This window comes from Ambystoma mexicanum, chromosome 8 (assembly GCF_040938575.1).
Source record: "Ambystoma mexicanum isolate Mex_15411 chromosome 8, UKY_AmexF1_1, whole genome shotgun sequence".
In the NCBI taxonomy this organism is placed as follows: Eukaryota; Metazoa; Chordata; class Amphibia; order Caudata; family Ambystomatidae; genus Ambystoma; species Ambystoma mexicanum.
Genome location: NC_090929.1, coordinates 1,496,308,012 through 1,496,380,100, shown reverse-complemented (window position 1 = coordinate 1,496,380,100; position 72,089 = coordinate 1,496,308,012).

Sequence of the window (72,089 nt, the reverse complement as noted above, 5' to 3'; positions counted from 1 at the left end):
CGGAGAAGCAACTGGCGGTTGAAAAAGCCATCCGCCGGTGTCTGGTACTCGTGACACATACAATAATGAAGGATGTACCTGTTTTAAAAACATAAAAAATGAAATTAGTCTCACCATCAGATCTTTATTAAAATTATTCATTTTATATATTAGGTCGGGAAATTATTTCATAGCTAGGACAGTGCAACTGGGTATTATACGTCAGGGGGGGGCTGTAGGATACTGAGACAGTCCCCCAGTGCAGGGGTTGACAGGGAGGCAGTGCAGGTGGAGAGTGGAAGGGCCCAGGACCGAGGTCGCAGACAGTGGACCAGTTGTAGCAGGGGAGAGGGAGAGAGAAAGCAGAAGCAAAGAGAAAGGTTTTGAGGTGCTTCCGTAAAAGGAGATGGTTCACCTCAAGATAGTGCGCGGTACAAAACAATATGCCACATAGAACGAACAAGTACAACTTAACCCGTCTTTAAAGCTACTGTATAGTAATTAAATTGCGGTATAAACTCATCTAAAGAGTTACTTACATTATATTTGCATTTTCCATTGTGTCTGTGCGTAGGGCAGCCCCGAAATACCACTCCTTCTATGCCGACGTTATTTCTTCTAATGAACGAACATTAAATGGCTTTCGTTTCTGAAATTATATTCATTATCGTTTCTTACGTTATTGCCCCACACCCCCAAAAAGAAGTCTTTCGGGATGGTCCCGGCCTGTCAAGGTCAAATAACAATAGAACCTTATACTGAGTCGTGGGCCATTCCGGCACCCGAGCAAAAAATCAAAGCAGCTGACCTTCACTTTGAACGAGCACACATTCCTAGTTAGCTACATTCAGTGTAAGGCCATCTCACAGGACTTGAAATTTACACTCCATCTTTGCATTTTGTCTGCGTGCATTTGCAACCCCAGCGAACCATAAATACGGAGACATTCTATATTTTTTGAAAAATGATTTATATTACTGTTTGGTTTAATTTAATGCGCAAATGAACAAGGGTGGAGAGACACATTGCATGTACACTGAGCAATCACTTTTATTTACACAATACATAGCTACACATATTCAATGGGCCTGCGACATGAGGAGACTCGAGAGAACAGACAATCAAATTACAATCATTTAAACCGTGATGTGTATTTCTCTATGAGCTCTGCTATAGGTGGACATGGAACAGAGGCAATGTTGGGTGGCAATGCAGTTGTCCCCTGCACAGGTTCGTTCACAACTCCATGTATGTGCCTATCTAGGACATCAACAATAAGTCTCTCAATAAACTCATATTGCATATCCTCAAACACTGGTTTGATCACCCATTGTTTACTTCTTTTAGTGAAGGCCTTATTGTAGCGAAGCGTCCCTAAAGTTCCGGTCGTCCTACTTTGTTGACGGCCAACATTATGGTTATGTGCCAAGACCGCTAGAAGAGTCCGATTTATCATGCCCTCCATGCCAAAATGCAATCGTTTTGGCCTGTACTTTAGGCACATATTGTGGAACACCTCCAAATCTCCTGTGTGGCAGAATTCCGTGAGTCCCCTCAAATCTCTTGTTATAGTTTTATCAAATACAATCTTTTCAGTGGCTTTGTGAGTGGGTGATGAAGGAATCAACCACTTCTTCTTCCGTGCCTCCTCTGTGGACAAATGGCCATGTTCACAATTGTGGAAATGTTGGTTTGTGGTCCAGCGGTGAACGTTGCTACAGTGTAGCATTACTGACCGCCATTTTTCCAGTAGAATTTCCAACGACCCTTCACATGTTTTTGAGCTCCACCAAAGATGGTTGCTGATTGACTTGGACCACTGTGAAATACCTTGCATATCTTTTTTTTACCTGCAGCCGACATTTTTTTATTGATTGTTTTTGCAAGATGCCATACGTCAAATTGGTGATTTATATTTTTGTACTCTTCTCTCATTGTCTTGGCAATCGAAATGTGTCTGTCCGTGGCTATCAGGTCGATCACCATTCCCCGCGATTGTAGTTCTTGCAATGATGCTACAAAGCCAACTTTCTCCATGGCCACTGAGGATGTACTTTGTGACACCTGCACGACCACCGAACTCACAATTTTCTTACTTTCCATGTCCTGAAAGTGGTAGGTACAGTACTTGGCTGAAAATCCTGGGCTGTCGCACTGTCCATCACCGGCTAGCCTGAACCGTTTGCCCGCGAATGTACTATCAATAGACATTTTTTCCATTCTCCAAGCTTCGCTAATGGCTGGAAATAGATAATCGGTTTGGTATTTGTAGAACTGAGTTTTCGCAATGAAATGGATTCCCACAAACTGAAAGAAAGACTCTAACTTTTTAAAACTTGAACCACTAAAAAGTGCAGCCGCTGCACAAAGTAGATTGCCTGCTGGCAGTTGCCCCAGCATGGGTTGTGCAGACCATGAGAAAGGATGATATTTTGTACAGGTGGCATGTATTTTAAGGTTAGTGCCTCGAATTGCACGAGTCACATTAATCAATGGCTCCCCACATACTTCCCCACCAACCGAATGCCCACATTTCATCCGAATAATAATATCAATCAAACAACTATCGAATAGAATGAATTTGGCCTCTTTCCTTATACTGTCACTCTGCATCCCAGCTGGTTCGGCCTGTAACGTTGAGGACATGTCACTCACATGAAAGGTAGAATCTCTGATATCGTCTTCCGCTATGTTCAGTGATATTGATGGTGTTTCATTGTCGTCCACTTCATTCTCTTCCATTGCAACATCTGTTCCTTCTCCGGCGATGGGTGAATAAAACAATTTCTTCAACTTTCTCGCGGTCTTACTTTTTGCGGGTGTGGATTCTGTAAATTGATCTCCGACTGCATCCGAACTACCAGGAGGACATTCACTATCAATGGCTGGTGGTGGTATAGCTCCGTTGTCAATCACTTCATATTCTTCCCATTGGCACGATGCATCTCCAGTCTCAAGTCCCTGCCAAAAGGTTTGACAAGCAACATCTCTCGTTCGCTTCACTGTCTGTGTAGATCTAGTTCGTACACCCACTCGCAAGTAGAGGACAGATTGGAAAAGGGATGTTCAGTTTAAACACAACTTACAGTATTGAACTATTAACAGTGAAAAACAACATAATATAGTGACCAGGACACTAACCTTCTTTTGCTTTCTTTTCTTTGAAACTTTCTTGCCTCGAACTTCAACATCAGGACGCTGTTGCTCCGACTCGTGTGTGCATGTCTCCACTTCCTCTTGCGCTGCAACGACTATATTTTCATGATAAGCACATCCATCACGCACTGACGCTCCATCGACTCCCTGAAACATAGAACTTTCATTAGTATGTATAATAATATTGAAAACACAAAATGTACTTGGGGACCAATACCCACGTACATCTCAATAGCAAAACACGAATGAACGCTTTGTGTAGAACATTCAAACGACAATTATTCACGCATAGCTGATCTAGTTAGATGGAACTGTCAAGATCCATACCTCGGGCTCCTCATAGACTTCCATTGATGATATTATTGAAGATGATGCTTCAGTAACTCCCTGAAATACAGTAATTGCATTAGTATGGTTTTCTATTTTGTTAAAAAGAACATAAACTTTGTGCAGGCGTCAACGGCTCATCTAAATAGACCTGCACAAAAGATCAGTTGTCTAAAATAAATAATGGATATGTAAATATGATTCGATTTGCTCGAGCGTTGGAAGTGTCACCACCCAGAGATCTGCATCAACTACTAGGGGTGATGTTCTTGTAGAAGAAGCTCCGTCATCTCCCTGAAACATAGTACTTGCGTTAATAAAGAAGGAAGTATAGCGGATGTAATCACGTCATATGATTTCGCTTGATCGAACTGTCAGTATCCATACCTCGAAATGCATAAGAACATCAAGGGACGATGTAACTGCGGTGCACACTTCTGCAAGCTGTTGCGCCGACCCGTAACTGCATGCTCCCCCTTCTTCTTGGACTAATGCTCCATCGACTCCCTGAAACATAGGACTTTCATTAGTAATGAACACAATATTGAAAAAAGAAGACACATAGGAGGGCGACGACAGAAGGACATATCAATGGCTAAAAACGAAAGAAACATTGTGTGTAACAATCACGCTACAAGAATGCAAGATCTGATGATCTCCATCGATGGAACTGTCCGGAAACGTACCTCGAGCATCTGAGTGACATCAACGGTTGTCGTCAATACGTTGGACTCCTCAGCATCTCCCTGAAAGACAGTACTTGCATTATTTTGGATAACAATAATTATAACTGAAAACAAAGACTAGAGGACGAGTACAAGGGTGTACCATTAGGTAAAATAATTACACGATAAATTAAAACTATTGATTTACATGCCTAAAACAAGTCAGTGGCAGAATAGCTAAGTAAGATTACCCGATAGGCGCTTGAAGTGGCTGATGACTGCAATAACGACACGGATGGAGAATCTTCCACCTTCATATTGAGTGGATACATAAATGGGGAAATTATTGTTAGCTAATGCTACACACTACCGCAAGGCCGAGAGATAAATACGTAAACTTGACTCACCAGTGGAGGGATGTGGACGAATAGAGTGGGAATAGCGGTTGAGAGCAATTTTCGCCTCGCTCGCGGTGTGTTCTTCTTTATTAGCAATGATGTGGAGTACATGTCTGAGCTAAAGTGCCTGCTGCAGATGCGGTATCGATCACCCCTCTTGTCCGCAAAGACTTCTAGGACTCTACTTTCAAGCTCAGACGGTGGATATCCGCAATATCGGACCCATTCTCTTATCTGATCTATTGTCTTGGGGAAAACATGCATTATAGTACCTTCAGATTTATTATGGGTCTTCGAAGGGCAACCGCCAATGGAACAGGCAGGCATTGTGGAAAGTTCTGAAAAGTAAAGATCAACAATTCTCTATGAATACCAATGTGTTAAAAAATTAAATGACACATAAAAGGTTCAATTCAAGGTTCGTTTTGGTTCTTGGAACTATACACGTTATTCACATGCGGATAAGTATTTGAATAACTTTAAAAAAATAGAAAAATAATTTGACTAAACTCAGAACATGTGACTAGTTCCTTGCATGTACTGTCTTGAACGAAAAGAAATTGGACGCAAAATGATTATGGTACATGGCCTTACCTTGACGAACAAACAGTTAGATGCAGGGATCAGAGTAGTTTCTTGTCGTAGAACAGGGAGCAGTTCACAGGTTGCAAACTGACGAGTTTCCTCGAAGTGGTCACGGAAGTTCACAGAGACGAAGAGCAGATAACCAGCACCTTCACGGGTTGACTAGCAAAGCGCAAAGAAGTTCTCATTAGAAATATGAAGTGGGTTATAAAGAATTCGAAACAGGGGTGTGTTTGTGAATGAATGACGTGTATATGTCGTGGCATTATGCGGTTTGCAGGGGGCCATCCAGCGTGAGGGGGGATGCTTGGCAGGAGACACGGGGTCTGGAGGTAGACATGGGAACAACAACCCATGCTCTATAGACCACTTTGAAGTGTACATGGTCTTTGGCACCTCTTGGCCTTTATCGCTCCCTGACAGCTCCACTTGCCAGCACAAGTACCCCGGTGCGAACTGCCTTTGATAGGGCGGGGGTTGGATTGGGCCGGTGGTCGTGCAGACAAGACACAGGAAGACTCGTGAATGGAGACACACTTATGTGGATTGCAGGGGGGCGTCCAGCGTGAGGGGGGATGCTTGGCAGGAGACACGGGGTCTGGAGGTAGACATGGGAACAACAACCCATGCTCTATAGACCACTTTGAAGTGTACATGGTCTTTGGCACCTCTTGGCCTTTATCGCTCCCTGACAGCTACACTTGCCAGCGCAAGTACCCCGGTGCGAACTGCCTTTGATAGGGCGGGGGGGTGGATTGGGGCGGTGGTCGTGCAGACAAGACTCGTTTGCCGCAGGGCCTCACCAAGGAGAGGCCATCTAACTGCATGTAAGAGGCAGGCTGCAGGATCTAGTACATGGAAGGCAGGGGGGTGAGTTTATAAATACCTCACCCTCCCAGGAGAATATATGGGTGCAGTTCACCCTGGAGACCCTGGATGCCTAGGCAGTTAGTCAGCAGCAGGCTGGCCTGTGGTGGCAAGGCGGCACGGGCCAGAGGGGGTCATCTCTGTACCCGGTGCCCAAAAGGATGATTTATTATGATCAACCATATTGATTATTTACCTATAACCATGTTTTGTATCAATAAAATCCAACGGCCTTTTATTGCCAACGCTTGAACAAAGTGGTGTGGTAAGTATTTTTGGGGGAGGAGGCAAGGCCGGGAGGCTTGATGCCAACCCGCAAAATAACATATGTATGTCTGCTGCATATGGGTTCAACGGTTATGTGGATTGAAGGTGGGCGGCCAGCGTGAGGGAGGATGCTGGCCGGAGACATGTGGTGTGACAAGACAAGGCACAGGAAGACTATTCAATGGAGACACACTAGATTCATTTAAAAAATCAAAACAACCATTGTTAAAATATATGTTGGGTTTTATTTTAGATCTTAATTTCAATTGAACATAAATAATAAACATTACACATTGTAAAGTTCCGGTTGCAGCACATCCAGGGAAAATCCGCGGTATTGTCCACTGTCGCTGGGGAAATGTTGTCTAATGGCAAGTACCGCACAGGCAGGTATTACTCTCCGAACGCGGTGTCCGAGCCTCCCGTGAAGCCACCAAGTGAAGCAACGATAGGCCACCAGCCTGTACCACCTGTGAAAATGAAAGATGCAAACTGTATTAAAATGACAAAACTTTCTTATCACTGTCGATTCAGGTAAAAAATGTCATTCTGCTTTGAAAAAAATTCTATCTAGAAAATGCACAATATGGAACCAATTTACATGCATTCGAATGATATGTAGATGTAATTTTATATGTGGGAGACGACCATGAAATAGTAGTGGCATCACTGACATCACAACCAGAGTATACTTACTCGTTACTCGGATTACGCGGACGAACAGTGCCGCGAAGTTCGTGCATAAGCACCATCATCATCCTCAACACGGTCCGTGAGAGGCAGGCTTCCCTGAACTCTGGCAGCTCGGTGATGCTTTGCGGACTTGGCTCGCCTTCCGAAATGTAGGCCAAGCACCCGGAATTTTCACGGCAGCAGCAGTTCTCCTCCTCAGTTGGCATTAGCTCGCACCGATTGCACTTGCACCAGGTGGAGACGCCGTCCATGCGACATGGTCCAGGCTCTTCATCCGTTGACTGGTCCTCCCAACTGCCGTCAGAATCCCCATCGTTTTCGCGTGCTTGCCTTTCCAGTAGTTCCTCCTCGGTGTACTCGGGCTCGTACATATACGGCATTATTGTAGCCATTGTGTGGTAAAGAAAGTAAAATAATTTACAGAGATGGTACAGGTGGTCACAAGGCCTAGAAGCGGCGAAGGTAGCTGACCAGAGCACAGAAACGAGTCACAGAATACTCAAAGTAACACAGAGAGAGTAATGGAATCGAAAATCTGCTGCTGTGTGTTGTGAAACGGTGTGTTTATACTTATTAAGGAAAGAGGCGTCCTGCCATTTCCATGGCGACACTTCATTAGCTGAGGCGCAGCGATTGTTGACACGAAACGTGCTTTGGCGTTGGGAAATGGGCGGTACGCGTCTGCTGATGTCAGGCTCAGGGGCGGGGGATTTGATTTAGTGCCGCAAAAGCAGGTGAGCCAGGTCGATGGGGGGAAATGATAGGATTATCAGAAAATGGCGGCTGATTTCGAGTGTGTTAATGGACGAAAAGTCGGGTAAGGTCCATAGGAAAGTTTTCTACGATCTACCGATTTATGCTTAAAAACACATGGCCGAACCGTAGGGACAATAAAAAAAAAGTCCCGGAACTATCCTTTAAGTCAGGCAAGCTGACAAATGTGCTGTGGCTGGCTGGCACTTCTGTCAGTCACTGTACATTCCTCTGGTGACCCCTTGCGCGTGCGGGGTCACCAGAGGAACTTACTGTCCCTTTATTTCGCCACTCCACCTCCTCCCCAGGTCCCTGAGCTGTCTTTAACCCTCCACGAACCTGGGGATTTCTCGACATATTTCGAGGTTTATAAAAGATGGCTTGAAAAGTACACAATTCAAGCCATCTTTTATAATGCTTTGCTGATGGATATAAATGTTATATATTTGTGTGCGTACCTTACTATGGTGTTTGTACTTTTCAAGCCATCTTTTATAAACATAGAAAATGTTACATATTTATATAATTTTTTTGTTATAATAGATGCCTTGCATACTACACCAACCATAGTAAGGTACGCAAACAAATATATAAATGCTTACATGCATTTATATATTTGTTTGCGTACCTTACTAAGGTTTGTGTACTTTTTTAGGCCATGCCCATCTCACAAACCATGCCCCCAAATGAGGGCCCCCCTCGATTTCTTACCCCACTTAAAGCCCTGCATGCGCTTGATGATAGCGGTGCAACCACAGCATGGCCGTGACCCTGTGCTGAACTGGACAGGCTGGATTGGCAGCATGAAAGGTGCCCAGACAGGACGAGGTACAGAGAGCAAATGAGGGACGGAGGAGAGTGGATGGCAGAAGACGGCAGTCAGAGCACAGGCTAAGCTGCCAGAGGAACCAGTGAGGTGGGCAGGTAGAGATGACGAGTCACAATATGCCAATGAAGGTGAGCGGAGAAAGAAACTTGGGGCACGCAGGCGTGCACCAGGAAAAGCAGCCTGCTTTCTCCATAAACTCATCAATTTGCAGGGCGATTTGGAAATGTTGCAGCCACCAATTCCCTTTGTACTTATGGTTGTAGTACTAGTGGGTTTGAGCCATGCTGCTTAAATTGTCCCCAGCGCCTTGTTTCTTAGCGTGTTGATTAAGAATGCAATTAACATGGTTGGGGTTAACTCTTGTGCATGCTCAATTTCAGTCCCTTAAAGTAAATCAATATAAAGGCTTATGAAGTCTTTTAGTATTTTTTCTTAGAGAAAGTTTGACTGATGTACTACATCCTTTTTAGTTTGTGCTATTGTTCAATTCTCTTCTACTATTTCTTATTCCTCAACACATGTTTCGTTCTTTTTAGCTTCCTCAGGAGGAATTTCCGAGCTGCTTATAGCACTACAACATAGGAACTTCTCACGCCTGAAGGCAGTGCAGAGTCTGGTATGCTGCGATGAGGAGCAATTTTAAATGAAGACAGATTGTAAATAACCAGTGCCCAGTAATACAACTATGCCACACAATAAAGGGCCTATTCCGGAAAACAATGTAAACCAATCGGAGGTTACCTGCAACACCTTCGCACACAATGGGCTAGTGCATAAACTGCGGGTAGGATTTGAAAATGGAAAGTGCAAGCAACTGGCTGGGGGAATCTCATATAATAACGATGTCACCCGATATCTTGTACAGGAGTCAGGGGCATTGCTAGGTCTGAAAAAGATCTGGGGCTCTGCTAATGTTGGGATTGTCAGGACTCGGCTAGCTAGCCTTTTGGTTTCAGCCCGTGAGCTTCGACCCGGGGCTTCAACCAAAAGGCCTGGGGCTATAGCCCCCCAGTACCACTCTAGCGAAGCTTCTGTTGCACGCCAATTCCCCAACTATGCTCTGCCTCTTTTCTCATGCACTGTCAACCACTAATGGAACTGTTAGGAGCCCAAAACAAAGAGTGGCTGAGCTATAGTCCTCGAAACTGAGCAACGCTCACTTGGAGGGTCTAACCAATACTGCACTCATTTTGTTTTTTCCTTTAGACTGTTTCTTTGTGGCTCATCCTTGCCTGGATTTGACTTGTTGGGGTGCCATTCTCATCAAGCATCTGTTCTTGCCCATTTACTACCTGGCAGTACCCACCTTGGTTGTTTGATGTGTTCAGCGCCAACTATTTCAGATATTTTATGATCCCAAATAATTCCCTTTGGCTGAACTTTAGCCTTTGTTTAACTGTACAATCATTTCATTTTCTTACTTTTTAAAGTTTCGCTCGTGTTTGTTTCTTTTATTTCTTTCTCTTGCTTTCTTTCTCTTATTTATACATACATAATTTCTACACCATTGTGCCGTCTTCTAAAGCATTAATAAAAACACCATATAAATAAATAAACGGTAACTGTCCTCTCTGTTGCACTTGAAAATATGTGTCCTGCCCAATACCGTTGATTGGAAAGGAGGTTGGACCAAACATGTTCTCCTTTTATGGTTCTAATTGCATATTTAAAAGACTGGACACAGGCCCATGAAGACAATGCACGGAACTAAATTGGCTAAAACAGCATACGCCAATGTTTTATTTATTTTGGACTACAAAACAATGACAAACATGTAAAAATAAAATGCGAAAATAGAATAAATCATTGAATGAATTTACTAGATGAATCTATTCAATGTACATCAAAGCGTGGAGGAATGGACTAGATTGTGAGAAAGAGACTGGGGGACAGGAGAGAAACAGCGATGGGTTGGAGGCGGAGAGTGGAAAGAGAGGGAGAAGGAGAGGAGATAGTGGGCGTGGAAGATAACAACAAATCTTACAGATGGATTGTTAGGTAAGCTGTTGAGAAGACCTGACACATTTTTGTTTAGACCACAAATACCTATGGATGATGATGAACGACAGATACACCCCGTAGAGTTGGAGGAAGGGATAGTGAGAGAGGAAAGGTTGATGGGACAGATGATGAAGGAAGAGCATGGAGAAGAGTAGTAGCCCTTGACGAAGGCCACAGATTAACAGACTTGACAGATGAGTTGTTTAGAGATGAGAATTCAGATGATGAATTAGTATTTTAGTATTTTTTATATCTCACTTATTGGATTAACATTGAGAATAGAGAAATACCACAGAGAATGGCATTGGTAAAAAAGAAACCACCATTTTCCAGGAATATTTAGAAAAGGTGCCAATCATCTTGTGGACCAGCAGTCCATATGACATGGGTGTATAGAGTGGAGCAGGAGCACTTAAAATTAACCTTAAGCCAGAAGCAGTTTGCCCTGAGTAAAGCAGTACCCCATGTCCAGATAAGCAGATGACGGTATATTTGAAACCATTTCCCCTTTAGTACAGCAGGGTATATTGGTGCCATCAGAATCCCTATGTAACACGGTTGTGTACCCAGTGCAGAAATCAACATGGTGGTCATGGGGTTCATAGACATAATTTCGAATACAAAATATTCGAAAGTCAAAAAGTCGAAAAAAAAACGTCGAAAAAAAAATGTCGAATTTTTTTTTAATGACGTTTTTTTTCAAAATGGGGGGGTTCCCCCCAACCCCTCTTTTTTTTTATTTTTACCTATTTTTTCACAGAAACTAGAGCCAAAAAAAAAATATCGAAAAAAAAACAATTCGACTTTTTTTTTCGACATTTTTGATTCAACTTTTTTTACTTTCGAAATTATGTTTTCGAAATTATGACTGGACACCTGGTCATGGAGTTTTATTCAGGATCTACGTCCCCTAAACAATATTGTTGAAGCAGTGTTTCCTCTGGTTCTAAAACCAGCTACGATATTATGCAACATTCCAGTTACAGCCAAGTATTTTACAGTAATAGATTTAAAGAATGCCTTCTTTTCAATTCCCCTTCATGAGGACTCACAAGATTTGACTTCATTTACGTATAGAAACCAGAGCTGGAAAAATACACCACTGCGTCAGGGGTACTGTGAGTCCCCCTTGATCCTTAAAAGAGTACTTCAGATGGGTCTAGGTAATGTAGAACTTGAGATCACAATAATTCAGTACATAGATGATATACTAGTGTGCAGTAAACAGAAGAAAATTGCAGAAAAGATTTGGTTCAACTAATAACCATACTAGCAGAGAAAGGATATAAGGTAGACAAAGATAAATATTTCAATATTGCCAGGAAGAGGTTCTGTATATAGGACAGCTAATCTCTCAAGAAGGGAGAAAAGTGACACCTGACAGAGCAGAAACAATCATGAAGACTCCAAAACCTGAGACAGTGAGGGAAATGCAAAAATATTTAGGCCTATGTAATTATTGCAGGGCCTGTTTTTTTTTATTACAGTACACATATTCGATCACTCTTAAAAGGACTCAAGAAAGCACATATAGGTAAAAGTGAGATAATATGGACAAATTAGATGAGTGAAGAATTTGGAGAATGTAAAAGGGCGATTTGTACAGCCCATGTGTTAGGGATCCCAGACTATAACAAGGAGTTTTATTTATTCTCACACTCAAATGGAGAAGTAATGACAGCAGTCCTCATGCAGAAGATGACATTAGGGAATGGACATAAACCAGTAGCCTACTATAGTGGGATTTTAGACCCAGTAATAAGAGGACATCATTGTGAATAAGTGTTAGCTGCTGCTGCTTTCTCAATTGAAAAAGCTGTGAATATTACAATGGGGTGCCCAATTATATTATTCGTCAAGCATTCCTTATTTGCCATTTTAGAAAAACCCAAAAGAACATTGACTACGCAAAGAGCATCAGGATATGAAGTTATTATTTCAAACTCAGCGATCAAAATTGGTACATGTAGAGTAGTGAATCCAGTGACATTTATAGCGGACCCAGTACTATGTAAATGACTGCACAAGTATACTGAGTTCTATGACGATATTCCCCCATGTTAGAGAAAATGCTCTCGGAGGGGGAGAAAATCTATTCATTGACTGTTCTTCAAAAATGTACCAAACGACGGGAGAAAGACAGATGGGATCGGCAGTAGTGAAGCCAAAAAGAATGGTGAATTTGAAGTAGTGACAAGTGCAAGATTGCCTTCACATTGTTCAGCCCAGGTTGCAGAATTAGTGGTGCTTATTGCTGCACTACAAAGATATGAAGATAAGGAAGTGACAGTGTACTCTGACGCCGCCTATGTGATGTCAACCGTACATGCAGAATTGTCACACTGGAAAGGGAGGGGCTTCTTCTGCGCAGATGGCACACAAGTGCAACATGCGTCTCTATTGGATAAACTCCTGAAGGCATTAAACCTCCCATTGGCTATCACTGTGGTGAGATGCACAGCCCATACTAAGAGGGCAGACATGATTTCTCGCTGTAACAAAGCTGCAGATGTTGGTGCGAAGACGGCAGCATATTTCGCAAATATTTCTGATTTTGAAGTAGTAAGTGTTAAGCAAATGTCAGGGTGTTGTCTGATGGTGATGGAAGGCTTTAATAAGTTGTCCATTGTACAGTTAATTGAGTTACAAAGTTGAGCACCACAAGAAGAGCAGAATTTATGGAAGAGATGGGGGTGTTCTTTATCTCCCACAGAGGCTATTTGGAGACAAGATAGTACTGGAAAGCCAGTTATGCCTCTAGCATTATTGAGGTTGGCGCTGGAGCAGCTTTACTAGCCCGCACACACAGCTAGAGAGAGTCTTGATGCCATAATCACAAAAGACTGGTTTTCACCAAATTTGTTAGAACACGTGGCACAGTTAATTGTGAACTGCATTGTATACCAGACGTTCATAGCAGAGCGCACTTTGCAAACAGTGAAGGGAGCAATCCCTAGACCCTGGTCCTTTTCAGCATCTACATATAGATTATGTAGATATGTTGCAAACACGCAATGGTTATAGATACATGTTAGTGGTAGTATGCCCCTTTTCCAGATGGATTGAGGCAGTTCCATGTACGCACCCTGATGCCACATGTGCTGTCAAGTTTCTCATACATGAGGTGTTTCCTAGATGGGGTATGTGCGAAGTCCTGAGGTCTAATAATTGGCCGCATTTTGTAAATGAACTGTTCTAACAGATCACTCTTTTATCAGGCATAAAGCACATGTTTTCATCTGCCTATCACCCACAGGTGAATGTTATTTGTGAGAGGTTAAATGGACCTCTTAAGGAAAGGATAGCGAAGATGAAAATGACTTTGAAGAAGGGATGGCTACATTGACTACAACTTGCATTATTTGAACTGAGGAATCAGACTAGCTCAGATCACCACCTGACTCCTCATGAGTTGGTGATTGGATGCTGCATGAGAGTATCCCTTGCTCCCCCCACTCGAGTAGAAACTGATGCCCACAGTGTAGCAAAAACATTAAGTGATGAGATGCATGATTATTTGACAAATATGACCGCTAGTCTTTCTTTTATTTCTCAACAGATCAAATATCGGAGGGAAGGATCAAAGAAGATTAAAGAAGACACCCAAACAGTTGCTCCCATAGACTTGCTGAAACAGTCTAGTTTGTACCCTGGCAACCAAAAGCTTGTTAGGAGCTTTGTCTGCACTTGGAATATGCCCCTTTTTGACGGACCGTACCTAGCAGAGGGGATGCCTTCCACCACAGTGAAGATCAAAGGAATAAGTAATTGGTTAAACTTGCACAATGTAAAACTCTACGAAGGAGAGACCCTGACTCCTCCTGCACCCATTGACAGTGAAGCAAGAGACGAAGTTCCGCAGATGATGACGAGATCGGCTACCAAGAGCCACAACAAAGACTCATCGAAATAAAGACAATTTGAACTTTCAAAAATTCCCAAGTCTAAAGGGGAAAACAAATAAATTTTGCAGCAGTTCCAGAACTATTCTAGATATCTTAAAGAGACAATGGTTTAAGCCAAAAAGAAGAGAAGAGCACACAACACTTTATGTTGCCTATAACAACAACGTTGTACATTTTCTCGTATGCTGTTTTTACTTACATCCTTCAATCATATCCAACCGTAGTGATACGACAAGTGGATATCATCACCTTTTTGGGAAATCCTGAGACAGACCCTTTTATTTTCAGATTAATCTTTGCGATTATTTTACAATTACTGTTATAAAAGAGAGTGGTTGTTATAAAGAGTAAAAAGAATTACATGTTGATAAAAATAATGGGAATTTTATCATTTGTAAGAGATACACTGCCAGCAAGAAGATTGATACGTTTAGTTGGAATACTTCTTGTAACCTCATTCTGTACAATGATTGTCTTTTCTTCCTTATTATCATGGAATTTCGTCAAATAATGCTCAATAATACAGATGACGTGTTTAGCAATGAGACATCTATTTTTATCCCTAACAAAAGCACAACTGATATTTTCCCTGATATTTTCAAGCAAATTATTCTATTTAAGAAATTCTGAAGATCATGAGGATATAAATACATATCCTGATAATTCAGCCCATTTAAAGAATAACATGTGGTATCGGCACATGCGAGGTGGGGAGGAGAACATCAGATGAGTGCTGCTATGTGTGTTCTCTCATCCTTTATGCCATGAGCACAGCCAGAATATTTATCGCAAGAGAAATACCTGCACATGATGCAACATGTCTCAGCCATATAGCAGCATGCACAACAAGAGGACAACTTGAAGGAAGATGGGCAACCCTGCGATGGCGGTCTAAAAAGATGTTCCCATATGAAGATGCATGAAAATGAAAAATACCCAGAATGGAAAAGCAGAATGTTTATGTACTCTTTCAGTGGTATGACTGGAGCCCAGATAAGGATTGTTGAACAAAGGAGACTGGGTTGTTCAGACACATCGACACGCCAGGATTGCCAGGATGTTGGGAGAGACCTCAACTATTGGTATATGGACGTGTAGTCACCAGTACAGGATGGGAAGACGGAATGTTAGCATGCAGCACACATTTATTGATGTCAGCACCAGTACAGATATAGCAAATAGGTAATGATGAATGCCTGAAAGAATGGGCCAAGTATTCGAAATGGTTAACATGGGTTGAAAATGAAGCAAGACCTGTGACCATACTGCAAATAAAGAATACAAGGCTGTATTTCAGAAACAAGGGTGTGATCAAAGTCAGAGGAAACAAAGGATGCAAGAAGATAATTGATGTACCAGGATTGAATGGAGGAACTGATGTGCTAATGAATCACTTTTGGGCCTGTGGATCCAGAGCTTATATGCAGCTGCCTAAACATTGGGGAGGAATATCCTCTATAGTGATCATACATGTTCCTGCACTGGTGATTCCCCAAAGTGATCTTCATATGGACAGCTTTCCAAAAATTGGATGCACAACAAAAAAGTAGAGGTCACTTCACCTTATCCCACTGAAGAGAGAGAACTATTTTTCAGCAAAATCAGTAGAAGCCCATCCTGACATTCCTGTTGAGCATACATTGTTCAGTAAAATGGCAGTGATATTTACAACTCTATTCATGCCAGGAATTCAGACTGCAGTGAACGCCAAGTGGTTACAAATAACCAGGTTGGAGCTGTTAAAAACAAACACAATAATTAAAGGATTTAATGCAAATAGAGAAGAATTGAGAGCCATCCGACCTACGACCCTCCAGAACAGGTATGTCTTGGAGTTGATTACAGTAATGGAAGGTGGCATGTGCACCAAGATTGTGCCTTCTTGCTATACATACAAACCTGCCCATGATGAAGAGAATGGAACCCTGACAGAGTGTCATGGTCATTGGGCAAAGAACGCAAACATTCAAGGTCCACATGCACAGGGGCCCCGGATGGACACAGTCCTGGGGCCTTTGGCACCAGGCCCATGAATAACAATAACCAAAGACATTTATTTGGGACAAGAATACTTTTATTTTGGGACATAACACCTCATTTGGGTGCAAGGTGCATTTAACATTGGAACTTTCATCAATAAAAGCAGCCCCATGTGTACTCTAGGGTTTGGGCTGCTGCTACTATTGGGTTGCCTTGCACATGCTGACTCTCTGGGAGTGTCAGGGTGTGGCGGGCAAGCCAGGCCTAGTGTGCGTGCCCACGATCACAGCTAAATAAACTGCTTCGATCCCTGAGGCGGATGCTTCGCGTTATTCTGCACTTTCATGCAGCGTAATGCTCACTGCCGCCTGGGATTAAACTTACCTTTCGAAATGCTGCTTCCAGCTTTCATACTTACCAATTGGGGAACCTGCTCTCATGTGCATGTCTTCGTTGATCCTGACATTCTTCTCAAAATCTTCCAGAATGCTGACATCTTCTTGACACCACAGTTCATCTTCAAGGCTCCCGGAACGCTGACATCTTCATCTTGGCACTGCAGCTTATCTTCGAATCTTCTGGGATGCTGAAATCTTCATCTTGGCACCACAACACGACACGCTTCGCCAGCGACAGCAGTACCTGCAAGGAAAAACGAAAGGCAAGGTTAGACACTTAAAAGACATTCAGTTTAAGGTTGCGCTACCACCGAACCTCGCGCTTTGCCTTGAACCACCCCTCACCTGTTGTTGGACATCTTTTGAACCGTATTTCTACCTATTGGGAAGAAAACAGGGGAGAAAACGTTATTCAGGAATTAACAGCAATATTGAAAGCAATAATACCAAGACAGAAAAAGGGAAGAGAAAAAGAGAAAACGGAAAGGGGAAGAGACAAGAGGAGAAACGTAGTCGCAGCTGGACTGGACTATTACTTACCAGGGATTAGTGAAAGAACTAGATCCCATCGACAAGTGCCCCTGCCAGAAGTAGCAGGACGGAGAGCCTACCATCAATAATTAACAGGTGAGCCCTATGGGCCGGTACATGCCCACAGAAATTGCACCTTTTTTCTCATATCCACGCAGGAGCAGTGTCACCAATTACCGCCGCTCAGAACTTATCCTCAGAGGGAAATACCAGACGGGGGTGATCTGAATCCTGGGAGGGCTGCAACCGTGCCCCAACGCCTCCGCAGAGACGAGGTGAGCGTAACAGAACGCAAAGCCTCTACGACTCTCTGCCTGGGCGTTATGGAGACTTCAGAGACAGACCTATTGGCCCAATTACTACGGGAATTACGGGCTGAAGTACATGTTTAAGGCAGGAAAACAGTGCATCAAGGAGGGATATTATTGTAACTCAAGAAATAACCGACGACTTGGCAAGACAAATGCTACAGGCACAAGCAGGGCAGGTTCCCTTGCCGGGGATAGCTGCCCATTCTTCCACATCACATTCCTCCTTGCCACAGCAATCAACACCGGTTCAGGTAGTCCTTCCAGGAGCAGTGCCTTTAGCCCCACCCGAACGCTTGTTCGGCAATCCAAACAAGTTCGCCATATTCATGAACCAATGTCGCCTTCATTTCTTATGCTAACCAGGAGCCTTTCCTAGCGATCAAGCCAAAGTTGCACTCGTACTTTCATATCTAGGAGGCAACATGGCGGACTGGTCAATACCATTGGTTACTCAAGATGATCCTTTGCTTTGGAACTTTGGGGATTTTCAGCATGAGGTGGAGAAATTGTTTGCCCGACATACTCAAGGACAAGCTCTGGACAACAAATTGTTGTCACTCAGACAGGGAAATCAAGATCTATTAACCTACATTGCAACCTTCAATCGTCTCATAGCCCAGACCAACTGGCCAGAAGAAAAGAGAACTACCTCTTTTATCGAGGGTTACGTGAGGAACTTAAAGATGTGTTGGCTCAAGTTGTGAACCCACCTGAGTGGTGTGCGGACTATATATACCTAACACTGGAACATGATCATAGGTTGCAGAATAGGAAAATGGATTGAGCCAGAACAGAGGGAAGGTCAGTGTATGTGCCACCCTGTGAAAACCAAACCACATGAACAGTAGGAACCAATGCAAATCGGTGGTTTACGGAGTCCTCTTACCAAGACGGAAAGAGAGAAAAGAAGGCAGCAACAGCTCTGCTTATATTGTGGTAAAGCAGGTCCCTTCCTCTGGGAACGTCCGGTAAAACCATCCAAGAAAATAGTTGGAGCAACGGATAAAAACGATGAAGAAGTAGTACAGGACTCAAGAAACTCCAATGCCCGGCAAGCATAGGGGTCCACTTGTCGAGTGAGAAAAAGGAATCCGTGCAGACCTCAAATCTAGTGCTTCCGGTACTTTTGGTGAATCACAAGCAACCATCAAAGATACATACCTTGGAGGCGTACATTGACAGTGGAGCTGTGGGTAACTACATTGATGAAGATCTGGCTATCCGAATAGGCCTCCCTCTCCATCAAAAGCTGAAATCAGAAAATGTCACTGCAGTGGATGGTTCTCAGCTATCATGCAGCCCGGTGACACAATACACTGAGAAAGTCAAGCTTCTGTTGCAGGACGGACATTACCTTCGATCTCATTGGTGCTCCTCAGTTCCAGATGATATTGGGAATGCCTTGGCTGGAGACCCATAACCCTAGGATCGACTGGCGAAAATGAGTTCTGACCTTTTCTCAAGAATGTGCCGACACCTGTTACAACAAAGACGTCGTCAACCTGAAACCAAAGAAAGAAATTGTTCTGGGTCTCACTGTCTCTTTACCACTTAAATACATGGATTACCAGGATGTTTTCCAAAAAGAGCAAGCCAAAGTTTTGCCTCTGCACAGACCCTACAATTGCTAAATAGACCTCGTAACCGGAGCCCAGATTCCCTGCAGCTGGATTTATGCTCTAACAGAGCAGGAAATCCAACACCTCAGAACTTACCTGGATCAGTATCTGGCAAACGGTTTTATCCGTCCATCCAAGTCCCCCGCCCCATCGCCCCCCTTCTTCGTCCCTGAAAAGTAGGGGGACTTAAGAACCTGTATTGACTACAGAGCAATCAATCAGATCACATTAAAAAACCGTTACCCCTTACCACTTATACCAGAACTCCTGGATCAGGTGAAACACGCTCAGATCTACACAAAGCTGGATTTACGAGGGGCCTACCATCTTTTGAGAGTCAAAAAAAAGGAGACGAGTGGAAGACGGACTTTCGCACGAAATATGGCCTCTTCGAATACCAGGTCATGCCCTTCTGGTTATGTAACGCCCCTCAGCGTTCCAATTCTTTATGAATGACGTGCTTTGTGAACTATTGTACATTTGCGTACTTGTTTACATAGATGACATTCTCATCTACTCAAATTCCAAGGAAGAACATGTTGGTCATGTCCGGGCAGTTTTAGAAAAGCTTCAACAACACCAGTTGTACGCCAAGATGGAAAAATGTTTCTTCCATGGGACCGAGGTCGAATTTCTCGGTTTCATGCTCACACCACAGGGCGTACATATGGACACGCGAAAAGTGGACGCAATCCTCCAATGGCCTTCACCAACATCCACAAAAGGAGTACAAAGTGTGCTCGGCTTCGTTAATTTCTGTCGTCGCTTTATACCTGGGTTCTCACAAATCGTACACCCAATTACTTCCCCGCTGAGAAAGAACAAAAAATTCCATTGGTCCACAGAAGCTGAAGAAGCCTTTCGGAAGCTGAAACTAGCATCTACCTCAGCACCAGTTCTTCGACACCCTCGACCAGATCTGCCATACGTGGTTGAAATAGATGCCTCAAACGTAGGAATGGGAGCGGTATTGTACCAACGGGACCCGGAAACAGGATAGTTACATCCCGTCGCATTCTGGTCTCGCAAGTTCTCTGCCCCCGAGTTGAATTACGCAATCACAGATAAGGAATTACTGGCGATTAAAGCAGAATTCAAGGCATGGAGACATTACCTTCTTGGGGCAAGACACACGGTCATCGTCATCACGGACCACTGTAACTTATAATACTTGAAGACTGCCAAAGCACAATCCTTGTGTCAACTTCATTGGGCTCTCTTTTTCCGCAGAATACGACTTCATTATCACCTATAGGCCTGGAGTATGGAATGGAAAGGCAGACACACTATCATGCATGAGTGAAGAAAAAAGGGCTTTTACAACATCAGATCCGGTGGCCATCATTCCTAAAGAACGAATCCAAACCACAATTGCTGCCACCACGTGTGTGTAGATGACTTAAAAAACAGTTTTCAATCCCAAATGAATCAGTCAACACGACAGGAATGACTTTTAAAGGGAGACCGGTACACTATCGAAAAAAACCTACCATATTTTCAAGGACGATTATATATCCATGACAAGAAACTGCAAAACCAAATCATCACGATTTGTCATGATTCACTAGTGGAAGGACATCCAGGAATAGCCAAAACTCAGGCTAAGATAAAGCAAAACTACTGGTGGCCAACTTGGAGAAAAGACATTGCCCAGTTTATTGCAACCTGTGGTGTCTGCGCACAACTCAAGTCTCAGAAACAAAACCCTGCTGGCTTACTACGTCCCTTGATGGTACCACCAGCACCTTGGAATACTCTGTCAATGGACTTTATTATGGATCTTCCTCCCAGCAATGGTTACAACACCATCTTAGTCATTGTGGACTTATTCTCCAAAATTGCCCATTTCATCCCTCTGAAGGGACACCCAACTGCATCGACTTTCGCTATGGTGTTTCTAGAACAAATTCTCCGATAACATGGCTTTCCATCAATTCTAATATTGGATCGTGGAACTTCATTTGTTTCCACCTTTTGGAGAAAGTGTTGTACAATGGCCAAAATTGACCTCCGGTTGTCCACAAGCCATTACCCTCAAACTGACGGGCAAACCGAACGAACTAATCAGATGTTAGAGCAGTATTTAAGGTGTATTTTACAGCACTCCGAGGACTCCTTGAAAGACATAATCTTGGTAGCTGAGTATGTATACAACAACTCTATTCACACGAGTACTGGACAAACCCCATTCTATACCGTGCACAGAATACATCCGCGGACATCAGTATTTGATCCACCCGATACTTTGGAAATGCCAGCAATAAAAACCTTGCTTAAAACCATCACTCAGGTTCTTGAGGAAGTGACAGAACATTTGATTAAGGTCAAAGAAAGACAAAAACTGTTTGGTGATCGGCACCAAAAAGAAGCTCCCGATCACCAGATTGGGGATAAAGTCTGGTTAGCATCCAGATACATACCATTGAAAGGACTGAGGGCCTTCCGCCCCAGATATTTGGGCCCCTATACTATCAAAGCAATAATCAACCCTGCCGCCATGAAATTAGAGTTACCATCGCACATGAAGATTCACCCAGTATTTCATGTCTCTCTCCTCAAACCAATGAAACCAAATACACAGATTAGTCCTCCACCAGAGCCCGAATTACTTAATGGGGAACCAGAGTATGAAGTCAAATCCATCCTGGACTTCAAGGTGGTTCGGTCCAAATTGTATTACCTTATAGTCTGAAAAGGTTACGGACCCCAAGACCGAACATGGGAACCCAGCGAACACGATCATGCTCCACGTTTAATCAGGCAGTTCCATCGCAATAATCCCACCAAACCAGGATCGGGAGGAGGACCACCCTTGAGAGGGGCCATGAGGGGGAGTTCTGTCATGGTCATCGGGCCAAGAACGCAAATATTCATGGGCCACATGCACATAGGCCCCAGATGGACTCAGTCCTGGCGCTTTTGGCGCCAGGCACATGAATAACCATAACCAAAGACATTTATTTGAGACAAGAATGCTTTTATTTTGGGACATAATACCTCATTTGGGTGCAAGGTGCATTTAACATGGGAACTTTCATCACTAAAGCAGCCCCACTTGTATTCTTGGGTGGGGCTGCTACTACTATTGGGTTGTCTTGCGCGTGCTGAATCTCTGGGAGTGGCAGGGTGCGGCAGGCAAACCAGGCCTAGTGGGCATGCCCACGATCACAGCTATACAAGCTGCTCCTATCCCTGAGGCAGATGCTTCGGGTTATTCTGCACTTCCATGCAGCGTAACGCTCACTGCCGCCTGGGATTAAACTTACCTTTGTAAATCCTGCTTCCAGCTTTCATACTTACCAACTGGGGAACCTGCTCTCACCTGTGCGCATCTTCGTTGATCCTGACATTCTTCTCCAAAGCTTCCGGAATGCTGACATCTTCTTCTTGACACCGCAGTTCATCTTCAAGGCTCCTGGAATGCTAACATCTTCTTATTGACAACGCAGTTCATCTTCAAGACTCCCGGAAAGTTGACATCTTCATCCTGGCAACGCATCTCATCTTCGAATCTTCTGGGACGATGAAATCTTCATCTTGGCACCGCAACACGACGCGCTTCGCCAGTGACAGCAGCACCTGCAAGGAAAAATGAAAGGCAAGGTTAGACACTTAAAAGACATTCAGTTTAAGGTTGCGCTACCACCTAACCTGGCGCTTTGCCTTAAACCATCACTCACCTGTTGTCGGACATTGCGGTTTCAACCATCTTCTTCCTGCCCGCGTTCCGTGCCCCACAGCTGCTTTTGAACCGCATTGCCACCTATTGGGAAGAAAACAGGGGAGAAAACGCTATTCAGGAATTAACAGCAATAGTTGAAAGCAATAATGCCAAGACAGAAAACGGGAAGAAACAAAGAGAAAACGGAAAGGGCAAGAGACAAGAGGAGAAGCGTGGTCGCAGCTGGACTGGACTATTACTTACCAAATATCAGTGAAGGAACTAGATCCCATCGACAAGTGCCCCTGCCAGAAGTAACAGGATGGAGAGCTTACCATCAATAATTAACAGGTGAGCCCTATGGGCTGGTACATGCCCACAGAAATCGCAACTTGGGTAGGAGGGTTTGAGCGGCACAATAACCACCAATCAGTGCACTCACGTTTTCTCATATCCACGCAGGAGCAGTGTCACCAATTACCGACGCTCACAACTTATCCGCAGAGGGAAATATCGGATGGGGGTGATCTGAATCCTGGGAGGGTTGCAACCTTGCCCAAATGCCTCCGCAGAGACCAGATGAGCGTAACACAGAGGCAATAACTATGCCTTCAACCTTGCTTACAAACATGGAGGAAGAAGTAGATGAGACTGAAGATGACATTCCCTGTTCACGTGGGTTCCAACCTGGCTAGCCAATGCCTTCATGCTGGTTGGAGCAATACTAGTGCTAGTATTGCTAGGATTCTGTCTTGTAAGAATAATCATAGGACAGTGCAAAAAGACAGCAAAGAAGGCTAATGGGATGAACATAATGATAGCTGTAAATGCTGTGACTGATGAGCACACACAGACTGAAAACACCACCCATGAGCACCTGAAAGGAAGTCCTCTGGCACCCCTAGGAACAAAGTTTTATTACCCCAAGGATCATAAGAACTATGTGGGACGTTGGGTTTTCTATCAACTGACTGAGGAGTGTTGCCACATGACCAGGAGTGTGGCTGTCAGAACAGTTGAGGTTAGGGCTCATTCTGCAGTAATTATGTGTTGGCCCTCAATCCAGAGGCGCTTTGGCAATACCTGGGGCTTTCTGAATTGGCTGTCCCACAAACGCATACATTGTCAGCCCTCCAGCTAAATGCAGATCTCTGCAGAACCTTTTATTCTTGCAGCTACCTTTAAAGGTTTTCATAGGCTCTTCCCTTTGCGCAAGAGGGGTATTCAAGATGTGAACCATGTTTTATTTGCTTGTTCAAATTTGTCCTACATCAGCAAGTTGTAAGTAAAACAGATTTGCTTCAAATATAGAGCTACTATTGTAACTGAAGCATTGAAGTTATGTTTCATGCCTCAAAATAAGATATGTTGGGCCTCATTACAAGGTTGCCGGTCCGGATACAACGGTACCAGTAAGCTTACCGGTACCGTTGTATCCAGACCGGCAAACTCTGAGTTGTGCCGCGGGTGCCTTTCATTCCGCCAGGTCCAACTGGCGGAATGAAAGGCACCCGCGAGCACAGCAAGCCTGTAGCACCAGCACGGTAATGAACCGTGCTGGTGCTACAGGCATCCCCATTCCCGTTGAGCCCTATTGGGCTCAAATGGGGATATACCAGCTCTGGCACTCGTGAAAGGGCAATTACCGGGTCCAGCAGGGCCGGAATACCCTAGTAATCGCCCATTCGCGGGTGCCGGATTTTCTTGCCGGTTTGGAGGTAGCCTTGCAGGTTTTACTGGCAAGGTTACCTCCAGCCTTGCAATGAGGCCCGTTATATTCTTTTAAAGTTAGTTTATTAACTGTGTTAATTGATGGAGGAAATAAGCTTTCATTGATGATATATGTTTTAATTAACTTTGTATGGTTTTAAGAACTGTAAACAAGTAAACCAGTATTAAATCAATTGAATATATCCTTATGTTGAGTGCTGTTGAGACATTCAGTATTAGTAAAGCTGTTTGTGAGAAATTGCAGCCTACCCTGGAAGTATGTGTTACTGGTCATCTTGGCACCGGCCTGACCTGTTATTGGGTATCTAGGAGCTGGCTCTATGGTAATGTTTATTTGTAAAGCACCTATACACAAGGCAAGTGTTTCAAAGCGCTCAAGAAGCGAGGGAGCAAGGGGAAAAAACAACAGTCATTCAGAGCCCTTGAATTTCTGAACGATGCAAGTCTGCACAGGCAGAGTAAGTGCATATAATACAATTAGCAGTGTAGCTAACAGTAAATAGGTCTGACGACGATTCTGCAGTTTTTCCAAGTGCATTGAGGCGCCACCAAGCAAGGAGGGGAGACAGGAAAGATAGATAGACAATCTTCAAGGCATGGTATGTTCAGAACGTGCAAGTGCACGGACAATACAGGAGAGGGGAGGAGGGAGGACAAGTGCAGGGGGGGCTGGGCCTTTGGGTGATAATATTGTCTTTTCAGGGATCATGTGGAGCTGCCAGTATTGATTATTGATGGCCATGTGGGAGATGACTATGGGCATCATTACAAGTTTGGCAGTAAATCCAGCAAATTACTGCTAAACCTGATTACCGTTACCGTCACGTGATCCCTTGGAGTTACCACCAGCTTACAAGTGGTGGCGGGCGGTGTAATTCCCTATTTCTGGAGACCATTTGACTCCTTTGTAATTGATTATTTGTACAGCGCTTATACACAAGTGAAGGGCTTCAAAGCGCTTCAAGGTGGAAAGGGAGCAAGGGAATACAGTAGTAATTCTTACACCTTGCTGTTTCCGAATGATCTAACAAAAAGTAACTAGCTTACTCGGCTTGATGGCATTTCTACTAGTGCAAGTTCATGAAGTGTTTCAGGCGCAACCAGATTAGGGAGGGGAGACAAAGGGAGGACAAGACAGAATTTATTAGGCCTAGTAAATTCAGGTCATGCAAGTATACAGATGGAAGTTCAAGGGAGGGGTGTGGGGAACAAGTGCGCCCAGTCCAGCAGGGCCCTGGGTTAACTGCAGAGAGGTTACCCCTCTCATTGAACAGATAATGAAAGTGCAGTAGTGCTGAACATTGTGCAGAGGCCTGGAGGCAAATGCAAAGATTGGAGGGGGAGCCTGGGACCTGTGAGGTTCTGGAGGTGAGCCAGGCACCAATCAGCAAAAGATGAATATAGTTAGGGGAGAGATGGAGGAGTGGGCGGAGAGAAAGAGAGATGAGGTTAGCAGGGGAGAGGGAGAGAGAAAGAGGAAGAAAAGAGGAAGGTCTTGGGGAGTTTCCAGAAGTTAAGAAGCTCTGGCTCAAGGCAGAGAGAGGGAGGGAGGCTGTTCCAGAGGAAGGAACCTGCAGAGGATAAAGATCTACCCCCAAATCTCTGGTTGGTAAAACGGCTCACCTGACCGAAAAAGGTCGACCGGTTTCGATGGCATGGGAGATTCAAACCATCTTCTTCAGGACCGTGACTTGAAATGCAAACAAGTTTGCCAAATGTTCAGGTAGATGCTGAACAAGGGGATGCTGGTGTCTCCTCTTCGCCAAAACCTCTAGGCATAAGGTCTGTCTTGGAGGTGAGGGATGACACTGGTTTGTTTACAGCATCATGCTGGTGAGGAAGGGTCAAAAACCTGCACAATCGGGTGATAATGTACCTTTAAAGCTGTAACTGCTGGGCTCCGTAAAATCCGTGTGCTGTATCGAGCTGGTACCAGCTCTATATCTCTATACATGACCTACCCGTGATCTCTTTCACACCAACTTAAGAGACTGTATTCTTTAAAAAATTGCTTACTGTAGCACACTCACCTTCACAGAGCGAGCTACACCTTTTTACAAGAGCCATTTTTTAGCCCTACAGCCCTTAGGCTGGGTTTGTTTTTATTGCACCCTCTAGTGGTGTCTCCAGCAGTACTGTTTTACACTCCAACCACAATGACCTACGGGAATCATTAAAGCTATACATTCTGGATGGAATATAAGCAGTTGACCTGTTTCGCAGGTTGTATCCATACATTTTAGCAGCCTCAAGATCTAATATACAGTTTTGTTGCACGCTGCCTAACCTGCTGAAGTCTACCACTTTTTAGATGTCCCTGTTGGACTACTCGTGTCTGTTTCCAGACACCGCCACCAGTATAGAAGGTTGAGGGACAGTACTCTCCTCTATATCTTTTTAGTAGGCGATACATCACGCGTAACCCAGGGAAAGGCACCCCGTCAGGGTGTTCTTCCTTAGGGCTAGGTACGCCGAGTCAGGTGGCCCACCTTTTCATGTAATTGAGTGTGAGCACTTCAACTCACTTATTTGTTTGGCATACATCTGATGCATCTTGAATACCATTTTTCCTACAAAACCGTCCTTTATGGACCAGCATTGCAAGATGTGTAGAGTGGAGACACGATGGACTATATACAACATACAATACGTGTAGGGCCTCATTACAAGCTTGGCGGAGCAGGGGAAATGGCAGTAAAGTCACAGTAATTAGATTCACCACCAATTTCCCACACTGCAAAATTCCAAGCTTGGGGATAAAGTAGAGGAAATACCGCCAGCACTCGCTGCAAATTTTACTTTACACCGAAAAAATGGAGGATTATCCATTGGCAGAATAACCACCAAATCCTCCAAATCCCTAATAAGGTCTTATCGACTCCAGAGATGCAGTTCCTCACTGCCATTCTGCCACTCGTAGTCAGGCAGATTTCCTGTGATTGCGAGTGGTAGAACCAGCAAATACCACCAAACTTCTAATGAGGCCTTAAACTACCCATGCACTCACCCCATAGCCCCCTAAAAGGTAAACAAGATTACCTGGCAGATGAAATGTTGCATCGCCCTGCTGTGAGGTCACGGAAAATTATTATGACTTTCCTAATTATCTGCTATGACGTCACAGCAGGAAGATACAGCATTTGGAAATATACACAATTCCCGAAGCCATACATCACAGTGTCATATGTGATTCATAATGTGTGAATGTAGCTATAAAGCAACAGACCAATGCACACAAAAGGGACAGAATCCAGAGAGCGAAGGACAGGGAGAGTGGGTGTGGGGAGATGAAGGGGACACTGACATATTCACCTTACCGCAACAACGAAACAAACCACTTTCAGCCTCGCACAACAGCACATGACAACTACTGACTGAAAATTCACACCTACGCTCAGCCAACGGTGTAAACCAAACTGAAGCTGCCAACAGCACATCACAGCTCTCGTGCACTTTTTTCCGCTCAGTCCTACCAACTTACCTTACCCTCTTGCTTTTCAGAGCGCCAGGGGACCACTTAGGTGGTGATAGTGCGCGCTATAAATGTTCATTAGCATAACATATACATCAGCTTGTTACTAGCCAATGAAGAACTCTTACATCTCTCAGTAGCAAGATGTGGCACATGAATCATGCTGCATCATGCCCACACCAATCAACACAGAGCAGGCGCTATACACAAATACAGCACGTGATGCAGACAGCAAACTCCCTGGGTGAACGCTGCCATTCCATATATTGCAATTGGTTATTTATAACGTGCTTAATACCCAGAGGTTGCTAAACGCGGACCCAGGGATCAACCTGTGTTGCTCCGCATCGTCTTGCTTCTAAGGCGAGGGCATTGCCCCTGAGCTATCCTCCCAAGTCAATGTCCACTTGTTACCCAATGCTGATAACCTGTCTGCCATCACACATTTGCGACAATCCATGGACCACACACGTATTGGGATATACTGTGGATAGTCTGTGGAACGAGATGGTGTCTGCATCAAAGTTATCAATACGGATGCTGCTTAAAAGTGGCACCCATGGCAACAGTTTGGCGGGCCAACACAAGTAACCGCAAGGAACCAATGAGAGAAGACTGAACTAGAGGAGGAAGCAGATATTGAAGAGGTCACTACTTAAACCTTTCAATAATCTGCCCTATAGGAAACCCCTGGAAGTAGACAGATCTGGGAGTAGCCATGCACACTCAGGTATAAGGAAGCCGCGATGGACTCCATAAGCAAGCAGCCTATTCTGCCCCACAAACTGAGAAAGGGCCAGCGATGATCCAAACTGTGAACCATTTCAAAGCAGGCAAACTCTGCTTCTAAGTGAATGTCATACAACCAAATCACAAAGGTGAGTACTCACTTGCAAATCCAACCGTTTGGGCTTTGCTTAAGGGAGGTCTTTAGGCCACCAAGGGCTCCTCCCAGGGTGCCAGGCAGAGAAGCAGGGGAGATGGCTTCATTGACTGAATGAGCACATCCTTGGGAGAGGTGCTCAGAATACGTGGGCTTCACCAGCCCTTCCACTTCGGCCCAACCTCCTCTATCCCAGTGACTTTGTGTTGCAAACCACAGTCCAAATATCTATAACCATATCCGTGTCTCCCTCTAGTTGGTGGTTATATATCACCCAGGAGCCAAAGCTATGCAGCCTGTCTTCCATCAATAAAGGTCGCTGTAAAGAGCCACTTTTGAGCCAAAACTATGTAGCCTCACTAGATGGCACGACTTCGCAATGTATGTGCCAGAATGAATGAAGGTCTAAAGGGCCACACAGAAGTCAAACTAGTGGTGGCGCTCATGCCCACCATATAATTCAACACTGGTGGTGGTCCTAAATCTTCACCTATGAGCAAAGCTAATGCTGCTGCTAGTGTGTTACAGCAGTACCAAAAATAGGCGCCCTTAAGGTCTCCTTGCCCTCTCTACACGCAATACCATTGTGTTTGCCTGCCTTGCTAGGCGATACGAAGGCACCAACTTTGAGCCGAATGCTGAAGACGCTGTTGGTGCCATGAGGTGCATTAAACACACTAAAATAATTAACTAAAAGTAGAACATTTAACAAATATGTTGATTAATAGAGAAATGTTGCAGAACTCATAAAGTCATGTTATGTTATGCTACATGCATTTATAAAGCGCACATCCACCCAAGGGCATCTTGGAGCTAGAAACACAGCAGATACTACTAAAAACCTACTGCCCTGAGGGTTTTTAATGAACGCCTAAACTGATAATGATTCTCAGTGAACCTCAGAGAAAGTGACAGAGCATTCCACAGTTTAGCGGCAGCAACCGAGAATGCCTGTCCTCCAGTCCTAGATAACCGGAACCGAGGAACAGAGATCAGGCGAGCGTCCTCAGAATGAAGAGAACTCTCAGGAATATTTGGAACAAATATGTCTCTCAGATGCCTGGCCACTCCCTCAGCCGCCATAAAATGCATGGTGAACAATGCACAAGGTCTTGAATTCACAGAAGGAAGCCGGTGAAGAGAGCAAAGCACTGGGGAAATGTGGCAACCATAAGGAGTGCCAGTTGCAACCCGAGCTGCCAGATTTTGGAGAATGTTAATGTTAATGTTAAAGGTATTTATATAGGGCAATGTCACCAACGGAATTGGTCCCCATGTGCTCAGGCGGATCTGCAAACAAGGAGGTGGGAGTGGGTTAGTGGAGTGAAGAGGGCGTAGGAAAGTGAGAAGGTGTTGTCCTGTTGGCAGTTTCAGTTCGGTTTTCACCGTGCGTGGAGCTTGGGTGTGAATATGGGATTGATGCGAGTCCTCGTGTGCTGTTGGTGTGATTTATGTGTTGATTGTTGTTGCAGTGTGGTGAAGTGCGTGAGGTTTGCTGTGCGAGAAGTGGTTGTGTGGATTTTTGTGTGAGTTAAGTATGCAGAAATTTGATGTTTGGGTTAGTGGGTTATATGTCTCTTAATCCTTGTAATTCTTGTTCTGTGTATCCGGGTGTCATATGGGTAGGTGTATTCTTTCTCTTTCTTTTCCTGACTGTCTAGTTTCTAGAAGCTGTAACCCCACTGTAAAGGGGTTGAGCGAAAAAAGTGAGTTACAATAGTCGATGCGATTTCAAGTTAGAGAAGCAATGTTGGAGACCTTTACAACTTATTAACAGTATATTTATTGTGCTTTATAGTAAATTGCATAAGTAGAAACATGTTTAAAACAAACCCTATTTGTGCAATAACAGCAAGCTCAGTAAAATATATAATTGCTCGTTTACAGAGTTCATCATGAAGGGGGATGGCACTTTTTAAGAGAGTCTGGAAAGAGCACACAGGCAAATACAAGAACCATTGGGAAGAAGACCAGCCTTTTCCTTATATGTACTGCAGAGCTTTAGAAATCATGTTTACAGATCTTGGCACTGACTCTACCATCTGTGTCAACTTGTCCCAGTCATGTAAGTTAAGTTATGTTATACAATGTTTCAACTGCACCCATCACCTTCATAGTGGTTTTACTCCACCTGGCCTTGTCCGAAAGGAGGTGCATTGTGACCCTTTGCAGGGTGCCTCTAGACCTTAGTCTGTGGAAATGAAAGGGTGGGTTAGGGGAGGGGGGATAGAAGGGGGATTCGACAATAGAGAAATCAAATCCAGAAGGGAAAAGCAATTCGGAAGAGGGGGTGGGTTTGGATTGTGGCAGGGGGATGTATGTGGTTAGTTATCGGTATAAATGAGATGGGGTCTTAGGAATGTTGACCTCGATTCTGAGCAGAGCTTACTGTGATCTCAATATCTAGACCTGGCAAAGCGCGGAACTAGATGTTGTTGGTAAGTGGTTACTTGATGGACATGGGAGGTGCTCAAGCAGGCCCTAAGTGATGGTTGCGGTGATTTGGATAATGGATAATTGGATACTCACTTTGGTGCAGATAGTATGTTTGGTCTCTTCTGATTGATTGCCCTCTGTTCATTCACATATGGTTTCCACTCAGTTTTCCCACTTAACCTCCTTCCCACTCAAACACTAAGTGAAGATTTAGTGAAATGTGGTTCTGATTTTGCAAACAGGTCTTGGTCTTCCTCATCATCAAATTTTTATAGAGAGCAGTATTCACCACCAGAGTTGTCTCTTTGCAGTGTGGCCAAGAAGCGGATGGGACAGTGGCTGCAGTGTTTGCACTGAGCTGTGTTTTAGGGTGATGAGAAAGGAAAGGTGGTCTGAAATGGAGTGAATCTAGGAAGGGAGATGGTTCCACACCAACAGAGGAACGTGAGATGACGGAAGGTTGGGCAAGGTTTATTGACAGCTGGAGGGCGGAAAGGACATGGGTAAGTAATAAGGCAGTATTTCTTGATGGCCAGATGAAGGCTGGCTACAGTGTTCTGGCCTTATTGGAATCAATGAACAAGGAAGGAAGGGTGGGCCAAGTTAGATGTGGTTACCTTAGTCAGGTCTTGTTGAGAGCCTTCACCACAGTCACTTTATGTGGGAACGTTGATTAGTTAAGGATTGCCCTATGTGTGTGAAGAAAAAAGTAGGAACTGGCAACCAAAGTTATCTCCCGGGATGAGAGATAGGATAACTTAAGGTTTTAAGCATATGCTTTTGGCTTATGGTAAGCAAGTGGTGTTGATGCCAAAGGGTGAAGGCCAGATGAATTAGAACGAATATCTGGTTGTTGTGGTTAGTAAGGAGGTCCTTTGTTTTGTTTCTGTTGAGTTTGATCCAATTATCAGGCATTCAATTATGGATGACAGACATGCGGAAATTCCATGTTTTCGTTGTGAAATTAAGGTCTTTGTCCAATCTGATGAAGAGCCGGTTGACATCAGCATAGCAACAGAAAATGAGACTGAAAGAGGAAATGAGGGGGGAAAGGGGTGCAGATATATGTTCATGGAAGGGAAGAAAAGGAACAATCTTGGGGAACATGGTAAATGAGGGATTGAGACTAGGGATCAAAAGGGGGAAGAGCAAGAACCTTGGATCTAGTGGAAAGGAATGAGGTGATTCAGGGGAGTGCCGAGTCCATGATACCAGGAGAGCAGAGGCAGTAGAGGCCAAATGAAATTTGCCCATCATGGCCAAATGTGTTGAAAGCAGCAGGTGACCTGATAAGCAAGTAACATTTCTCATTGGAGATAACACCAGTGGGGGATGTGCAGCCTTAACTATCAGGCCATGTCCTTTTCACCAAACAACTAACCCAAAGCATGTTGTGGTTTATTTTACCACATTGTATTGTATTGTATTGTAGTAGCCATTTATATAGCACCTTTTCCCATTTGTATTGCCTCAAAGCACTTTGTGGCAGGAACACCCTCAGGGACCGAAGTCCATGTATGGAAAGTGCTAAGAGGAGGCTTAAGGTGCATGTGTGCATTTGGCCAAGATTAGAACTTAGGAGAGCATGGAGGCTCCAGTAAGCAACCCAAGGTGTCAGGCACATGGGCGGTGCTGAGGCAGGTCACGACAGAGCTTTAGTCCTGTGGAGACAACGATATGTACCCAGTGAGACCGAAATTTGTTGTAGGTTGTCGCTGTATACTAATGGCAGAGGTGTTTAGGCAAGTCTGGTGTTTCAGAGCAAAGCGGTTATGTGACCAGCTAGACTGAATTTGTCGTAGTCGTAGCTGCATTCTAAAATGCCTGGATGGATAGCCGTGCCTTGCGGCAGATGTCCACCGAAGTGGTGCATGTATACATACCTTAAGCTCAGATGGAGCTTATCTTTGATGTTACTGTGTCATTCGATCTTCTATGAGGAAGAAGAAGCCAGCTACCTTTGTAGACGTTTCTAGGCACTATGCACAGGCTACCCCTGTGTCTACCAAGTGCAATAGACTGGCTGTCCTAGAACATCTTCTAGGTGTGACAGACAGGCTTCCATAGACACTGGGCTAATGGGATTCTCTGAGCGCAATAGACAGGTTACCTTTATAGTCTTACTACATATCTTCCATGTTCTACAAATGCTGACCAAAGCAGTCTAATAAGTGCAATATCAAGGCTACCTATATGTAACCACTGTGTGTTACAATGGCTAACTTAATCAGTTATAAGTGCAATGGAGGGTTACCCAAATATATCTTCGAGCGTCATGGGCGAGCTAAACATTGTAGGCATAAATGTTCTAAGTGTACCACATGTTTTAACCTACATGCGCTTTCTTCTAGTTGCAATGCCAGGCTACCCGCATATCTAGGTACCACCCCATGGTAGGGCAAAATACATAACAAACCCCTGCAAAGGGAGGAAAGCATTAGTATGCAGCACTACAGTTCCACAGAGATACAATACTAACTTAGTTAGTGAGGTGCAGCTTGCTTCTCTAGGGGCATAGCAACCTTTGCGGCATCAGACATATTCCAGCAATGTATTTAGCCAGCAAGCCAAAAGATAAACTTTGACCCTGACTTCATACGTGCACTTGAGCGTTCATTCTTTCTTGGAAAGGTATGATTTTGAGCTTCTCATTACTCCTGCAAAAAAGGGTGGCATCCAACCCTGTGTACATGTTTGGGCACTCCTGTAGGTACTAATATGAAGAATACTGGAAAATATAGTCATAAATGGCTTTACATCCACTCAGTTATTGTTCACTGGGATACCTATACTTGTAAGATGACTCCCTTTGGTACAACCATACTCTATGGAGAGGACCCGGCCTATATGTGTATAGTCAGAAGGGATTAAAAATGTTCTTTAACTTTTTGTGCATAGGAACATCTGCAACCTTGTACACTTCATCAGGAGACTCAACAATCTCTCAGCGTTGTTTGCATTCTGACAAAGTCCCCTGCCTGCTTCTGGGGACATGTGGTGAGGTAACCAGGGATAACATAAACGGTTCTTTGGGAGCAAAAAATTGCTGAGGTCAAAACAACTGACTTTCAAGACATTACACATAACACATGGGAAAAGTCAAGGGTGCCTGTCCCTAGATGGCGAGTGGTGCAACGCCTATCTAAGAGGGATAGAGAAAGGAAAAACCTATCCCTAATTCTCATCATTTGTTGCTGCCTCCAGCCAACGCAGCTTGTTTCCATCCATGCTGAATGCCCCAAGCCTTAGGTGAGTACACACACTTGTTGTCTTTTTTCAAATATGAAGGTTCATCACAGGGTGGTTTCACGTTGCATTGGTTGAACTAGCACACATTTTGTTACCCCCCGCGAGCATTAGAGATCCCCCTTCCTCCCGCTTTCCTCCCACCATTCACTCCTCTCCCCAGGCTCTTGTATACACGCATTGCCACACAATAAGTGGGCACGCATATTTCTATACCCCCGCATCGTTGGATACCGTGAAGAGCGGCATAGCTGCCCACCCACACGCGGGCCAGGCTGGACTGTTTGTTTTTTGGCCCAGGCAGCACCTGGCACACTGCCGACATCCGCAATGGCCCGGGGTGGCCAAGTTGCCCCTTGTATCAGCAGGTTGGCCCCCTGGTTCATTCTCTTGGGGGGGGGGCTTCCATGCACCACCTCACACCATTTTGAGGATTTAGTCGTTGAGGGGGCCGCTGAAGGCAGCAACACCCCCAGATAAATCTTTTGCCTCTTCTCCTTTCTTTCTCTCACTTCCAACGGTCCTCTTCCAACTGTCTTTTTTAACATTTTAAATCCTATTTGAATTCTTTCCTCGCCCCTGCCCAGCACATTCATGGGCAGCAGAGTTTAATTCCATTGTTCTTTTCTTGACATTCCATCCAGTGCCATGGTGGGTTGGATGGGTTCTTCCAAAACACACACACAGGACACACATAAATAAACACACTACTTGTAGCCCCTACTAGCCGGCCACATGGAGCCACGGGCTACACTGACCTTTCACAAAACTGGGGAGAGTTTGTTTTGATTGTCCCTTGATAATTTCCCAAAAGGGGACGGATCTTGCAGGGCCTTCGTTTCTTTTAAACATAGCTTATTATATTTCCATACCAGAGAACATGCATTTATATAAGTTTGTCGTCTCTACACATGGCGAAGTGTAAATATTGTTATGGGTGCATAGCAAAAAGCAGTACAGCAATCAGCTTTGACAACATAAACAAATACCAGCATTCCGTGCAATCAATGATCCATTGTTAGTGGAACACTGCTGCACAGACACATTCTTCTTTTAAAATATCCCAAAAAAATGAAAACATATCGTCAAAAATGCACATTCTAATGAATAACAGGAATAAACTATTTTTCTTGTTTGTTTTATTTTTACAGGCAACCAAAAAATATGTTACAGTGTCCAACTTAATGGTAGATATGAATAAACATTTTCCAGCTTGGAGAAAAACATATCTTTTAGCATGACATGCGAAACAAAATGAATCAGTGTGTAAGGCGAAACCTCCAGACAACCAGACAATAAAAAACACTCCTCTAAGAAAAAAAGGCTTGGTCCACCTCTTTGCAAGGAAAACAAGATTTATTTTGTATACAAAAAGGAAAAAAGTGACAGAACGTCCCGTAGAACCAAACAGCCACAGAGCTCTCTGTTAGTCCAAATCAAGTACATGGTTTTAAGAGAGGACAGTGTCCCTGGTGCCGTAAACAATATACAGTGTTAATCCCCCACCCTCATTGGCTACCACCTATATACATACTACCAGTACCCTATAGTCCCTTGATCAATTGGCCACTGTCTAATCTACCCCTCCCCTCTAACATGTGGTCCCCCTAATGCGCCATCTTGGTTTTCCGCTACCTGATTGGCGAGGTACCTGGAATGTTACCCTCCGCATTGGTTTGGTCACGTGGTGTGCATCTGGTTATTAACATGCGCTCAGTGGAAAACTCCAAGGTCAAATTGGCTCCATAGAATAATGGTACACTTCTCTTGATGCCAGACATGCGGGTGCCCCCACCATGCAGCCCTGTCGCTGAACTAAATTGGTTGGCATTGCTTCCTGCTCCTCGTATCACAAATCACAGGGCTTCTGGCTCCCCCTTATCAACTGCCCCTCCCTGGAGCTTTGCCTGGACCTTTTGAGGACCACACTAATCAGCTAAATTCTGATGGATTTAGGTATTCTGCTGTATGGGCATCTTGCAGGTCTAATGGGACGGCCATTCTCCCATAGGGGGGGTCTAGTGCCCTAAATCTAGATGGGACATGTTGACAGCTCAACCCCCAGCTCCCTTGAGTTTGTACTTCCGGACTGCCTGTGTTCGCCCATTCACATTCCTTTCTGGTTTTGCAGGCCTACAGCTCGATACAATTGAACATTTATCTGTTTGGCCTGAAGGCCTGTATGCTCGGTTTCACTGCTGGGGCTTGAGAGGGGAGATGATTCAAACTCTCTATCACAGTATGCTGCCACACTTTCAACACGGATTGCAAAATACTAGGTCTCACTTCCAATAAGTTGTGCTTCAGTATTTACCACTCCTGGGACCAGGGACTACACCATTATTGCTATACACAATATTTCGACTGTAGTTCTACAATATCACCCACGCCCTATACATGGGCCTATCTACACTTCCATAACTATTACAAAACAACTATATCTAATATTTCCATTTTGAAAGTTCCACCCCACTGCAGCCACGGACGTTCACTTTCAAATGCGCTAATAGATTTTCCTGAGCCTGAATCATTTGGGTGGACAAGGGTGCTGAACATGCATCCCGATATTCCCCCCTTTAGTTAATCCTTCATTAACTAACCCAGCGGCCTCCCTCCTTCTATACTCTTAATCTTTGGAGACCCATGCTCTGCACACATTACATAAACTTCCCCCACCTTGGGCATACTCTTCTGGAGTGCCAGTCATAAAACAACACCCTCCATCTCCTGCTAAACTAACCCAGCATTCTCAGTAATTTTCCGTGTCATGTGGGTGGGGGGGCAGGTGAGCAATGTTCCCGGGGGGGTGGAGGTCGAGGGGCCAATCTAATATTACCATCCTTGGCATATTCCCGTTCCACTTATCCGTCTGGGTATCTTTGTGTTTTATGAGAGGAGGTACTTAACCTGCGCTCATTGAAACCATCATCATGACATTGTTTGGAAGGGTCTTTGTGCAGCACCGAAGTATCATTCGGCACATGCAGATCATTAACAGCAGGAAAACCATGATAGGAACTAGTATCTTTGCAGCTATTCCTGGCCAAGTCGGAGCCCACAAGAACAGTGTATCAAATCTTCAGCTTCCACTCCTGCTTCAATTTCCATGTCTGTCTTCAGCTTGTGTAGGACCCTTATTATATGTGACAAGGACCGGTTTTCTGCATCATTTGGAGAGGTGTATGTGCAACATAACAATCCAATTTTCTTGCACACGCCCCCCTCCATCGTCATCAATAAGCCCAATAAGTCGCTATTTTGTAGGATCATCAGCCGTGTTGCACACATTTTGCTTTTTCTTGAATTCAACCCCTGTTCTGTCTCATTCGCTAGCTGGATCATTTCCCACTGCACTATTTGCAGCCATTTGGCGTTGGCTGCAGACTGGACACCTGCCAGTAGTAGAGATGCAAACAACACTTCTCTTTTGGTATACAGGCGATATATTTATCTGGGATTGCTTTCAACAGTTAGGAAAAGTCTTCAGATAAATAATTTGATCACTTTTGTCGCTTTGTTCCGATTGAACGTTTTTTTCTCTTCACTGGTCGGGGTTGGGATGGCTCTGGCTGTGCTGCGGGCGTATTTACTAATGCCAGGTGGGCATCAGGAACCAATAAAATAGCTGAATGTAGGATTGGTAATGAGCATGTTTCTCTCCATGATGGCCACACACCCAAAAGATGTCCATGAGAGCTGCTGTACCTTTACTGAGGTGGGGAATAAATAGTGTCTTGTTGCACGTATTGTTGGTTCCTACAGGAACAGTCCCATGTTCTCGGAAGCAAAACTCATATGTGTCTGCTGCTTGCACTTTTACTGTAGTTTGTTTTGTTTCAATCCACGTTATTTTTGACACATACGCAGCACATAAAGTGAGACAGTTCTTGTTTATGTTCCATATCACCTCTTCATCGAATCACGCCAACTACCCTGCCGCACCTCTTACTACTACCTCTTCCCATCTGTTGGATATGAACAGCACTCCATCCACCTTCAGCAATGGGCATGCCTTGCACCAGGGGTCTTTTTCATCTTTTGTACATTTTTCCTTGTTTTTGTCCATCAATACAACTCGTACTCCGTGCCCTTGTAACATGCTTCATACCGACACAGTGCCAACTGGACTAACCGCTGGGCTTCTAGGCGTAGTATCTCTTGGGTACTAACATTTTGGGTGCACATTATGCATGCTGGATGAGAGAGCAAACATAACAGCTTCCATTTGACCTCTGCTTCCCCACTAAGCGCATGTGACTGTACCATTGAATTGTGGAGGGTGCATGTCAGTCATTGTATCAAATACTACCCCTTCATATTGGTCATATTCCTTCTCTTCTTCAACCCCTCTTTTGACACATGGCTTCCAATGCCATGTACCCTTAACAAATGTCAGGTTTCTTTTCCTATTTACTTGTTCATTTTCAAAAACATCACTTTGAGCAAAACAATATTGAAAAACCTCATGTTCTGTCCACTATATAATTCACCCCCTTTATATGTCCTCACCATATACACTGGCATGATTAATATATTCATAAACCTGCAATAAATCCTTAACATATGTACAATATAGACATTATTACGAGATGTGTATAATGAGAAATCTGCAGGGGGTGAGGAGAACGAGACAACTACAATAGTTACAGAATCTTACATGCTGCATAACATCAAAACAAACACGTTATACCATTGGATGAATATAGTCCAAAAAGGAAAACCCATCCTTCACTGGAACTGTTATTTACAGAGAATAGCAAGAGCTGGCAGCTTTATTCAATCAATTGTTACTTTATTCAGACAGGCACTGAGAGTCTAGCAAAGGGGGAGCTGTACGTGGAGCCTTCTGGACATCAGAAAGGTGCACCCAATACCGCAATTCCTTTACTTTCACCGGAAATGGCGTGGCATAGACCACCATGTAGAGTATGATAAACCTTTGCTGGCTCCAATGGTGGATACAATTGCTGACGTATATTGTGTCACCGGAAAACAACTGGAGCAGTGGCAAGCTTGCAGGGATGGGCACTATGCAGTTGTCTGCTTCTTCTCTTCTTGCCATTATCTGGCAAGAAATAACCTTTATGCCTCTGGTTAACTGACACAGATATCCTGTAAACTCATGGTGGCAGCCCTGTGAGCATCAGATGCACTACATATGGGTGAACATGGTGTGTGCATTCTCCTTCCTGTCACAATCTTGTTAGGTGAGAGGTGATGGCCCTTATAGGGCTGCATCCTCAAACTGAAAAGGGCCAGGGGCAAACCAGTGGACCCAATTCTACTTGTGGGTCATGCATAACTTAGACGATTTGCCCTTCAAGAGGCCATTCATCTTTTTGACAATGCTGTTAGCCTTGAGAGTGGTATATGGAGCACATCTTATGCAGAATTTCTAACAATGCAGTTATTTCTTTAAACAGCTTGTTGAAAAAGTGCGTGCAAGGGCTAATGCAGCTGTTCAAAAGCAACAATCACCAACTTCTGGGGCATCACTACTTTACCTGTGATGACCTATCTCCATATTAGGTCAGTGGGGGATTGCATACACCGCCTCTTTGGCTACAACTGTTTCTCTTCTTGGGGTTCCTGTTCCTGCAATTCTATTATCTGGGTGATTGAAACTGCTGCATATGGGGCCTCTAGTTGTACTTGTACCCTCGCAATTTCTGAGTATTTCTCAAAATCTCGCACTGGCAGGTAAGCTGCAATTTGAGCCGCTTCATCTGCTGCCTCGTTCCCGAGGGAAGTTGTGCCTGTGTTACTAGTGTGTGCAGCACACTTGACAACTGTGACAAGGGGGGGCCAAGAAAGAGCATAGATCAATCTGTCTAATAGTGCTGCATGTTACACGGGGAACCCATCAGCCCTGTGAAATCCCTGCCTCTTCCACTGCAATAATCCGGAAAACACAGTGGTGGTGACATATGCTGAATCAGAGCATATTGTCACTCTGCATCCCTGGGATGCATCTAGTGCCTCAATTAGGGCATTGAGCTCTGAAGAATAGTGCATTGGCAATCTCTTCTGTACTAGTACCTCATCCCCATCCTCTAAGCGGACCACTGCCACCCCTGTGTGCCTCTTACCCGTCTCCTGGTCAATGGTCGCTGAACCATCTATGAAGAACACTTCCCCATCATTGAGAGCATAGTCGCTCGTCTTAGGTATGTAGTCCTCAGTGCCCTCATAGGTAACACAGTCATGTGTGTCATCTCCCTCAGTGAGTGGTTCAGTGATAAAGGTGGCTGGGTTTACAGTCTTGCATATCACAATATGTATGGAGGGGCTTGATAAAATGACCTCATATGCTGATGCTCTCTGTGTCGTCAGTGTGGATTTGGACCTTTCAAGGATTGCAAATACTGCATGCTCAACATATAGGGTACACATATAGGAACACCCCATTGTGATGGTGGCAGATTTTTCAATGGCGAAGGCGGCTGCTGCCAGAGCCTGTTAGCATTGGAATCGTCCCTGCATTACTGAGTCCAGCATGCCACTATAGTAGGCCAAAGGTGTGTGGCCCATGGTACTTTTTGTGAATCAACACTGCTGTTATTACCTGTCCATCTGAATGAGAAAACAAAATAAAACTCTTGTGTGTAGTGAGGGGTCGTTGAAACAGAGTCCGTGCTAATGACGTCCTTTAGCTTCTTTAAACTTGTGAACATCTCTTTTATCCATTTGATGGTGCTTTGTGTCTTTTGGGCCTCCTTCAGTCCATTTAGTAATGTCCTTGTATATATGCTGTAGTTGACCTAATTATAACACTTCCTGTTGACAATACTGCATCGTGGTCCTGTCTACTTCTTACCATTTGTCTGCTAACAATTTTAACAGTGTGATGGAGTCCTCTCTGCACTGCTGCTGATTGGTGCTACGCACCAACAACTCATCAATTTATTGAATGTTGATAACTGGGCATGTGAATGTTTCCTAAATCAGCGTGCAGCACCCTGTTAAAAATGCTGGGGATTCGCATTATCCCTGTGGTACCCGAGTGTGCTGGAACCTCATGCCATGATAGGTGAATGTGGTGAGGTACTGGGAATCGGGATGTAATGGAATAGAGAAGAATGCTTTTTTTAAGTTGATGACAGTACAGTGGGTTGTCGTTGTGGGTATATTGCACAACATCGTTGCTGGGCTCGGCACAACTGGGAACTCATCCGGCACTATGCTTTTTAGGGGGCCAAAATCCTGAATGATCCTCCAACTTGACCCCTTTGCTTTCTTGATGGGGTATATAAATGTATTGCATGGGGACTCTGATGATACTATAATAACCTGGCGTAAGAGTGCTGTAATGGTGTGATATATCCCCTCATATGCCTCTTTGGACAGCAGGTACTGTTTTACTCGGAGTGGGATTGCTCCTGGTTTGAATGTAATGTGTGCTGCTGTTAGGCCTTGTCCCCGCGACCCAAGCCTGGTGATATCCCCAGGCCCATCATAGCCAGGATCCTCAATTACCGGGACAGAGACCACATTCTCCGCCTGGCGCGCGAGAAGGGCGAGCTGCGCTTGGAGTCTAACACTATTCGAATTTTCCCAGACTTCTCAGTTGCGGTGCAGCACGAAAGGCGACAGTTCCTTGGCGTCAAGAAGATGCTCCGGGAGCGCAAAGTCCCATATGCCATTTTATTTCCTGCCAGACTCAAAATCACCCACAGGGGCAAACTTTTTTTCTTTACCATCCCTGAAGAGGCGGCGAAGTTTATTGAAATGGAGATACCGCTCCAGGACCTTGCTGATGAGAGTTGAGGGAGTGTTGGGGAGAGGGTTTATTCGCTACATTTGCTGTCTTTGTAATTACGATACCTCATTGTGATGGTCCATGCTTCCGTTATTGCCCGGGTTGTGATGCCCGAGCCCTGCTCCTCCTCGGGTCAGGGTTGCCACTTTGCATAAGGCCAACATTGCAATGTTTTGCTGTCCAACTGTCATGTGTTCCTCCCTAAACGGCACCATTGCGAGACCCCCACTTCATTAAGACCGCTCCAGTTTCCCACTCATTGGACACATGGGGTAGATGCTATTCGTTTGTTGACACTGGTCTGAGGGCTGCGGAGCCGCAGGGGCTTGCGCGCGGTCCCCGCATTTCCGCTTGCGGGCGGGGACTTGCGTTGGGAGCCCGCTGATATTGTTTGTTTGGTAACAGAGCCGCTGGCTCTAGGCGTGCTAGTGCGTGGCAACGGCGCACCCCACTGCGATTGCACTGTTTTTCTCTGTTCTGTTGGTATGGATTGGCCCCTGTTGGGCCCTTGGGTGGTTTAGGCCAGGTTGGGGTTGGCCTATTTTTGGGCGGCTTAGGGTGGGTGATGGGTACACTGCTGATTCACGGTTAGCGGTGCGGGTGGGGGGTGGGAAGGGGGTTGTTTTTTCAAAAGGCACACGAGGTTCCACTGGGCGCATGCTGAAGGGGCACAAGCGCGCATGCTGTTTTGACTACGGGGGCCCACACTGCCACTTGGGTTGGGATGTTCACTGAGGATGAATATTGCGGTTGAATATGGCTACAATTGAAATGTCTACTGTCATAATGTCCTGGAATGTTAGAGGATTGAGCAACCATACTAAAGCGCGCAAGATCATGGCGTATGCCAACAGGCATAACTCTAGGATCCTGCTACTTCAGGAGACACACTCCAATGGTCTGATACCAAGGGCACTCGCCCCATCCTGGGGTCCCGCCAGATTTTTCACTTCCTACTCCACGCAGTCCAGGGGGGTCCTCACGCTTATCCATAAATCAATTAAGTTTGGACTACATAAAAGTTACATCGACCCCGAGGGTCGCTACGTTATATTACACTGCACGTTGGTCAATAGGGAATACCTGCTTATCAACACCTACTGCCCCAATGTTGACTCACCGGAATTCTTTGACGCAATAGCCACCATACTTCTAGGTTATGTGGGAGTGCACATTATATGGGGAGGAGACCTAAACCTTATATTGGACACTGTCTTGGACAGAACATCCACGACTCCTAGGGCAGTCTCTCGCGCTGCGCGCAGGCTACGGGGCCACATGACATCCCTCAACATTTGCGATGCCTGGAGGACTCTCCACCCGCAGAAACGGGAATACACCTATTACTCGTCTGTGCACGACAGCTCGTCCAGGATAGATCTGTTTCTTGTTTCCGGTGGGGTAATGGGCGGGGTGGAGGGCGCGGGCATCCTAGCCCGTACGATCTCGGACCACGCCCCTATTACACTGTCCCTGAAATTGGGCACTCCCGCTCCTACGGTCAGCACTTGGCGTTTTAAGTCTGAGGCCCTAAAGGACATCGTGTTTAAGGCCGAAATACTAGCGGATATCGAGTCATTCTTTGAACTTAACTCTCTCCAGGACACGACCGCAGCGGTTAGGTGGGAGGCCTTCAAGGTATATATAAGGGGCATGTCCATTTCCCGGGAGGCTGGGGTGCTGAAGGCCATTAGAACTGCCCTGGGGCAATCTGAGGCCAAATTGAAACAACTTGAGCAACGCGCCACTACCGGCTCTGACCCCTCCATTCTTGCCCAGATATCTGACGAACTTCAAGTATATAATACACTGGCCACCTCCGAAGTCCGTTATTTCAGTCGCCCACAGGCCGCCAGGAGATATGGGGAGGGCGATAGACCTGGGAAAACGCTTGCAACCCTGGTTAGAGGGGAATTGGGCCGTACACAGATCTCCTCCATCAAAGATCGTAATGGGGACGCACAATGGGCGGACTCGAAAATACTGGAGACATTCACTGAGTTTTATAGCTCCCTCTATTCCCAGCCCACAGAACACACCGAGCAGCATATGCGTGAACTCCTCGGGCAAATCCCCACTACGGAGATTTCCCAACTGACTAGGGACCAGTTAGACTCCCCGATTACATTAGACGAGATAGTGTCGTCCATCTCCAACTTGCCCAAAGGCAAGGCGCCTGGCCCTGACGGCCTCACCGCCGACTTTTATCAGGAACACATTGCTGTCCTGGCCCCTCGTCTGTTCGAGGTATGGAACGAGGCGCTACAAACCTCCATCCTTCCCCCCTCCATGCGGGAAGCGGTAATCACGGTGTTGCTCAAACCGGGTAAGCCGGAAGACGAATGTGGGTCATACAGACCCCTCTCCCTCATGAACCTGGACACAAAGATCTTCGCTAAAATTATTGCCAACCGTTTCTTGCCAATAATGACGCACCTCGTTCATGAGGACCAGGCGGGCTTCGTTCCGGGCAGGTCCACCTCCCACAATATCAGGAGACTGTTTAATGTCATGTCCCGCATAGACCAGGACGCCCATGCTGTAGCGGTTACGCTAGACGCCCAGAAGGCCTTTGACATGGTCTCTTGGAAATATATGTGGCTGGTCCTCGAGACAATGGGTGTTGGCCCCAACATGATAGGATTCATCAGACTTTTGTACACATCCCCCGTGGCGCGGGTTCGTGTTAACTCTCTTACATCTGAGAGCTTCACGCTTTTCAGAGGCACCCGGCAGGGCTGCCCCTTCTCTCCGATTCTCTTCGCACTAGCGATTGAACCGATGGCGGACTATGTGCGTTCGAGACACTCCCGCAAGGGTATAAGATTAATAGAGGAGCCTGAAATCATATCTCTATATGCAGATGATGTCCTACTTTACATCAGAGATCCCGCTACCCACCTCAACCCCATACTGAGAGACATCACTCGCATTGGTACACATTCTGGCTTCACGATTAATTACTCCAAGTCGGAGATCTTCCCGCTTACGAAAATTACCACACACCCCGCTTCTGAATATCCTCTGCGCTGGGCCCCTAACGGTATTAAATACCTGGGAGTACATGTATCCCTCACTAAACCCACCCTACTTACCGATAATTACTCCGCTGTGGCGCGAACTGTTGAGACAAAAATTTCACGCTGGCGCACTCTCCCGTTGTCCTTTGCGGGTCGACTGTCCTTGATCAAAATGATACTCCTCCCCAAGCTCCTGTACACCTTTAGCAATGTGCCCCTGTGGCCTGGGAAGGCATACTTCACTAATCTTCACACGCTCTGCGCACAGTTCCTCTGGCATTCTGGTGCGGTGCGCAAAAAGTGGACTGACATGGCACTCTCGTACAGACGGGGGGGTATGGCTGCCCCTGACCTGGCTACATACTGGTTCGCGGCCCAAGCCCAGTATGCCACCCACTGGTACCCTGGCGCCCCGGGTCGCCCTCACGTCAAGCTGGAACGGCTGGCATCCTCGGGTATTAATCTGATGACCTTAGTTCTGCACCGACATTACGCACCGGACTCCCCCATTGACCCCTTAGCCGCGACATTATTCGCCTGGTCACACATACTATACCCATCGCCTGGGACTTCTCCGTATTACAAGTGGCTGCCTGTCTGGGCCTTCCCGGGCCTGGAACCCACGCACGATGCGGCCTTGACCCGCCACTGGGAGGCGTTGGGATATAGGGCACTGTCTGACTTCTACCCAGAGGGCAAATTTATAGATCCCCAGACGTGGAGGCCGGGCCACACCAGATCTCCCTTAGAGACCCTTCAATACTTCAGGCTCCGCGCTTCGTTCCGTACTATGTGGCCCTCCTTCCCGAACGAACCCCCAGACGATCCTGCTTTAGCGTACATTGCCAATTCGGGCGGGGCACGGGGGGTTGTCTCATCACTTTATCACATCCTGCAGGATGCCTCCCCTGCCCCGATCCTTGGGGCGCGCAACAAATGGGCTGGTGAGTTGGGTCTAGAGATACCAGATGGGTTATGGGAAGGCATGTGCCTACACACCAAAAGAGTTTCCTTCAACTTTCGCTTCCGGGCCATGCAGTATAAACTCCTCAACAGGCTATACTACACACCTCACAGGACTTCTGGGTTTGCTCGCTCCGAGGTGCGCCTCTGCCCGCGCTGCAGGGCCACAGAGGCTGATCACCTCCATATGTTCTGGTCCTGCCACAAGCTGTCCGATTTTTGGAGTGGGGTCATGAACACACTTAGTGCTGTAACTGGAACCACTGTCGATCCCGACCCTCTAGCAGTCCTATTTGGGGTTTGGGGCACCGAGGAAACTAAACGCCAAAAAAAGTTTCTAGACATAAGTTGCATGGTTGCCAAGAAATGTATACTTCAGGCCTGGCGGTGTTCCTCTCCCCCGACCCCTCAGAGATGGTTGGGCATGCTCACATGGTCACGGAACTGCGAGGAAGACTATCTGGCTACACTGCCTGCTCGTTCTCGTCCTAAGAACATTTGGAGTGAATTCACCTCATATCTCAATGACCTGTCTGATGCCACTTCGGAGTCTTGCCCATCCCCGGCGCCCACCCATGCATTGTGATGTTACTCAGCCTCCTCTGTTGTTTGTAAAATATTGCAGTCATCATTGTAAAGATGCTATTGTGGCCCGTTGACAGCTCTGCAAGCCACTCGATTCATATGCTTGTTGCTCTGTCGTTTGTACCCTGTGAACCTCTGCCAACAAAAATAAAAGTTTAAATGTGTGCTGCTGCTACATTCTTCACAGGCCTAAATCGTGGAGATTCCTTGTCCACAATTCGTCTGGCACCTGCGCTAAGTCACCTGGAGCAAACTGTGGGACACTCCCTGTTAACACCATGGGCATGGAACATTATGGTGCTGAATCATTCTTTTACCTGGAATGCACACCTCAAATATCCTCTCCCCGTCATTGTCCATTTCCTCAAAAGTTGCCCGTCCTATACTCTGCCCCTCAATGGCTGGGCCAATGCATAGGACAGTGAGCCATTCTCCTTTCCCTATCAACATTATTTTGTTTTATTCGAAACCACCAACCCTTCCAAATCTAGTGTGATAAGCGTCCCTGCATCATGATCTTGGGGTTGGGATGGTCTGAACAAAAATGTGGATGGTATCGTCCATGGCTGGTTACCCACACCTGGCACTGCATTGAGCAACACTGCAGCCCCATAGATGAACAATTCGGGTGCACTGGTACCCCTCAGGTTGCTCCCTCACTTCCCAATGCATGCACAATAACCATTGTCCTTACATTGCATATACCTGGGGTCGAACACACTACCCCTGCCTCCGTGAATGAGATGGGCGTGTTCAATTTTCTTAATACGAGGAGAAGAGTCTTGTTGAAGCGGTGGGTCTTGAGTTATTTTCTGAATTGTAGGAGTGTGTGAGCGGGACTGATGGTGACAGGGAGGAGGCTCCATAGTCATAGGCAGAGAAGCCTTGTTTTCTGGTCCTTTCCTTTTTGCAGCGGCGGATTTCAAGTCTGTATGTTTTTCTTGACTCATGGTGTTTTGTCCGCCTGTGACGTTGAGTTTCTCCACAAGGTAGCTGGGTGACTGCCTTATAAATGAATCAGCAAGACTTGAAGGTGATTTGTGCATGTAGTGGGAACCAGTGAAGGTCGATGAGGGCCAGGGCGATGTGGTCGTATCTGCGTAGACTCTTGATGATTCATATGAGCGTGTATAGTACACTTCTCAGGGGAACAAGTGAGGACAACGGGAGGCCTTCGAGGAGGGCACTGCCCCCATCCAGGTGGGATAGGACCAGTGCTTGAACCGTGGATCTAAAGCTGTCCAGAGGGAGGAAGGGCTTCACTTTCCGTAGGAGGCAGAGCTGATACCAAGCTGTCTGAGTTTTCTTAGCTATGTGTGTCTTGAAGGAGAGTTGTTTGTCAATGTGGAACCCAAGGGACTTGGCGCAGGAAGTAAGCTTGGATGTGAAGCCATGGGGGGTTCATGGTTGATAGCCATGTCTGTATGTATGGGTGTTTGGTGTTGTTGGTGAGGAGTAGGAATCAAGTCTTGCAGGGATTGAGCTTGATATGCTATGATATGGCATTTATAACGCACCTATACACAGGTGTGGACATCCAAGACTGAATCAGCGAGAGGCAGGTTTTGAGCCTTTGGATGTCCTTGATGGGGTTGATCTTAAGGTATAGCTGTGTGTTATCGGCATATTGGTGGATGTGGATGTTGTGTGTGGCTAGGAGGGCTCCCACCGGCTCCATGTATAGATTGAAGATAACTGGGGAGAGGATGCAACCCTGTGGGACTCTACAATTGACAGGTAGAATTGGCAATGTAGAGGAGTCCATCTGAACAAACGGCTGGGGGTTGCTCGGAGTTCCTTGAGGAGCGCCACGCGGATGCAATCATGGATTGGCACCAAGTTGTCTCTTGTTTCCTGATAACTATTTTGCTGAAGTTGATTTCTTGCGTGTACCAGTGTGCTGATGACTTCAGTTTACAGGCGCGTTGTTTCAGAGGTGCGTGTCGGTCATTGGAGGCAGAAAGGGTGGCATTGAGTGCTTCAGGTAGAGAGTCGCAGATTGGTTGGGGGTGTTCGGTCCATGTGAGGTGGAGGTTGGTGAGGTCTTCTGTGAGGGCTTACACCGGTAAGGACCTGAAGGTTTTTTCTGATGGGTTTCTGCTGGGAGTGCTTGACTGGGGTTCTGTGCAGGATGGTGAAAGGCACGGCCAGGTACTCAAACCAGTCACGCGGGAGAGGAGAGCTTTAGTTGAGGAAAGGCAGTGAGCTGAGTGATGATTAGTTCAAGAAGGTTACCTTTCTCATGCGTTGGATCTCTTGTGTGCTGTGGGAGGCTGAGGGTGTCGAGATGGCCAAGGAAGAGGTTTTTGGTGTGTGTGAGAGACATGGTGGTAACCAGGTCAGTGAGGTCTCTGATGAAGGTGGTGTTGAGGTTAGGTGTTCTGTAGATGAGATGGAAGGTGATTCTGTCCACCATGGAGAGCAGAAAGTGGCAGGAGATGACTTCGAAGGAGCCAATGTTATTGACGTTAAATCTGGTGCAGGGTTACGAGGTATTTTGGATGACTGCGAGGCCTCTGCCTGTCTTGTTCGTCCAGCGTCTGTGTTGGATTCTGAAGTCGTCGGGGACAAGGATGTCTAGATGTGGGTGAAGGTCGGTGTCAGCCAAGTCTCGGTGATGAAGATGGCATCAAGGTAATGTGTTGTGATGAGGTTGGCGATGTCTGCTGCATGGGTGATATCTGAATGGACATTGGCGAGCATCAGCTTCTGTGTTGTGGACGGTGAGGGAGTGTTGATGGGCTTGATGCTGATTTGGGTGAGATTGCTGCATTGCAGTCCATGCCTTAAAGGAGGGGCAATGTTGTTGGCGTTGCCTGGTGATGGTGGAGATGACCCGTGGGGTGGAGGGAGAAAACACATGACATTGCATGCTTACTTGTTGTTTGAGCAGGGGTTCAGGACTTGTATATTCCCAGCCCGAACATGTCCAAACAGGAATTGCCCTTTTCTTTGTCTGCCCTTCACTTCGGACATCTGGGTGAGAGATGCCCTTGATCTAAGGCTTAAGAGCAGAAATGAAGAGGCAGGGCTAAAAAAGTGGGTGGGTTTTAGGCCACATAACCTAAATCCACTTGCATCTGCTCACCAACTGCAAGGGAAAAGAGGCTGGATGGCTGCTTAAGTAGGGAAAAAGGGTGACAAAACAGGAAGGCACCAACAGTTTAGCAGTGATGGACAGGTGGGCGGGACTTAGGCCACGTGACCAAGATCCACTTGCACTCGCTCACTAACTGAGACCCCATGAGACACAAAAGATATATGACCAGACTGGAGCCAATCTAGGCAAGAATTGACACTCATTTGCTTTACCCTTGATGCTGAGTAAAAAGTAACAAATGCCATGCAACAGTAAGAATGTAAATGCACACTGACACATAGGCCAGACTAGCCATATAATACCGTAATACCAGTTATCATGTTTGCTTTAGCCTTGATGCCAAGCAAACAATGATATGCCACAGTAAGCATGTATATGCAGACTGGCAAAATTAACATACGCCAGTCCTGCCACGTAATAACACTTATCTCAGGAGGATAGCTCAAGGGCAACATGCTCACCTTCAAAAGCAAGACGACATGGAGCAGCACAGGTTCGATCCCCGGGTCTGCACTTAGAAACCTCTGGGTATTAAGCACGTTATAAAAAAAACTATCATATCATATATCATGCTTGCTTTAACCCTGATGCCGAAAAACATTGCATGCCACATTAAGAATATAAATGCAGACCGGCACAACTAATGCGGGTCAGTATAGCCACATAACAACACGTATCAAGTCTGCTTTACCCTCGATGGACAGTAACTATGCATCAAGGGAAAGCAAACACAAGTGTTATTACGTGGGGAGAGTTGCTACATTGAATGTTGACCAGTCTAACCATGTAATAACACTTATCAGGTTTGCTTCATGCTTGATGCACGGTACTCTGCATCAAGGGTAACATAAAAAAGAATTCCATGCCCCAGCAGCTCTTTCAGAAGCACATTCACACATCATTCAAACAACTCCTTGCCTGCACGCATTTATAAAACAATCACACCAGCATACACATGGGTAAGTACATACATTCATACTGACATACGCATTACATAGAAAAACACTTACTTTGCCTACTTGCATCCTCCACATACATGTGCCACCATGGAGAACTGGATGGCCTATCTCTCCACAATATGAATACGCTGACTGACAGGAGAGGTGTCCTCTTCAGTCACTCTACCCTGTAAGCTCAATAATGAAAGTGGTGAGGAAGGAAGAGAAGTGCCAGGTGAAGGGAGGGTGGGAGTGCAATAGGGTAAGCCATAAGTAAGCGCAGCTGGGTGCCGACTAAGGGTAAGTGCACAGAAGGCAGGGGACTGTAGGGTTGCAGATACAATCCATAAGTGCAGGGTAAATCCAGAGGCAGTGAAGGGGCAACTGGTCATGTAGGATCCTGGCCCCCATAATGTTCAGAGGGGGGCCAGACACCCAGTTAGCACAGCAGGCAGTACGTCAGCAGGGGAGAGAGAAAGCAGAAGCGAAAAGGAAGGTCCTGAGTTGCTTCCAGAACCTGAGAAGGTCCTGCTTAAGTTGGAGAGAGGTAGGGAGGCTGTTCCAGAGGGAAGCGCCAGCTAAGGAGAGAGATCTAGCACCCACTCTCTGCCTGTAGAAGCGCCTGACCCTCAGAGAGTTGAGGGGGATGAGTGAAGGGTTCAAGAAGGAAAGTGTTTAGGAAGAGAGAGTTGGATGTAGTATGGTCCCTGGCCACAGAAAGCCGTGTGGACAAGGCAGAGGGTCTTGAACTTGGTCCTTGCAGCCACCGGGAGCCAGTGGAGAGATTTCAGGGCTGGATAGATACGATCCCTGGGCTTGAGGCCAAGGAAAATCTCGCAGTTCTTTTCTGGATTAGTTGCAGAGGGCAAAGTGTAGAGGCAGGTAGATTTAGAAAGAGGCTGTTACAGTAGGCCAGCCTAGAGAGCACCAGGAGTCTGGAGACAGTGAGCTTCTGGGGAAAGTGAGAAAAGGCAGAATACCTCTGAGCAGGTGCATATATATACCATTGCTACACATGTCCTTGTCAGGTTTGAAGAGGACATTGACGCAGTGCCTGACAAACATAGGTGGGATATGACTGAAGTTTATAGTTGGAGGGTCAGTGACTACCTCCAGCTCTTGTAGTCCAAAGCAGAGAGTCTCCTGGGCAGATGTAACCCTCAGCTCCTGGCAATTCGTGTTAGCCTTCCTCTTTGAGTTCTTCTTCCACTTCTCCAAATGTAACCCACATCACATATGGGGGCTACCAGTGCTAACTTTTCTCGATAGTAGAAATGATACATTTGGTTTTCCAAAGCCAAATGAATGACCGGAACTGTGCACTTGCCTACTCCATTAAGCCTGAAGCTCAAATTACTATGCTAACAATTTGCTCCTAAGGTGATCCATATTACAAATGTTCGATTGCCTCTACATATCAGTGTGATGTCATAGAATCTATGCAAAAGTGAACTTCCAGCTATGGATAAAAGTTCTTAAATTCCAAGCTGGAGCTCTCCAAAATTCGAATGTGTCTACCTCATATGCACAGACATTCACAGGAATTAAGGCTGTGAACAAGAAATGTTTACTCCACTTGACATGTATTCCTCATAGAAGAGACATTTTACCATGGACTTGACAGTGCCAAGTTGAAGATGGCTTAACACTGGAAATGTCCACTGGCTGATGAAATCAAGAGGAAGGTCTAGAAACGTTTTGTTGTTTTGAGAGACCGCCCAGAGCCAATTAAAAATGGTTCTGACTACGTCTAACCCGATGCCAACTGTTCACCTAGGACTATTGGGAGATTTCACAACATTTGCCTTTGCCGCCATTGGTGCCAGCCCTGGTCCTGTCAAGGAAGACAGGGGGGCTTATGCTGGCCAGATTCAGCAGAGGCCAGAGGATGCGAAGCATATGTCGGGTCGCCTATTCTGACAACAATGAGAGAGAAGCCAGTTGAAATAGAAACCAGGTTAACAATACAAAGCCCAGCAACAAGCTGTGGAAGAGGAGCCTAAACAAAGAAAGATGTTACAATAAGAGGGGGAAGGAAAAAAGAGGGAAAAAAGAATCATGACAAAAGGCCAAGACAGCCAATAGCTGACTGAAGTGTTAACTGGTAGACTGAAAGCTGCACCAGCCTCACTCAAAAACCGTAGAGAGTCAAGGAGCAGACTGCTGTAAGCCTAGAGCTGCTATGGGCTGCAGTCCATGAGAAAAGTGAGACTCCCAGAATAAGAGTCATACCCACCACTGTCCATAATCAGCAGTAGGGATAAAATGCTGTTCTGTTGAACCGTGTGCTAGAGGGCCCACATACCGACAGAAATGAGACAGAGGGTGAAGTTGCAGCATAAGATACCCTGCTACCAAATGGTCTCACAGTCAAGTCTGAAGCCCTTAATATGAGCATCAAAGAGCATAGGTACTAGACTTGAAGATTCCCTGAAAGGCCTTACGGAAAGTGGTTCTACATTGGATGGGTGCTACATGCCAAGATCTGAAACCTGGCTCAGAGACACAAATACAGGTAAGATGAAAGGGAGGCCTGGGAAATGCGCCCCAAAGTGCAAAGAAGTCACAACAGAGAAACGAGCACAAATACACAATAAAAGGTGAAATTGCCGGAAAGCAGATACAGTAACCCGGTCACAATCCCGACCTGGTAAAGTCAAGCTTAGCACTAGTTATGAAACTGACGAATAAGAATTGAGTTGAGAATCGACATAGCACATTGAGAATCAGAGATTTCCTTGCACATGAAAGTACTGAAAAATGAGTGAGACTCAAAAGACGAGTAAACAAATGACTGAAAAGTCTGGCGTAGAGGCCCTATTTTTCTGCCACTGAGCGAAGGAAGGTGTCAGGGTTCAACTCACCGAAACTGTACAGGAACCGATGAAAGCCAGCAATGACCCTCCCATCTTCACAACACTCCCCAGAAATTAAGCATCTATATCAGAAAGGTAGGTGAGCCAGGACTATCAGGGCCAGAGCAGGAGTGGCCATCAAGTGTGCGTCTGATATTGTGTAGAAGTGCAGCATTACTGGGGCTACTGCAAAGTGAAAACCAGTTTGACTGAAGAATGTGAACGAGAGTAAACATTGATGGTAGTTTCCCAGAGTCCCTCAACCTACCTGGTTCTCAGAATATGTCCAAAGTCCAGGCTTTTCCAGGGTGGGTGGTCCAATGGGCAATGAAAAAGGGTAGAACTGTGTCCAGTGTAGAGGAGGTGAGGGAGTTGATGCTCTGTCGGACTGAGCCATGGTAGGAAGGCATGGAAACTTGGCTGTAGTCGTAGCAGAGATGAGGTCACAAAGATCAAAGCTTTAGTAGGCTAAGAGATGGAGTCTTCCACAGGATCAGACCAAGACTCTGAGATAACCAGGAAAAGATGATATTCCAAGAGAGGTTATGTAAGGAAGGAGTCTTTTGTAGCGAGTCGTCAGAGCACATAGGATGTATCATGATAACGACCCGACTCATGCTGAAAAATGTATCTCATTCAGTGTACCTGTGGAGTGGTGCAATCTGTGGGGCTGTGAATCTGTGAGAGGGTCTGAGATTATTCATGGCAGGAGGACTTAGGGCTAAGACTGATCCAAATTGTATTTTTCTTTTTTACTCTCTTAGAAAAGCCAAAGACTAGAGACTCTGTTTTCCTGCTTTGACCCCCACTTAATTTGCTGTGTTCCTGGTTCATCTTCTTACTGCTGCATTGTAGAGTCCAGCTGTAATGCTGTTGGCTTTATTGCGTCCCCACTCTACGGGCATTTTCCTGGATTGAGATGCCAGCATTGTGGCATGTGGCGCTTGTTTTGGTTGAGATGTCCCACCACATCAACTGGCCTGACCTGTCAGCAGGCAAGTTTTCCATCAAAAGCCTTGTGGATCAATGCAATCAAGCTCTGTCCTCCTCTGTGTATATGCAATGTTGCTGCTTTTATATGTATAAACCGTTTGAGGACTGAGGTCAGTAAAGCTAAGCTCCTTGAAGATATGCCAATAACATTTGTGCCTGGACACTACATAATCCTCAAATTGGGGTATCTTCTTGGCTGATCCAGTGCGCGGGCAGATTTGAACTCCTATTTTCTCCCAGATTCTAGCAACACAATCCTCAGCAGGGCTGTTTTACAAGCTATTTATTAGAACTAGGACCCGTTAAAGGGGGACCTTTTATTATTTCGTTCCTGACAACACAAATGATGTGTTACTTCCTCTAGAGGCTGGGTCAGGAATCAGAGGTTACATACACATTACTGTTATTAGTCAGGGCCAAGGCTTTACCCCCTCGATGGTTGTGAGGGTGGTTTTTCAAGTTAGGAGGATCCCAGGACTGTCTGTCTTGGTCACTACCCTTTGGCCGTTGCAGTTTTGCCATCCATTTCTTTTTCATCTCTCCGAGACCAGTCCCTATCTCCTCCTATTGTTTTTGCTGGATCTTCTGATGAATCTTTGAGGAATACAAAAATAGTTGTGCACATTGTGTCAGGTTCGCACCTTTGCTTGGATGGTTTTCGGAACACATTGGAGTACTGTGGTCTTTGGAACTTGCTGTGATGCTTATGTTGGTCTCCTTGACTCCAGAAGCCAGAAAACAGTATTCCTCTGCCTGGAGCATCAGTGTGTATTGTTGGTTGGACAGAATCTGTATCCATTGGATGCCCCCGTAGTTGTGTAGTTCATTTTATTTCTGGTAACACAAACACAGCCATCCACACCCATAGATCAGTGGTGACTTCAGGTCATTGTCTTTTGGAAGACTCCTCGGTTTACAGGAATTATTTCTTTGGCCAAGGTTTGACAAGCTGTGTTTTAGGGAGCTGTCTCATTCTGTCCTGGCCAGAAAATGTGTTCCTTTGTTTCAGCAGTTGTTCATGATGCTGCAAACACTTTCTGCCATGCCTGATTTTCTTATAGCGGGTCTTGTACATCAGGACGACAGAATTACTGCCACTTTTACCACACCACTGAATTAGGAGTTGTGGGAATTAGCGCCGATTTAAGAATTAACATCAGCAGTAATTCTGCCAGTGAAATTACCACTAAGATTCCAAATGGTATTTCTGCCACCGCATTACAAGTTGAAATGCTGCCGGAGTACTGCAGAAAATGGGAGGTAATTCCACAAAGAATAACAGTGCAGTTCAATCCACCTAAAAGGTGGAGGTAAATGCACAGAAGTGATAGAAATCAAGTCACAGGTGCACCCAATCCACTCATGAAGTACCAAAGGCCCACAACTGACACATACACACTTCCCAACACCATGCTGCCACTAGCACTCGCTAACTGGGACATGCAGCACCTCCTGCTCCACATTGAGCCACAGAGGCAGGAACAGCAGCACAGGGCACATGGCGCAGAGAGCAGAAGGAGGAGACGCCATGCAAGGTGAGCCCCCATTCCCCAGTTCAGGCCCTCAGCCAGAGCATTGACTGATGGCCCACTCATTACCCTGTACTGGCTGAACAAGTAGAGATTGCAGAAGTACTGCCCATGATCTTCGACAATATTCAGAGCGGGATCAATATCAGGGCTGCTTATGCTAGTGTTGGCGATGCATTTTCTTGCCAGTGGCACCTTCCAGCACACTCCTGGGCACATTTTCTGCTGTGCTTGGGCAGGTGCTTGAGGCATTCCTGTGCCATGCATCCTGGCACATCACCCTGCCCACCACCATGGCACAGATAAATGCCACAGAGGCACGTTTCTACGTAGCAGCCCACATGCCAAATTTAATTGTTGTGCTGGAATGTACCTGTGTAGCGATGGTTGCCCGCAGGCATCCAAAGAGGCATACTGCAATAGGAAGCAGTACCACTCAATGAAAGTGCATGTTATGTGGGACTCTGACATGACCATAGCACACTGCTGCACCGGCTTTCCCGGATCCACCTGCGATGCCATGGTCCGGCATAATAGCACCCTGCCAGCGTACACAGAGAGCCACAGAGGGCAACGGACATGAATGCTGGGTGAGTTCAAGTGCCATCACACAATACAATCTCAAAGCACAAGTTGAATATTATGTGAAGGGGGGGCAACATTACTACAACTGATAAATGCATGCCCTGTCACGGCTCCCTACATGCAGGACCTGCACTCTTACACCGCACATGACATTCACCAACCAAAAGGACTAGGGCCAGAATGCAGTAGCACGTCAGCAATGCATAATGCCCTAACAAGTAACTGATACACAGAGGACTACAGGTACCACAATGTATAGGACACACATACCCACACAGCCAAGCAACAGTTCAACACTGAACAATGACAATACAACACTTCCAGACAGTGATGGCATGTACACTGCTAACCATGCATGTGAATCCATAACGTCAGGAATGCAGAAACCACAAACATCCACAAAAACAACCAATCACCTTGAAGGGCACATGCTTCACAGCACAGAACAGGCCCAACACAGACAACATGCACATATGAAATCCTATCACACGGCATGTCAGGCACAACTGGTGTGTAGGAGCTGTGTGCACAGTGTATCCCAAAGTGACAATGCACATGTACCCACATAGTATATCATTTATGTACTGTGAATGAAAAGCATGTTATTGAAATGCCCCATAACTGCCTAAAGAGAGTGTCCATCAGCAAGACATGTAACATTCCACGCATCCTCAATGCACTGTGACTGATATCTGTGTTCTGTGCTCTTGCATGTGAGTCTGGCTACCCCCAGCTCCCATTGCTGATGACACCTGTGTGCAATCCACGTATGCCACAGGAGGACACCTACAATGAGGCACACGTCAGGAACAGGCTTTGCGTTGAGCGGATTTCCGGTGCCTGGACTGTACCAGAGGAGCACTGCTGTACTGGCCAAAGAAGGTTGGCCATATATTTGTTGCCTGTCCCGTGCTGCACAACATCTGCCTCAGGCGAAATGCCCCTCTTCCCTTTGATCTGGATATGCCTCCCTCAGAAGACGATGATACACTGTCTGCAGAGGGGGAGTGAGGAAGCCAGGGATGGACATCTGGTGCGGCGAGAATGTATTCAGCACTTTTTATAGTCACATTTGTATTCAAATGCATCACACTTTTGTATATAGACCCTTTTGAATATATTACCTTCACACAAAACGCATTGTCCTTGCATTTCTTCAGGTTAACTTTTATTTTATTAAGAACTGTGGTGAGCATCCATCCACAGCACACCTTCCCACCTACCTTCCCCAACACCAATTCCCACCCACTTCACCCCTCCCCAACACCCATTCCCACCAACCTTCCGTGTGCCCACTGAAATAGTGTCATGTTAACAAAAGTCATTTTCATAGCCTCTTGCAAGCCCGCTCGGGCAGTGTACGGCCCACATTGCGAAAGGTTCACCATGGTGGGCTCCCAGGAAATTACCCCTCCTTGGAGGTGACTGAGGTGGCAGCCTCAGAATTCTGGCCCTGGATGTGTTGCAGGGTGAGGAGCATACTGGTGAGCATAGATTCTGCAAAAGTCAACATTCTCTCTGTGTGGTCCCACATCCTATGGCCCACAGCTGTGATTGTAGCGGTTGCCATAGACAACTGCCGTCACTGACAGTCCAATGACCTCGCTATTCTCCGTGAGGAGCCCTGCACACTGTCCTGTATGGCCTGCAGATGCTGCACCTGCATCTCCGTCAGGTTTCGATGGTCACCTGGAGCCTCTCCATGGCATCCAGCTTAGCCCAGCTTGCATCTAGTGAATGCTGACACACAGCCTGAGGCCTATGGAAAGGCCAGGGCTGAAGCAGGGTAATCTGAAGCCAGCATCATCTCCATCAGGTGTACCACTGCCATCACTCCCTGTATCCAGCTCACCTGCCTGCCTCGGGTCATGAGGGGAAGCAAGAGGGCAGATGGGTGGGTGCAAGTGATGTGCCATGAATGACACTGGTTGTATGTTGCGCCTCAGGTATAACCACATGGGCCGGGTGTGGTGTGGTGGTTGCAGCTGCTGAGGGTGCCCTCCCTGCAGCTGCATGTGGAGTGCCTCCATCAGGGGCTCTGCCATCTGTGCCATGTGGAGTGGTGGTGGAGGGGCCACTGGGTATAGTGGCTGTCTCAACACTTGGCATGGCTGACATGGTGTTGCTGTGCTCTGGCCCTGGTGCCCCCCACCTGCTCTTCCTCTTTCCCAAGGCTGGCCTGTGCATGGGTGGAGGTTGGTGTGCAGCTACCAGGTGTTCTGGGAAGTGGCGGGTCCCGCTTCATCCACCTGAGTCGACTGTGAATCTGTTAGGTGGAAATGACATGCTGTCAGTCATGCATACTAATAAGTGGTCCAGCAAGACACTCATGCAACCTGATGAGTGGTCACCCTACACACATATTGTCTGATGGGCAGGATCAGTTGTAGGCCAATGTGTACTGCTCATGCAAGGTGAGAGTAGTGTCTGATGAGGGTGTGTACAGCACATGCATAGGCTCATTGCCTGTTGGTCTGCAAATATGGCTTGTTGATGTGGTGGCACAGGGGGTTCACTTTGCAACTTGGACTTTCACAGCACATGGTGCTTCTCATGGTTCTATGGCTTCATATGTACATATTCCCTATGATGCATATGTATTTCATAAGTATCCCTCCTTCCCTTGGCCATGCATTTAGTCACAGTTCCTTTGTACTTATTGCCATATGGTTGCCCATTCCCCTCACCATTGGGCCCATGTATGCTGGGGGACACATACTTTGGCACAGTGTATTTGATCATACGTTACTTATTGCCATTTTTTAAATAGGCAAGATTTGTATATACAAACATAATCATTGTGTTTGTAATTGTAACGGGTTTGCCACTAAAGCTGACTATCAGACACTACCCTCATGGGTCAGCTTCAAGTAGTCAACTGGACAGAGGGTGAGAGGATTAAGCCCGAACATTGCTTGATTATAAGTTATATCCCATGGAAAATACTCCTCCATCAGGTGCTCAAGTTGGTTGAGTCCCTAGAGTTCCCGCACCAGTCAGGTCAAGTGCTTGGGTAAAAACCCAGGCCTAGTAGGGACTAGCATCCTGGTCTGCTATGGTCCAAGAGAAGTCGACCCTGAGACATTGCCCCCTACCATTCATGGGGTGACCCGATGGCATCTACCCCATGGGAAGAACAATAGTCTGGAGGGTTGACCAGAGCAATTGCCAGAGGTTTAAGAGTATTTCTAAACGTTCCTACCATCACCTCTTTGTATTGTTTTGTCACGCCCAGTGGGACGGGTATGCAAAAAAATCTAAAAAACATTTTCGGTAAAATAACATGATACCGCCCAGGCACATGTAATCCGTGTGCTTATGCCTTCTCCTCTGCAACTAAAGCAATACCCCATTAAGCCTCAGGCAATGGCACACCTTCAAACCATAATGGATAAATCGATTGACAAAGGAGTAATTGTAAAGCGAGAAAGACAACATCATACTCCTATATTACCATTTCCAATCCAGATGGTACCCCCAGATTAGTGTTAGATTGCAGAATTATGAATGCACATTCTAGGACAGCGGCAGTTCAACATCAGCACAGCTCTGGTCTTTTACCAGTCTGCAAAGATGCAAATACAAAACAAACCTTGAGGAATGACATGAAGAAAGCCGGAAATACACAGCCTTCATTTTTAAAGGCATTCATTTTGTTCACTTGAATAGTACAAGTGTTCAAGGACTCCCTAGCACTTTCTCAAGCAGAATACAAAGCCTTTTGGTAGATATACCCAATCGTTGGCCTTACATTGATGATATCCATGGGGCTCATGAGAACTTGATTTAGCACTTGCAGTAAGTAGATTTAATCATACACACTTTGGCGGCTTCCAATGGTTATTTGCTTAACTTCAAGGAATCTAAAATTGCTCACTGTGAGGAATGAGAACAGAGATGTGTCTGAAGACTTTCTTCAGAAATGCGCTAACATTCATCCACCTCAAACACTTAGACAATTGTAAATTATGTTAGGATTACTCAACTAAGAAAGATTGTACATGTCTAATTGTGCAAGCTAGTGAAGCCACTGTATGCTTTGATAAAACCACATTTCAAAGCTGCTCACTGGTTGACAGAGCATAGTCATATTTTGCAAGTAGTCTACTCATTTGTGACACAGAGGTCCATTGCAAGACAAAGACACAGATAAGGATTTAGAAATTAGCCTGATGCCAGGGAATAAATAATGTGTTCATGTATACAACGTGCAATTGAGGAGAAACAAAGCCAATTGTTAGTCATATGTCTATTCTACTCCAGAATTAAGAAAATATATTGACAGCAGTGCAAAAAGAGTGCATTGTAGCTGCGAACAAAGCCATACATATAAATACGCCTCTAGTTCAACTTGAGGCTGCTACACAATATAGTGTAGCAAATGCAAAATCATGACATACCAGATGGTTATAATGGGCTGCAGCACAGAATGCACCTGATTTAATTACAAAGCAGAATTGAAAATAGTGAGCGACTTGTTTTGCACTATGGTGACAGAGACTGACACCACATTACCCGAAACCCCATCGTTTAATTTTAACCAAGTAATATACTGTGTAATATATTGTGATGGGTTTGCGGTGCTAGCTATGGGTACTCGCTCAAATTACTCAGTTGCTTGTGCAGCCATTGCAGGATATTTCACAAATGAAAAGAATTGTATACGTTTTGGCATGGCAGTTAAATATCTCAGAGCAACCTCCGCTCAAACTGCTGAATTAGATGAGCTACTGCTGGCTTTGTGCAGGCAGATTCAAAGAAGCCCACTCTGGTAGTGTCAGATTCGGATTATAGTGCCAGAGCTTGCACTACTGATTTACACTGGTGGATTCAGAATGATTTCAGAGATAAACAACACAAAACGGTCTCTGTAAGACAGATCTGGAAACAATTATTGAGCATTAAACAGACAAACCCTTTCTTATGGGTGATGCACACAAGAGTACACAAACAAGGCCATGTTCGGCGCATTGGCAATGCCTTGGCCGAAAGAATATATATACACATAGAAAAAACAGCAGCAGCCCTGACTCGCTCAGCTACTGTAATTGACAATGTGATTAAAGAAGCATGTTTGGGTATCCCACCAAGGTCAAAAGGCGTTCCATGTCACTAATCTATGACATCGAGAAAAACAGAGCAGTAGTCACAATGCCTATAAAAGGGAGGATTGCATTGAATTATTAATCCCCAATGAAGCATTTAGAAAACAGGTAATAACTACTACTGACACAGGCTTTGCCTCTACCCATTATGGGATTGCTGCAACCGCACAGCTTCCTGATAGGCATTGGAGGCCAGGTTTGAGGTTTCTATATCCATAGCAAAATGTTACACATGTCTGAAGACAATTGTGGATTACAACAAAAATAGCAAACGAGGTTCCTTTAGGAAGGGCAAACACTCCCTTTTAAGATTTAGTATTTAGACCACATAGCCCTCAGTGTAGATCCCTGCACTAGGTTGACCTGGAGAATTCCTCAGAAGAAAGCAGACTGCAGATCAGTCATTCAGGCACTACGGGGTGTAGTACCCATGACAGCAACTCAGACGTTTCATGCTGGCAATGGTCCCGTTTTCTCAAACTTGAAAAAGGCCTTAGAGGCTTGGGGATGTGAGATTCACTTTTCAAATCCATTTAAGCCAGAAACCAGTGGAATACCAGACAGAGGAAATAATTCCATAAAGTTGTGCCACACTAAATGTGTCCTTGCAATAGGGGGAAACTGTGTGGGCCATGTGACACACGTAATGAGAAGCTTAAATAATTTACCATGCTTGTCTTTATGCGTAAAACACCATTTGAACTCTTGTTTGGTAGAAACATTTTCATGCCTGATCTGCATGCTCTTCCCATTCCCCATTCCAGACAAGAGAAACTGCTGGTAACAATTCTGCTGCAGGACACCCCCCAGGTGGAAGCTGCCAAAACCACTTCTGAAGCCACGCCCAAGGCAGGAGACTGGGTTCTGGGTTCTGGGGAAAATCAATGACAAGACTCTATTTTCCACTTTGTGCAGGCCAGCAGTACACATCATTTGACTGAAGATTTCCAAAACAGCTATCTTGCCTGTACTACCACCTAAGTGAGGCACGAGACAAGTATCTATGGATCATCTGAAACCTGCTCCAAATGGTTACTGTGATGTTTCCGAGCAACCCTCCACTTCCAATTGAGGAACCGGCAGAACAGGGGATGGAGATTTGACAAATGATGATAGACATCCAACATGACCCGGATTATGTCATACTTGATGACAACACATCACTTCAGGATAGTGCTGAGGCTTTTCCATCTAGAAGGAGAAATCCTTCTTGGTTGCTAAAGCCATGAAGGAATTCTTTTGGACAAACCTTTTTAAACAAATGTATGCAATGTTGGCAGGATATTCTATTCTGTTATGGTTTTGTCTCACTATATATTTTCATCCCACTGACATCTGGACAATTTCTTCATCATGGTTCCCAACCCACCTGCGAACAAAGATACTATTCTTAAGCCTTTGAGTTCTTCACACACATTAGAGACAAGAGGGCTTCATGTGCTGAAGAATCCACCCTCAATACATATTTTTCCTCTAGCAATGGGTCATGTATGAGTGCCATCATTTAAAACGTTCAATGCTCTAGCCAAACTGTTACAACTTGTTCTCTGATTGATGAATACAGATTGCAGCCAATAACCCTGCCTCCAGAACCTACAGAGAATAGAGATGTGGTGAGAGCTGGGCACCAGACATTTTCTCAAACTGCTTTGGCGGATCCTTTTGATGCTGTTGAAGACCTTCATGATATGGGATCACTTACATGTTATCTGAGCTATTACAATGCTTTTTTGTTTGCCAACATTAGCCCATCTAGTGGTCAAGATATACCTTCTGGAAGCAATGTCCTGCACCACCCGCGGAAGATAGTCCTGGATTCCAAGTACAATTTCAAAACATTTCGCTGAGGATCTACCACAAAGGGAATTAACAGTCTAAGAATTAATACAATTTCCTTCCAGAGCTAGATAGCATGCAGCACATGTACGTTGCTAATTCAGTTATTTTTGACAGAGGTTTCTTTTCAAACATGTCTGAACAAACATTGCAAGAGGTTGTCCCTCTCTGGTCTACATGGGATCCGCAAATATGACAAATCAAGAGTGTTCGCACATTAGACAAGGCTTGCAAATTCCCCCATTTAATGTATTTCCTGAGCAACAGAAACATAACATTTTACCCTGATTGGGAAGGTGGGTGGGAGAGAAGAAAAGAAACATAATGTCTCAAAGCATATTACCTATGCATCAGGTATACCTCTGTTATGGGCAGTTCAAGGTAATGAATGCAATAAAAGGAGAGCAGGGGCCAGCTTGGGCCCCTATCATTCTTGGACTCCAACAACACTTCACTGGCTCAATCCATATCCGTAGGTAAACGGTGTCAAAGCATGCATTCGCAATCTCACCGAAAACAGGTGATATAATCCCAGATATTTTCCCAAATGAATGGAATTGGACGGGCCATCATGCAGACATCTGCTGTTCTGAAGCGCACACAGGGTGGCCGTGTAAGGAGTACTGCTACCTGCACCACCCTCTGACCCTAGAATACCTTGCTAGGAATGGCAGGCGTCCATATCAAGTAAAGTCCACACCTGGTCACAAGCAATAATGTGAATCCTGCAGACTGAGAGTGAGCCAGAAAGGCAGGGATTCCAAACATCACATTCTAATGATCAGGCAGAAGAGTGGGACTTCTATGTGCTAAGGGATGTCAATACTGTTACAGTGGGATTGTTTCAAAATTACTTGCCCGTAATTAGACATGACCAGGAAGCAGCAGTGAGTCTTTGTATTGTAACAGTTTTTCTGGACACTATATGTGGAGGATTCCCAATTTGAAGTGTAATTTCTCCCCCATGCGTGCATGGTGAGCAGTGTTCACAATTACAATTGAACGCTATCCGATACGCTTGCATGTCGGGCAGCGTTTAATTGCAATTGTACATGCTTCCTGCTATGCAAGCATGGCAGATATCATGTACAATGGATCCTGCCTGCTTTATGCTCTTGCATAAAGCAAGCGGGCACTCTAGGGATCTCCAGCATTTGCGCTGGCATGAAAATGCATGCTGGCGTAAATGCTGGAGCATTTGTATGGCGCAGAGGAATGAAGGTGGCAGTAACGTAAGTTGCGTTCCGCCCCGCCTCTTGGCCATACAAATGAATGAAAATGGGGAGTGATGTAAGGAACATGCGTAAAAGCGTTGCACAAGGCTTTTATGCATGTTTCTTACATTACGCCCTCTGGTTTTTTGAGGCAGAGTGGCTGCATGATGGACGCGGTTTGTCTGATAACTTACTCCACTGCGTCTCAAAACAATACATAACTGTTAAGACAGGCAGACCACCAAAATGAGTACTTGCATGCTGTTGTGTGCCTTGCATGCAATTTTCAATGCTCACGAGACGGCTGGAATAAGGAATCAGTAAAGTGGGATAAACTCGCTTTTATTCTTACAATTTTTATCTCTGTCTCATAAAAAAGGAAACACTGCCCGCAAATACGCTTATCAGGTAGTGTTTACTAACGGATTTCAATGGCATCTGCCTGGTTTTGAGCAGGTGCCAAACTAATCCGGATTCCATTGAAATCCAACCGTTGGAGGCCTGCTTGAAAATATCATGTGGGCGTACATCAGTGGCGTAACACAAAATGTGGGGGCCCCCCTGCGAGCCATGCTGAGGGCCCCCCCCAACTCAGGATCAAATCATGGGTTGCGCCACACTCTGCTTACTCTGGGCCGGCTTAGATTGTCAGGCTTGCGCAATATACACGAACTTGCTGCACACTGCACTAGGAGAAAGATATAAATATGTATTTTAATGTATTGTATAGCACACTTTGAGAAGAATTGGCTATAAAGCCACAGTGCTTGCAATTGTTTTGTAGGGTAACAGCAATCCAATACACGTAAGTCACCAATAGTGCACAGGAACATTAATGCTTTGCTATTAAAAATGCCATGCCACAATGAAAACATGTCCACCTGGCTGTACAATGTAGACCAGTGTAGACACGTAATAACATTACAGGCATAGCATGCTAGGCCACATTTAGACATACCTAGACTGGTTGCACCAAAATGCCAGTCAGAGTAATAAGACTCATCAAGAAGAGAGCACACATTCAAGCCTGCGTCTCTCCGGCCTCTACCAACATGGCTCAACTCTTTAAAATCTGCAAGGAACTGGTCAATCGTGTTGCGGTCTCTACTTCTCCTGTTCCCTCCAAGGCCCTCTGTATGGCTCTGGCCTCTTGCTTCTCCGCTAAATCTCAGGACATCTTGTCCTCTATCTCCTCTTCCTCTCCCTCTTCCTCTTCCGCTTCCGGCCCCCTTTGGCCATCTCTACCTCTCCCCCTCCTTTTTCCTCTTTCTTTCTGACAACACCTGACGGGGTTTCTAGACAAGTCTGATCTATGAAAGCATCGTCCAAACAGGTGCTCCCCTGCTCCTCCAGAACCATCAAGGACCATATTGACACCCTCGCTCCAGCCTTGGCTGATTTTTGTAATCACTCTTTAGCCACTGGAACGTTCCCCTCTCCCCTTAAGCACTGCCTTGTGCACCCACTCATCAAGAAGTCATCTGCTGATCCTACCTGCCCGGCAAACTATTGCCCAATCTCCTTCACTCCTTTCTTGGGCAAACTCTTGGGTAAGCTCTCCCAGCTTACTCTCCACACTGAATCTGTTGGTTGTCTCAATGACCATCAGTCTGAAACACTTGTGTACGAGCGCGATATAAATAAAATATCATTTCAATATCATTTCTGGCTTCAGAGATGCCAGAGGCATGGAAAGTGCTCTCCTGAACACCCATGAAGATCTGCTCTCTAACCTTTATTCCAACATTCCTTCTGTCCTCACCCTCCTTCTTTCCTCTGATTTTGACACAGTCAACAACGCCATCCTGATCAATAAACTCCGTGAGAACCTTGGCATCGCGGATCAGGCCCTGAAGTGACTGACCTCCTTCCTCTTGGACCCCCCCCCCCACCCCCGGGTCCAACCTGGTCCCAATCTCACTGCCACCTCTCTCTACCTGTGGCTTTCCCCAGGGCTCTATACTCTCACCCTGGTTTTTCAAGCTCTACTTGGCCCCTTTGGCCCACCTGATCTCTACCTTCTCCTCTAACTTTCAGAGTTATACGGATGACTCAGCTTTCCTTCAGGCTCCCTTCGGCTCCTCTCCTCTCTCGCTCATTCCTGACTGTCTATCCGCAATTCAGGATTGGTGCACCTCCAACGATCTCTGCCTTAATGCCAGTAAGATGGAGATCCTTCTCATTGGGACCCTGGCACCAGCTTTCCCTCTCTCACTCTGGCCGTCCGTCTTGGGCCCTCTTCCTTCATCTTCCTGCAAGGCAAAAAACCTTGGTGTCATCTTCTATGCCACTCTCTCTTTCTCTCCTCACATCTCTGATGTCACCAAGAAGTTCCACTACCAGCTGCTCCTCCTCAAAGGGACTCTGCCCTTTCTCACTTGCCTCCAGAAGCTCACTGTCTCCAGATCACTGGTTCTCTCTAGGCTGGACTACTGCAACAGCCTCTTTCTCATTCTGTTTTCCTCTACTCTCTGTCATTTGCAACTAATCCAGAACATGACTGCAAGACTTATCCTTGGCCTCAAGCCCAGGGATCATATCTCTCCAGCCCTGAAATCGCTCCACTGGCTCTCGGTGGCTGCAAGGATCAAGTTCAGGACCCTTTGCGTTGTCCACAAGGCTTTCTGGGGCCGGGGCCCGCACTACATCCAACACTCTCTTCCAAAATACCTTCCTTCTTGAGCCCGTCGCTCAGCTACCTCCAACTCTCTAAGGGTTAGACGCTTCTCCAGGCAGAGAGTGGGGGGTAGATCTCTCTCCTCTGCTGGTGCCACCCTCTGGAATGGCCTCCCTGCCCTTTCAAACAAGAGCCGGACCATCTGAAGTTTTGGAATCAGCTCAAAACGTTCCTTTGTCTCCTCTGATTTCTCTCTCTCTCCCTCCCCCGCTGACCTACCTGTCTGCTGTACTGACCAGTTGCTTGGATACCCTCTGAGTCTCTCTGAGTCCAGGCTCTTTCTTGATCGGTTACCCTTGCACTGTCTCTGTGCCTACCATGCACTTAGGAGCTGTAACTGTAACCCTGCAGCCCCTTGTTCTCCTTGCATTACCCATAGCCGCGCTGCCCTGGCTGCACTTACACAGAGCATTGCAGCCCTGTTTTCCCATCCCTCTCCCTTGCACTTCCCCCCTCCCATTCCTCTTGCACCTCTCATTCTCACAATGACACAAGGCCTAGTGACATGGTTTGTCTTGTCCTCCCTCTATCTTTCCTCCCATATCTTGTCGCACATAGCAACACTTGTGTACAGGCACGTTATCAATGACTTTTTATCATGTCATTTTATCACAGATGCCCAGAAAAATATATAATGCTGCAGTAAGAAATGGCTAGACTGGCAGCATCCAAATCCCAATCTAGCCAGGTAATGACACTTAGCAGGACTGCTTTATCAGAAATTCCCAGTTAAAAGAAAGTCATACAAAACTGAGCTATGACTAGTACTGGGATGAGGAAGAGTGGGACAAGGAGTAATAAAGATTACAGGTAGCTAAGTCAGGCATTACCTCCATGTACCTCTACCTCATCGCAGTACTTGTGTATGAGGCAGAGAACACAAGTACTTCCTCATACATAAGTACTGGGATTAGGAAGAATAGGGCTAGTAGTAATCAAGGCATTAAAAACATGTAGTTGGCAAAAACACCATTGAGTTGACTGGGCTTCAGCACCCCCCCCCCCACTGACATTTTGGGCTATGTTGACTCGACCTGGCTGACCTTTAGAGCAGTTGCAGGACAGACAGGACACAGCTGTTAAACAGCACCTCGGTTTTGCTGTTAATAAAGGCCCAGCAATTACCAACGTAAAGCATTTCACTGCTAGTACCTGCATTCAAATGCCACATTTTTTAGGCAATTGAAATTGCGATGTGGGTCTAGTACTCTCATGCCAGGGTAGTGATTGGAAGAGAGGGAATAGGAGACTTAAAGGAGAGAGTCAACTGCTTGTAACATTGAAGCTGCACTAGAATAATCTCATTAAAACACGTAAAGAAGTTAGATGCCCCCACACAAATAAATGTGCCCCTCCCCACCACACGTGAAGTTAGTGCCTCTCCCACTATTTGAAGGGTTAGCCCCCCGAAGTGTATGTTTTATTGTGACCCTGTACACCAGCACACACACCATTCGCCATATACACACCCTGCCATCCATACATTTAAGTGTGCACTCTTTCACCATACAGGCACACCCAGGCAGCCATCCATACATTTAAGTCTGCACCCTTTCAACATACAGGCACACTTAGGCAGCCACCCGTACATCTGAGTGTGCACCCTTTCACCATACAGGCACACCCAGGCAGCCATCCATACATTTAAGTGTGCACCCTTTCAACATACAGGCACACTTAGGCAGCTACCCGTACATCTGAGTGTGCACCCTTTCACCATACAGGCACACCCAGGCAGGCACCCATACATTTAAATGTGTACCCTTTCACTGTACACGCACACCCGCTGACCCATACATTTATGTGCACCCTTTCACTATACACTCACACAGGCAGCCACCTATACATTTAAGTGTGCACCCTTTCACCATAAACTCACACACGCACACGTCATGGGGTTGAGGGGAGCCCTATTACTTAAAAAAGAAATTGGGGCTCATTACGGGCCCGGTGGTAACCATGCCAGTACTACTGGCGGGTTGCCGCCAGACCCGTAAAAAATTACCACTGCCTGACTTCCCGGTGACACCAGGCTCTTCCAAGTACAGCGGCCAAGAAGTCAGGCGCCGGTCATTTCGGTAGTCCCCATTCCTGTGGAGTCCCATAGGACTCTATGGGATTGGGGACACGGAAGCACCGGCACCATTGTTAACGGTGCCAGTGCTTCCGTGACGGGTCTGCCTACCGTGGCCGCTGTGCCGAGCAGGGTCAGACCTGTCGGGCACAGCGGCCCCAGCAGGTAGACCTGTAATATGCTGGTCCGGAAACAACAGTGCCGGTAAGATTACCAGCACCGTTGTTTCCGGGCCGGCATGGTCAGAATGAGCCCCATTGTTTCTTTTTGAAATCACTCTAACTTTATTAAGAAATTATTCAGTTAAGGACCGAACAATAACGGAAATAATTGCTTTATGAAGGCTGAGTGACTTCAAAAATAAACTATTTATTTTTTAAGTCATAGGGCTCCTCCCCCACCCCATGACATGGAGCTCTGCAGCCTAGGGCCTACCATGTCATGGGTTGGGCGGAGCCCTCAGCCTTCAAAAAGAAAGTTTCTTTTTGTAGTTACTCTGCCTACATAAAGAAATGATTTATGTTACTGAAATAATTTCTTTATTAATGTAGAGTGAATGCAAAACGAAACTTTTTTTTGTGTTGAGAAAATATATGTATATTTTTTTCCAAGTTGGGCCCCCTACCAGGACATGTGCTGGCGGGGCCCCCCGCAACATCGGGGGTTGCGGGGGCCCCTGTTACGCCAGTGGCGTATATAGGGATACACTGACGAGATGGCGGAGGACGTCACTGTGAAGAGCTTACCTCCGCTCTGTGCCCCACCTATGCCTCGCCACTGCACCAAAATGGGGCAGAGAGGTAACTGGAGACGTAGAAGTAAAAGCAGTACACACTCACTTTAATCTCTTCTTTAAAATGGAGGCCCTTAACAACGTTTCTTTCCAATCTGGAGGGCTGGGTGGGGGCTTGCAAAGTGACCCACTTCACCATTTGTCTTTTGGTTGCAGTGAACCCCAATTAGATCGCTTAGGGTATCATTTTGTAATGGAGAAGCAAATGTATTCAGAAAGCGCTGCTTAATGAATGACACTTCCATCTCTGGTTCCAGGCCATTTTATGCATCTCCTCTCAATGCCCTACAGCTTTCCTCGTCCTTCTCGTGTGTACACTTTGGGCCTATTTCACACAAGTGTTTTATAATGGCTCAATCCCATAGGAAAATGCTCGGTGAGTCAGGCCCTTGGTTTCAGGCTTGCCTGACACTTTCATACAGGCATAACACGAATAGATTCCTATGCAATCTGTTAAAGAGCAGCCAGGTTCCATAAGAATCAATTGGTAAACGCTGTTTCAAAGCGTCATTTGCCGGACGTGTGTACTTTTTACAAGTCAGAAAGCAAAACGGAAGATTAACAGTGATTTCAACGGGTGTTAATCTTTAGCTTTCCACTATGCCTTGCAAATGTTTGACATTCCATGCAAGGGACCCAACACCATGTAAATGCCAACGTAGGTGGTCCCCTGCATGCAGTTTGAATTTCATATAAAATATCCCCTTCATCTTTTTTCCAGCTCAGTGACGAGATTCTCTGTTGGATAGAGCACCATGTTTTGGGGGATGTGTGGGGGTTACATCTGGTCCTGTAGTTGATGCGGTTTAATGCAGGCAGCAGAGGTCATTACCAGCTGTTAAAGCATGGAAGCCCAAGTTGCCGGCCCGAGCGAAGCCACTTCTGCCTGAAACAAGATAAGTGTGGGCCAGGGGTGTTGCTAGGTCTGGAAAAGATCTGGGGCTACACTACTGCCAGGACTGTCAGGACTCTGAGCTAGCTAGCCATTGGGCTTCTATCCAGAGTTACAGCCACAAGACCCGGGGCTATAGCCACCTCATCCCCCTCCTGACAATGCCTCTGAGTGTGGCAGGGTGGGGGGGGACAGGTTGTGTAGCAAGCCACTAGCTAGCACAGAAATGCAGCTAGGCCATGAGGTTGATGATTCTATGCGTTCTTTATGATACTAGTGAACATGAAGCGAGCAATGAAACAGGAAGTCATTTTAGTTATATGCGTAAATTGCACCTGGGGTACCTGCTAAGTTTGCGCTTATGTGTAAACAGTTGCCCCATGTGCAATTTTAGTCATTTGCACTATCACTTGAAAAATAAAGGTGTAAATACATGCATAGACACCTGTGCCCCTTTACCTTTATAATTCATACTAGC